Genomic DNA, 72,089 nt, shown 5'->3' with positions numbered 1-72,089 from the left:
CTGAGACTACGTCAAAATTTAAAAAATAACCAATGATAATGGTGTGGGGAAGATGTGACAAAGGAACACAAAATCAGTTATTGTAAGATTAAACGAGAAAATGTATGTCAAGAACCTAGCATGTTGCTTTGTATTTAGAAGACAGTTGTTTTCAGCTCTGACTGAGCCACCCTCATCCTTTGGCCTACACATTTAATTAGCAAATATTATATGGAGGAAATACAGAATACTTTAGATTTCCTGAGTGGAAGGCAACTGGTAAAGAGTGGGAAGAGTTATAGATACATTTTTCATACAATTTAAAGAATTCTTAACTACTTCTTTGGTAAAGTCCTTTCAAAATCATAGAAAGTGACGTTAGAGGATATTTGGCTCATCTTATCAATAGTCAGTTGATGGTGTCAGACTTGGAATAACTAAGTGACTTTCTGAAGATCACAGAGCTAATTAGTGGCAGAACTGGGAATAGAATCCAAGGCTCCTGAGTCACAAGCCATGGCCTTTTCAGTTAATTCACATTTCTTAATAATGTATAAGCCAAATCCTAAATTCCCTGTCGTGCTTTAAAAAATTTTTTTGCCAAAGGAAAGGAAAGGAAGGGAAGTTAAAGTCTCTGTTGTACACCATCTAGGAAATTCAGCTTTGGTGACCCGAGTCCTCTAAGGACCTGGCATTTTTTTACCACCTGAAATGCAGGTGTAGCCTGGAATGCTAATCTGAGCACAGACTTTTGTGTTGACGTTGAGGGTGACTCGCCAGTATCATTGTCTGTAGAATGTGTTCTGGGAAAGTGAAATTGTGAAGGATCGCAAAAGCCTTTAATGTTTTGTCTTCACAACTGAAATTAACAAAGGTGGGAAATTCCAGACAAACTTTCCTCCATATATTCCCATCGTAGGAAAATTTTATTAAAGAAACATTTAGGGAATAATCATAGACTGAGTTTGTTCTTTAGTGCCTGCCAAGGAAAAAAAAGCAGGAAACAATACGCTTTGACAAGACTGTTAAACATGGCAAAAGGATTAGAACTATTCTGCAAGTTTTTAGAAGGCAGACCTAGTCCCAGTGAATTAAAGAGGGAGATCTTGCCTTACTGTAAGAACTGTCTTGTGAGCTCCCTGGCTGTAAGCACAATGCTTAGGAAACAATAGGTATCCAATAACATTTGCTGATTTTTGCTTCTGTATACCTGAGCTTAGCTCTGTCTTGGCACTTTTGTCCTATCTTGCCTTTTAACTTTACTGTGCCTCAATATATACTGTAAGCTACTTGAAATTAAGGTCTTTATCTTGTTTCATTATTGTATCCATAGACCTAACACAGAACTTGTCATATATTAGAACTTGATAAATATTGTGGAAAGAAAAAGAAAAGAAGGAGGCAGGAAGGAAGAAGTTACATCATAGTTATCCCAAAATGGAATTGAAGTACTTTGCAACAGAGTTTTGCAATCCTGGTTCAATAACCATTCACTGGAGCTGTTGTAGAGCTGAACTGAAATTTCTTTGGGTGATAAAATCTGCCAAGTGGTAAAATCATACACAGTGTTTGAAAAGCTATATATGTCTTTCAAGATTTCAATTATTTAGAAATTCCATTCAAAATGTGGTATTTACTTGCCTCCTAAATTGCAAAGCTGTTATTTAATTGTCATAACATAGTTAATGAAAGCCTTGGCACTGGATTTAGATGCGTCTTTGACAAACACGGCACTTTAATTCTGAAGCAGAAATGCTCCATTAGGCTTATAGTTCTGTAACTACAGGAAGACGACATTAAGTTATCCTTGCTACAAAAAAAGAACACTGAATTTGGTAGAACTACTTTTAATTATGTTAAATTGAAGCAAAACTTGATCCTGACAATCTGTAATTATATCTACATTATATCTGCCGTAAAAGACTTCTAGGAAAGTGAGTATTCTGTAATTTGTAACACAGCCATTTAGTGTGTGTCTTAAACTCACTTCGAGCTCATTTCAAGGTAATGCTAAATTTCATCACAATTTCGTAAAAGAACTTCTTTTTCAGAAACACATAGAAAGTAAAAGTGATGGGTGTCAGATTGTCGTCATGAGAGAATTATGACATTATGATGTCAGAGAGAATAGGGAAGAGTAAATCTTTCACAAATGACCCCTGAGCAGTGTCATTGTGTGTGGTTTCTTCCTCTGACGTACGCAGTCTGCTCTGGCTTTGCCTGGAGTGACCCAAGCCAGTTTTTGAGCAGAATATTTTGTTATACTTCAGCAGGAGATTCAGAATCAGCATACATGATTCATCACCTCTGAGAAAGATGAGCAGGCACCGTAATTCATTTGTTGCCATTCTATTCAACAGTCAGTTGATTAATGACCTTGTCACTCCAACTTCTTTGATTTAATGCACGCATCATAATGGTGTCAACTTTCCAAAGCTAACTCTTATGGTTGTTTTCAGACTCACGATTTTTCTGATTTAAAAGAAAGAAAGGAAGAGGGGGAGGGAGACAGAGAGAGAGAGAAAAGAAATGAAGAGACAAATGAGAAGGAGAAGAGAAAAAGGAAAAGAAGAAAGGGCAAAGAGGACAGATTAAAGCAAGAAAGAAGAAAAGAGGAAAAGTGAGATAATTTTTTAAAAACTTCTGTAAACAAAAGTACCAGAACAAAAATAAAGAGGTTAAAGTGGGTAAAAGGTATGATGGATGCCATGAGGTTCTGGATTAGGATGCTTCTGGCTGCATATCCAATGAAAATGCCTAAAACAATAAAGAAAATGTATCATCTCCATAAACCTATAGCAGTGGTTCACAACAAGGGGCAGTTTGGAGAACAGTTTTGATACCAGTGAACATTTAGCAAATGTCTAGAGAGATTTTCGCTTTTTATTATTGGGGGAAATGTGCTCATTTCATCTAGTGAGTAGAGGCCAGGGACGTTGCTAGCCATCCTATAATCCTACAATGCACAGGTCAGTCCCCCACAACAAAAAATGATCCAGCTCAAAATGTCCATCGTGATGAGATTGACTAATCCTGGTCTAAAGGTAGTAAAGTTCTAGCATTGTTTAAATTCAGCAGCTGCATGACATTGCGCTGACATTTCAGGGGACTTTGCTCAGAGCAGAATTTCCTCATTGTTTCACTGGCATTTCAAAACAATTTGTTTCAAGTGGCATTCCCTGTTGATGAGTGTGTGTCCTAATTATTCACAGCAAAGCAGAGATAATCAATTACATTTAACATCCTGACTTTAGGAGTAGATTAGGTGATTTTTCAAGACTGGTCTTTCAGAATGGAAAAAAATATATTATTTATATTATTTATAATAAAAAATTGGTGAGGACTTTTGTTTTTCTTCCCTGGAAGAGTAGTCAGAGGCTTCTTTTCTATTCATTTAATTAACATTGCTTGATAGCTTTTTTAAAACCGTATTTTCAGACCCAAGAAATTTTTTTTTAACAATTGAATGTTTGTTTCCCTTGAGACTGGGTAATTTAGAGCTTTGGAGCAAAACAGATCTGGGTATGAATGTCCTTGGCTGTGTTGCTTGACCGATCTGACCCTCAATTTCTGAACTCTAAAACTGGGGATTAAACATACCTCACAAGGAGTTAGTAAAGTGAAGTAACTAAGTGCATGTATCTTAGACTCAAACAGATCTGTGTATATAATCTTAGGTCTACCACTTAGCAGTCTGATCCTGGGAACTTATAAATCTAAGTTAACTCATTTGTAAATGGGCACCCTAATATGTAATAGGAATATAACTAGGGTTGCTGTATAGATTACGTGCAAGCATTTGCAATGTACTCAGCACAGGGCCTGACTTAAAAATTTGAAGCTATCCTTATTTTCCTCACTAGCTTATTGTCAGGTAGGTAATATACAGCTCCTAGCACTTAGTAGGTGTTTGAAATATTTCACTTTTCTTCCATTTTTCTTCCTTTAACTCAGGTTTTACTGTATGAAAAACCAAATAGATTCAGTGCTTCATTTTTTTTCTTACTTTTAAAAATCTTTTGCTTCCTCCCTATTTCTCTTTCCATATACATATTTGAATAACCAACTCTGGAAATACCTACAGGTGCTATCTTAGGGGTATCCAAATTTTCAGCTTTTGGCTCTGTCTGTATATTAAATATTAAATACTGGAAAATATGCCAAAATAGTAAAAGCAGTTTTCTTGGATTGGAGGCATTCTGGGAAACTTCTGTTTTTCCTTTGTAAATGCTTATGTTTTCTATAAAAAAATGTGCTAACTTAAAATATTAAAAAGGAAACATTCTTTGGAAAAGAGAGAGAGGGAGCAGGAGCAACTCTCATAGTCCACATGGGCATAACAGGTATTCAGTGTACCCTTTGGAATATAGTTTTATCTAGATTGATTTCTTGTCTAAGTCTTCTACACTTTGCACACAGTTACCTTTGAGGATAAGCAGAAACTTAGAGTCTCCTTAAAGAAAGGGCTTTGCCTCATCTTCTGTAATCAGAGACCAAGGAGAGGTGGGACCAAACAGCCAGGTCCTGGCCAGGTACCAGGAACTTTGGCTGGTTTAGCAGTCTGACAATATCCTGAGTGAGTGCATTACTTGTGCTGCTCTCAACCTGTGTCTGAACTCGAAGTGCCACGGCAGGTATTTGAGGCTTTAACTATTCCAAGTTACCTTTGCAAAATATTTCCTGATGTGGGGTGGGAAATTCTAGCTTGAACTGCCATCCATTACTATACTAGACATATCGTGGCTGCTGTCTGTAATGATTCCTGAGCTGTGCTATTAGAGGCAAGGTATTACTCTGCAAAGTTTATGATAGTAGTCTTGCTGAAACAAGCAAATACCCTCTATTACGTTAATGTTCTATTTAAATAACAAATAGCTGGCCACTGGGTCTGCTTCTTCCTCTTATGTTTGTCTGGGCAGTAGGGCTTGCGTGCTGGTGAATATTTTTAGGTTCCTTCAAAGCAGCCAGAACACCAGTTAATGCAGTATCATCCTGACAGCCCTTTTTAGATCTTGACACCTGATGCTTTTTCTGAGTGTTTTGTAAAAGCAGCGTTTATAATTTCCACCTCTGATACAGTTATAAAAGTCTGATGCGTCTTTTCAGAAGAGAATGCTACTATAAAAAGGGAAAATTGAAGTAAATTAAGTCAGGGAGCTTTTCGAGCCGTCAGGGACGATGTTGTATACCATCATGACATTTCAACCCATAACTTGGTGCTAAAGCTTATCAATTGAGCTGATGAGCTGTGCCTGCATGAAAGTAAGGATTCAGGCTAGTCAAATACCTTTCTAAGCTGCTTGCCTTATCACAGTCTACTTGTCCAAGCACCTAATCAAGCACATTTGTTCCTGTGCTTGCAGTAAAAATGGAAATATCAATGGAGAGCAATTGGTTATTAGAATTTGCTCAGTGTTGAGCAGGAAACCTTGCAGAAATCTTAAGCTTCATTTGTTCACACACTCATAAAAGCTCTGTCCTTTAGCAAGCTCCTTCATAAGTGGAAGCCTTTTTCCCAAAAACACCAATAGGTTCTCTCTTCACGTGGTTGTGGAAAGAAGGATTACCTTAAATGGACACGTGAAAAAGACTATAACGCATAAATTATTTGTTAATGTGATTACTATGCTCTAAGAGTGTTTAGTAACTTTGTTTTTGTCTCTGAATGCCCTTCCCAGCTATATTCACTAGGGGAAATACTTCTATGACCTTGGATTGAAATTTGCACATTTCCTATGTCTTTACTCCTTACATTCATAATGAATAGATTTATGACTCCTTATAGTTGTAAATGTAGCTTTAATTTAGAGATTAGATGGTCCAGTCTAAGATATTAATTAAGAATTTCAATCTTCATTCAAAGGTAAGACTCCACCCTCACCTGCCCATGCCCCTAAAGCCTCGTAGAGTTCAGGAATGGAGGTGCGGTCAGGTTCTGCTCCTTTATTCCACTCACTTTTTTGATCTTTTACACAACAATGGAAGGGGTAGGAAGTGGTGTTGGTACCTTTGTGTGAAAAGCACATTGGTACCTTTGTGTGAAATCACATTTGCGATAACGAATCCTAAATTTGTATGACTGGCTTGGATTTCTCCCTTAATCTCAAGAGTTAACGCTTCCAAACTGCTTGTTCAGCATGTCCATTTGTATTTCTAATACTCATCTTAAATTTAAGATGTCCAATCTGAATTACATTTTTATCCCCCCAAAACCGTTTTCCATTTGCTGCTTACCCCATCTCAGGAAATCATACTTCCAATTGTGAAAGACAAAATGTGTGCTGTCATTTTTGATTCATTCTTCTTTTCATAAGCCTGATGTGTCAGAAAATCCCATTGGTGCTACTTTCAATGTACATTCAGAATTACTCTATTAGAATCTATTGCTACAGAGTCCAAGCCAACATCTTTTCTCCCCTGGATTTTTGCCCCCTACTGGTGTCCTTGCCTCTGGCTTTGCCTTGTTAGTTTGCTTGAGCAGCCAGTCCGGTGATCCTAGTTAAACTCTGCAGTGGCTCTCTGTTTTACTCGCAATGAAAGCTAAGGCTGTTACACTGGCCCATAAGGCCCAACATAATCTGATCTCCCATTACCTCTTTGATTTCATTTCTGATTAATTTTCTTTACTAACTTGGCAATAGCCACATTGACCTTTTTTAATTCCTTAAACATGCTAGGAACATTTCCACCTCTGGGGTCTTTGCACTATTGTCTCTACTTGGAATGTCCTGTCTCTGCTCTTATCTCTGTAACTTACTTCATTACCTCCTTCACATCTTTGCTCAGATTGTTACCTTATCAGTGATGCCTACCTCATCTACCCTGGTGTTCCTGATCTCCTTGTTCTGACTTTTATTTTTATGTTTATTATCTGTGTCCCTACCCCTCACTAGCATGACAGTTCTATGAGTTCAATGATTTATGTCTATCTTGTGTATTGGTGTACCCCCAGCCCCTAAAACAGCACTTAGCACTGTGTCGGAACTCAGTACATGTTTATGGATTGAATTCAGTGATGTGCTTTCTCTTGTTTGTTGGAAATTTTCAGTACTAGGGACTTTTCTTCAACAATTCCTTTGACCTGGGCAGTTTTCTGAGTGAATGCTGTTGACTCCTCACACTCTTAGGAATCCATTACCCAGTCATTGTCCATTTCTTGCTGCTGGGATGCCTCTATTTTTCTGTAGCCCTATTCATTAGGACCAAGATGTCCTCAAGTGACCCACATCAATCCATGAGAAACATTTGTTTCTTGTCCCACAAATTGGAAATACAGGTTAAAAATCAACTTTATCCTGCGAATATAGCCTGCTTTGTATTCCCAGGTATGAGTCAGACTGAATTAGTCAGAGTTGTCCAGAGGAACAAAACCAGTAGAATGTTGAAACTAATCTCTGCAATTACCCTAAAAATGCAGTACTGCTTTTGGTTTACTATTTTCCCAGATAGAGACAGTCCTACCTAAGTAGAGGATTCTACTTGGCCTTTCCTATCATAGTAGCATAAGCTCCACAGGGAAAGGAATCTATATATGTGAGGATTCTGATTCTGTCAGTTGCTGAGTATGTCTGTTCCAATTGTGCATTCCAAAACCAGGGGAATAACCACAGGATGGGCTTGGAGACTGCATTATGAGGGTCATCTAGAGAAACAGAATCAAAAGCAGATATATATATACACACACACACACATACATACACACATATATATTTATATATCTATTTTAAATATATCTAAATTTTTAAAAATATATGTTCATTTTAAGGAATTGGCTCACATGATTGTGGAAGCTTAGTGAGTCTAAAATATCAAAGGGGCGGCTGGCAAGCTGGAGACTTAGGTAAGAGCTATATTCAAGTATAAAGGCAGTCTGCTGGCAAACTAGGAGGAGCTGCTGTTGCAGATGAAGTCTGGTGGCAGTCTGCTGGCAGAATTCCCTCGTGCTGGAGGAGGTCAGTCTTTTGTTCTATGCAGGCCTTCAACTGATTTATGAGGACCACTCATATTATTATAAAGGGTAATCTGCTTTACTCAAAGTCCACTAATTTAAATGTAAGTCGCATCCAAAAACATCCTCACAGAAACATCTAGACTAATATTTGACCATATATTGAGGCACAATGGTCCAGCCAAGCTGACACATAAAATTAATCATCACAGTGATCCACTGGGACATACTGAGAGATGGACCTGAGCTAAAACTCCACTGATCACCTGAACACTGTAAGCTCCTACTCTGACTAATGAATCAGAGCAACTTTTTGGGTCTCCTTGAGTTAGTGTTAGTTCAGAGCCAAGGTTCAGTAATCCCTGAAACTTCTGATAGTTTCCTTTTCCCTAATGTGTAGTCACCTTGGTAAAAGACCTTCCCCTTGGAAAAAGCTGGGAGAAAGATTAATAGTATAAACTTTGACGGCATAGCTGGGTCCTTCCTCAAGGGGACCTGGTCTCACTTTCTTTAAAGGTGTTCTCGATCTGTAAACTGACCCAAGTCTGAGGATTGTTCAAATCTGTTTATATGATTCAAGTTAGGCTTTTGACCTTGAACTCTTCCACTTACAGAAATCAAGTAAGAACTGAGTAGACTGTTCATATATTTCACTTCTAACTAACGTCATAGATCTCTGTAAGTCAGACTATTCTGATAGCTGCTTTAAATCTGCTGTCTATTAAAGTAACTACATCCATCTTGCCTTTGGCAGTCAAATGTCTCCATTTGATACCTGGCACACTGGGATACAATTATCTTCATCGTGTTTAAGTTTCCCAATTCAAAAACTCATTTTTAAGATTCTAGTCCTCCAGAGCCACTCTGGGTACCAAAATCTGTATTAGTCAATGTTCTCCAGAGAAACAGAACCAATGGGATATAGGTACAGACATAGATAAAGGTATAGGTACAGATATATGGATGCAAAGAGGATGAGAGGGATTTTAAGGAATTGATTCACAAAATTGTGGTGCTGGACAAGTCCTAAATCCGTAGGGCAAGCTGACAAGCTGGAGATTCACGTAAAAGTTGATGTTCTGGCCTTGAGTCTGAAGGTTGGAAACTCAGGCAGAATTTCTATGTTGCAGTCTAAAGGCAGAATTCTTTCTTTGGGAAACTTCAGTCTTTGCTCTTAACTTAAGCTGATTGGATGAGACTCACCTGCATTATGGAGAGTAATTTGCTTTTCTCAAAATCTACTGATTTAAATATTAAAAAAAAAACCCAACACCTTCACAGCAAAATCTAGACTATATTTGACCAAATAAGTGGGCCCCATAGCCTAGCCAAGTTGACAAATAAAATTACATACATCTAATCATCTGAAGAATTTTAAGAAATACATTTTTGGTTCTCTGAGTGGTACTAGGGAAGTTCCTTTAAGTAGACTTGAGGCAGAGTAAGTATCATTTTACTTTCCTTTCTTGTTTGTGGATTGGGAACTCACAGCATGCAAGAGTCTTCTTCAGAAATGTGTCTTCACAAATCCCCTCTTTCTTTCTGATAGGGTTTCCCTTAATCACTTTTATTGAGGTATAATTTACATATGATACAATTGCCTAATTTAGTATACAATCTAATGAGTTTTGACAAATATATAGAGTCAAACTACTTACCTCCGTGATCTTGGGTAAGCTGCTTGAAATGAATTTTCCTTTTAAAAATAATTCTCATCTTCAAAGGGCAAAGTAAAATCTAAATTCCTTATATAGTTGTGGAAATTCAATGAGATATGGCCATAAATCACCTAGTGTAAGACCTGGCACATACTAAGATCTTGATTAATGTTGGTTCCCCATTTGTCCTCCTACCGATGGCAGAGGCTAGGTTTCATTTATTTTAATATGCCAAGCAACTCCTATGGGGCAAAGCACCGGAAGACACTGAGTAAATATTTGTGGAATGAACCAATACGTCAAGTGCTATAAACACACAGAAGAGAAAGCAATTAATTATAAATTCATTAAGATCATCATATTTCCTTTTCATCATCTCTGTACTTACGAAGCAACTTTCTCATGTTAATTCAAGTCCCAAGAAATCTTGCCTACCTACGAGAAAAGCAATACACTATCTACTTGACTTGAGAATTTTGGGTCCATGAGGCAATAATGTGTCTCATTATAAATCAAGAAATTAGATTTCAAGCTGCTAATCAATATCTAGTGAGTTTGATTCACATTAATTAGTCCCGTAGAATCTAATCAACCTCGAATAAATGAATAGGAGAGAACGTTCAACATTGTGAAGAAAAGGATCAGGTGTTTGGGCCCATGGAGACTTTGCAAGGAGCCACATGAGATACCAGCAGCCTTCCTACTGAGAAATCGGCAAGTCTGAGTTGAGCAGTGTGTTTACAGAAGATACCAGGGATGAGCCTACCTTTTCTCTTTCCATTTGCTTTAATATTGTGCTTATTTTTTGGAGGATAAATTGCTACCAAATTAAATATAAACTCTTAAAAACAATCCAGGGCCCCGGCACACGCTGGTTCTGTCCGTTCTTCACTGTGTTATCTTCCACTAGAATCCCTCTGTTCACTTCAGCTCTAACAGACTGCTTCTTGCTCCCTCCTGCCTCTATCCTTGCTCAGCCCTGAAATGCCTTCTTTTCATCTTTACCTAAGTAACCTAGTAAGTTAAAAATGTTCAAGTCCTGGTTCAAGTATGCTTCCTCCCTAGAGCCTACCTTGATGAAGCTGATTGTTACACTCTGTTTTCTTTATTTTAATAAATCTCTGAACCTTTCAGCCGAGTACGTATGGCACTTTATATGCAGGTAACTTGTGAATTCAGAATGGCCAAAACCCAGTGGTGGTAATCAGCCTTCTGGATGGCTCCTAAATGTCTTCATCTTCTGTTATTCATCTGTTTGAATAGTTTTCTCCTCAACTGAATTAAGACTGACCCTGTGTGACCTACAGAACATAGCAGAAGCAATGGTGTGCTTTCCAGGGTTAGTTGTTTAGGTTGGGAAGAGCATTGCAGCCTTGGCCTTGGGCTCCTGGGTAGCTTTCTCGGAGGGAAGCCAGGTACCATGCCATGACAGCCCTGTGGAAAGAAATTGAGACCCTCCTATCTCCAGTCAGCACAAACCTGTCAGCCATGTGAGTAAGCCACCTTAGAAAGAGATTCTCCGTTTCAGTCAAGTCATAGGATGTCTGTAACAGCAGACAGCATGTATAGGCAGTTACCCAAAGAGCCAGATGGCTCCCTGTGCCCCCATTTCACCCCCAGCCATTAGTGGCAGACTAACTTTAGACAGCCTCACGTGCTCTGTTCCTGTATGGCAGCCCCAGGACTAAGTAACTTGGGAAATCACGCGCTCAGCACTGAAATATGCTAGACTCCGTGTCTCATCCCAAGGAATTTACATTCCAGTACTTCCTGGCTCAAATAAGTTGTAAATCAGTCAAATAACAGTGAGAGGGGAGTGTGAGGGTGAAAGGAAGGGGGCACAGCTGTAGTCTGTTCAGTACACTGCAGTCCAGGAAAGATCTGTGAATGTTAAAACTGAGTCATTTAACCATCCTTGGAGCCAGATGTTGGGGTGGACTCCCACAAAAGGAACTCTCATGATAGGGAGAGATGGTATTCCAAAGAACAATTGGAATGCTATATCTGAAGAATGGATGTTGAACAGGCAAAATTATAGGCATCAACTACAAACACTTATAAACTGGAATAATCTCCCCAAAGCCCTATGTTGATCATATTTCTCAGAACGTTAAGACCATTGGGTGTCTTTAAATTTTTTATTGTATATTTCTTTGAAAGCTGCAAAAAGTAACATGTTCTCACATCAACCAGTAAAATATTACAAAAATTATGATCATTAGATATGTTATATTGGTTAATTCATAAGGCATGAATTGAGTACTTCCTATGTACTTTGACATGATGTTAGGTGCTACAAATTCAACAGTGAAGAAGAGAAGCTCAGTTGGTCCCTGCCCTCCTACGATGTTCAGTCTAGTGTTAAAAAAAAACCCCAGAACATTGAAGAAGTAATTGTATGACTAATACCTTAAATATAATGTTGAGTACTATCAAGGACAAATGCAAGACTCTGTGAAAGCATATAGCATTGTCTGGTGCTCAATAAATAAACATTCAGGTTCAGATAACAGAGTTGGTGTTTAAGCCCTCAGGTCAAATCCTGGTGTTGTTGCTGAATAATTGAGTGACTTTGAATTAAACACCTAACTTCTCCAAGTCCTACCTCCCTCACAAAATCATTTTTATGAAGATTAAGTAAGATATTGCAAGTATTGTGCTTAGTTCACTGCGTAGCCCACAGTAAATGCTCAATACTTGTTTGCTGCTTTTATCATTTTGCACACAGGATTTAGCATAGTACAGTGGATTAGCAAATATTCAAAGCTGTGTGCTAAATGACTAGGAGCCCTCTCAGCACATATCTGCATGACTCTCCCTCACTTTCTTCTGGTGTTTAGTCCAACATCTTCATCTCATTCTGTTTAAACGGAAACCCCTGCCTTGATCTTACACTTTCTATTGCCTTATCTGTTTTTTTTTATTGTTATTCTCCATACACTTTTCACCATCTGATATACTATATATTTTGCTTATTTATTTATGGTCTGTTTCCCCATTAAAATGTAAGCTCCGTGCAATTATAGATTTTTGTCTGTTTTGTTTATTGATGTTTCTGTAGAACTGCAAACGATACCTAATAAATAGTAGGCACTGAATATAAACTGAGCATAGCAATTGAATTTATTGATCACTTTTGGTATGCCAGGCACTGTTTTAGTGTTTTACTTGTATTCTTGCATTAAAAATGGATTTCAAGATATTAAAAAGTGTCTTACACACACACATGGGCTCAACATGAGTTTTGCTCTTGGATATGATCGGTGTACATGCTCAGCAGTCCTGCCAGACTTCCCATCACTTGCTGGATCTTCCTTGTTGAAGTTCTATGGGTTCTTCAGTCCTACCTCTAGAACGTAGTCTCTACTCCTTATAAGTAAAATGTTTACTTATATAATATGCTGTTCTATGTTTGCTGAGCTATTTCTTCTTATGCTTGGGAGAGGAGGAAGAATAAGATTCTGAGGGCACATGTACCCTTATGTGTACTTGTCAACTTAGCCCACCTGACCCCTACCCCGTGGAGAAAGTACACACCTTTTCTTCAATATCTTTTTACTTTAGCTCCCTCATGGGCACAGACATCTTTAACTTTTACATTCATACTTCATCCACAGAAAAACTTCCTCAACGTGCACATATATTACCCCTTCTTCTCACACATTCTATTGAATCTGAAATTAATGTTTACCCAATTGGGTTTCCAAAGTTTTAAGCAAAGTACAATTCTCTGTCATTATCTTCTGAATTATCCTGGGCTTCAAATCTCTCTAGTTTACTATTTAAAAATTATCACTCCTACTAGGTAAAAAATAGAAGTTATGTATGTATACCAATAAACTTTTGCCTCTCAGTTGTATTCATACGTTTTAACAGGTTTTTGTGTGTGTGTGTGTGTGTGTGTGCATGAATATCGTCAGGAATTTTCTGAATGTACACAAACATAGGAATATGTGCATATCTGAGTATTTATATTTACACAAATGGGGTCAAACTACTTTGCAACTGCCTTTTTAACTTTATAACTCAGACATCTTTCTGTGTTGGTTTATATACATCTATCTTATTAAAATATGTTTTTAGGTTTTAGGGTGATCTAAGATGTACTGAAATGAGTCAATCATACTCTTCAGTTTGAGACATTTAATTAACACCCATCTTTTCTTGTTTTACCTTGTTTTGACCTTTGTAATTGATTCACATTTTCACTTCTTACTCTGATCCCTCATCCATCCTCGCATCTACTCTAATGTTTTGTATATATGCCCTTTGATACGCATGTCTCATGAAAATCCATGCAATGTTGTTATGAATGTCCATAAGCATATGTACAATACTGTATGTATGTATGTGTTTTAATTTACATGAATAATATACTTTTTATTTCTTTAAATCAATTCTGTGCTTTAAGATCTCTCTGTGTTGCTGTATGTAACTCTAATTCATTGTTTTTGACAGCTGCTTAGTATTCTAAAAACTACATTTTATTAAATAAAGGAAAAACCTGCCCAATATTACTTTAATTTCTCAGTTAATGTCATTTGTTTTGTTCTATAAGGCTTTAGTATTAAGGAAACAAGAGCACTGCAGGAGAGAGGTGATGTTAGCTCAGAGGAAACAGACATCAAGTGCGTGCCACAGTCTTTGGAACTGCCATACTACAGGAAGTTCTGCCTTAAGTCCAAAATAAAGAAAATAAAATTTAACAAATCAAAAATTCCTCAGAAAGATCGGCCAAGATGGTGAGGTAGAAAGACCCTGCTGTCACGAGCACACCAAATCACAACAATCTGCAGAACAACCATTGATGAAAAAGACTAAGATCTGCCAGAAAAGACCTTCTACTACTAAAGACATAAAGAAAGAACCACAACAAGATGAGTAGGCATGCTGGACTCGCAATATAATCAAGTCCCATACCCCTGGGTGGGCAGCCTACAAACTGGAAAATAATTATATTGAAGAAGTTCTCCCAGAGGAGTGAGAATTCTAAGCCTCACATTGGACTCTCAAGCCTAGGAAACCTTCACTGGGAAAACAAGCTCCCAGAGCATTTGCCTTTGAAGACTGAGGGGTCTTGATTTGGGGAACCCCACAGGAATGGCACTTCCAAATGCATTCTGAGGCCACCATCACCCTGATACCAAAACCAGACAATGACATCCCCTCAAAAAAGAGGAATTAAGACAAATATCAGTGATGAAAGTAGATGCAAAAAACATCAAGAAAACAGTAGCAAACTGAATCCAGTAAGTCAAAAAGATCATAGAAGATGATCAAGTGGGATTTATCCCAGGGATGCAAGGAATTTTCCAGATCCACAAGTCAATCTGTATGACACACTATGTCATCTATTTGAAGAATGAAAACCATAGGATCATCTCAATAGATGCAGGAAAAGCCTTTGATAAAATCCAACATCCATTTATGGGAAAACAAATCCAGAAAGTGAGCTCATAGAAGACATACCTCAATTTAATAAAGACCATATATGACAAACCCACAGCCATCATCATATTCAACAGTGAAAAGCTGAAAGCATTTTTGCTCTAAGATCAGGAAGAAGATAAGGATGCCCAGTCCCTATGCTTTTATTCAATATAGTTTTGGAAGTCTTAGCCACAGCAATCAAAGAAAAATAATAAGAAGAATCCAAATTGGAAATGAAGAAGTAAAACTGTCACTGTTTGTCTATGACATGATACTATACATAGAAAATCATAAAGTACCCCAAACTTCTAGAGTTCATCAATGAATTTGGTAAAATTTCAGGATACAAAATTAATATACAGAAATTGGGTGCATTTCTATACAGTAGCAACAATCAGAAAGAGAAATTAAGGAAACAATCCCATTTACCATCACACACCAAAAAGAATAAAATGCTTAGGAATAAACCTACCTAGGGAGGCAAAAGTGCTTTACTCAGAAAACTATAAGATGCTGATAACAGAAATTGAAGACAACACCAAACAAATGGAAAGATGTACCATGTTCTTGGGTTGGAAGAATCAATATTGCTAAAATGACCATACTACCCAAGGCAATCTGCAGATTCAGTGCAAGCCCTATCAAAATACCAATGGCATTTTTCACATAACTAGAACAAATACTTTTAAAATTAGTATGGAAACTCAAAAGAGCCTGAAAAGCCAAACAATCTTGAGAAAGAAGAACAGAGCTGGAGGAATCATGCTCCCTGACTTCAAACTATACTACAGATCCACAATAATCAAAACAGTATGGTATTGTCATAAAACAGACACATAAATCAATGGAAAAGAATAGAGAGCCCAGAAATAAACCTACAAACTTACGGTTAATTACTATATGACAAAAAAGGCAAGAATATACAATGGAGAAAGGACACTCTCTTCAATAAGGGGTACTGGGAAAATGGGGCAGCGACATGTAAAAGAATGAAAGTGGAACATTAACAAACACTATATACAAAAATAAACTCAAAATGGGATAAAGACCTAACTGTAAAACTGGATAGTATAAAACTTCCAGAGGGAAACATAGGGAAACTTTGACATAAATCTCAGCAATAAGTTTTTAGTCTCCTGAAGTAAAGGAAATAAAAGCAAAAATAAACCAATAGAAATGCACTGCAAAGGAAACCATTGACAAAACAAACCTACTAGATGAGAGAAAATATTTGTAAATGATATGATCAATAAAGGACTAATATCCAACATACATAAGCAGCTCATGCAATTCAACATCAAAGAAAAAAACAAATAAACTAATTAAAAATAGGTAGAAGAACTGAAAAGACATTTTTTTCGAAGAGGACATGGAAATGGCCAACAGTCACCTGAAAAGATGCTCAGCATTGCTGATCATCAGGGAAATTTGAATCAAAACCACAATGAAGTATCATCTCACACCAGTCAGAATGGCTATCACCAAGAGAATGTAAATAGCAAATGTCATCCCATTACCTTCTGGCCTCTGTGGTTTCTGCTGAGAAATCAGCTCTTACTCTTTTTGAGGATAGCTTGTATGTGATGACGCACTTCTCTCTTGTGGCTTTCAAGATTTTATCTTTCAATAGCTTGCTTGTAAGGTGCCTACATATAGACCTCTAACTTTATCCTACTTGACATTTATGGAGCTTCTTAGATGTGTAGATTAATGCATTTCATTAGATCTGGAAAGTTTTTGGCTTTTACTTCTTCAAGTATAGTTCCTTCCCCTTTCTTCTCTTTCTCTCATTGTTCATGGTATTAGTATATTTGAATTTTGTCCTACAAGTCTCTAGGGTTTATTTTTCTTCATCCTTTTTTGTTTTACTGTTTTTCTTCTTTTCCTGTTGCTTATACTGGATAATCATTATTAACCTGTCTTCAAGATCTTGATTTTTTTTTCATCTGTGTACTTAAATTGCTGTTGGGCCCCTGCTGTGAATTTTTCATTTCAGTTATTATACTTTTCAAGTCCAGATTTTTTGTTTTATTACTTTCTATGACTGTCTCTTTAGATACATTATGTATTTAGTGAGACATCATTTCATACTTTCCTTTAGTTCTTTAGACATGGTTTCCTTTAACTCTTAGAACATAATATAAAGGCCAATATAAGGTATTTGTTTAATATGTCCAATGTCTGTGTTTCTCAGGGACAGTTTCTATTATTGGATTTTTTTTTCCTGTGAATGGACCCTACTTTCTTGTTTCTTTGCATGTTCCAAACTTTGTTTTGAAACCTGGGCATTTAAAATCGTATAATGTGATTACTCTGAAAATACACACACACACACACACACACACACACACGCATACGTATATAGTTTGCTTATTTGTTCTTGCTTGTGTCCCATTTGCAAGTAGTTTTTGACATTCAATCTTTCGACTTAGGATTTTTTGACTTTATGATAGTGTGAAAATGATATACATTCAGTAGAAAGCGTACTTGGAATTTTGAATTTTGATCTTTTCCTCAGCTAATGATATGCAATGTAATACTCTCTTGTGATGCTGGTCAGTGACAGTGAGACACAGCTCTCAGCCATGCAATCATAATGGTAAATAATCACAATCATTCTGTATCCATACAACCACTTTATTTTTCACTTTCAGTACAGCATTCAGTCAACTACAGGGGATATTAAGCACTTTATTAGAAAATAGGCCTTGTATTAGATGATTTTGCATAACTGTAGGCTAATGAAAGTGTTCTGAGCACAATTAAGGTAGGCTAGGCTAAGCTAGGATGTTGGGTAGGTTAGGTGTATTAAAAACATTTTCAACTTACAATATTTTCTACTTACAATGGGTTTATTGGGATGTATCCCCATTGTAAGTCAAGGAAAATCTGTATATTGTAGAGAAACAAAATTTACCACCCCAAATGTCTCTTCAGCATATGGACTATTTGCTGAAAACAATCAAGGCCCAAAAGGCTCAGGAGGAAATTCTGACCTTCCCCCTTGTCTACCTAGAATTTAGATAGAGGATCTGTTCCAGGAATAGAGCTATCTCTATAGGTAACTATAGTATGAACTAATGTAGTCGACACGGTGGAACCTCAAAAATCTGTTAAGATTGCTCTGTGTCCCAGTGTCTCTGCATGGCCCAGCAAATATTTATTTACAAAACGTTTGCTTTTCCATTTCTCTGTGAATCACCTTCCCTGCTTTGAAGTCTTAAACCCATACCCTCAGCATCCTCTTTTGTCTTTAGCTGAAGACATTATTTAAAGTGAGGGTTTCAGCCATTTTGGCTGGTTACTCAGTTCTCCTGGATCTTTCCCTTGCATACATATTATTAAACTTTGTTTGCTTTTCTCTTGTTAACCTGTCTGATGTCAATTTAATTCTTAGGCCAACCAGAAGAGCCTAAAAGGGTAGAGAAAAATTTCTTTCTCCCCAACAGTATCTGAGATCTTAAGGACTTCGTTAGACTTTTTGAAAGGTGACTATTAAAATTAGTTTGTGTAGGTTAAAAATCACAGTGTGCTCTGTACCATGGGAGTTAGCCAAGTTAATTCAACGTTGAAAGACAGAGCCTGTGGTGAATGGGGATATAAAATAAATACTTACAAAGATGAAATACCTTACATAGAGAAAAGAGTTTAAAAGTATATATTCAGTATTGCCCGGGAAAGGAATATATTGGATCAAGTGAACCCAAGCTAATATATCTCTGAACTATTCTCAGTCATGGGTAAGTTTGATATGTTGCCTTTGCTGGGTTCTCAGTAGCTTCCTAAAACCAAGATATTTCTCCCCTTTGAATTTGGTACTTATCAAGGAATGGTTTGATTAGTCAGTTGGCTTACCATTATACTGGTAGGAGGTGAGTTTAGGTAGGGAGTTCTGGGGTGAGGGGAGGAAGGGACTTGGGATGGACTATAGACATTATGCTCATCTACTATAAAGCAACACAATGACATTTTGGTTGCTAGAGTGGTCTTGTGTGATTAACTTAGTGTTTGGCTATTGCTGAAATTTGGATCATACTTGGATAAATAAGAATATACAGCTTCTGGAATTTTAAGATGGAAATCCATACTCTGAAAACATGATGCCCCAAAATGCCCCAAAATGTGGTGCCTCTGTCCCTCAGAGACTTGCAGGTATCTAACTGATAGTCCTGGATAGTACTCCCATTATGCATTCCCAACATTGAAATCTTTTTTTACTTAAAAAACAAAAGCAAACTCACCAACTCAGTTTAATTTTTTTTTTTTTTTTTTGCTCTGGATTCAACTAGCTAGGGAGGAAGAAAGCATTCTGATCTTCCATCTTTCCTTCTTTCTTTCCTTCCTTTTATTTGACATATATTTGTTGAATAGTTACAGTGCCAGGTGCTATTCTTGGTGCTTTGTAAATAAGGCAGATACATTTCTTTGCATAAGGTACATAGCCTAGACCAAGTAGAGATGAAAAAAAAACAAGAAGCAGGTAAGAATTTCTGAAGGATTATAATGAAGACATAACAGGGTAACATAAAGTGACCAGAGGTAGGAAAAGTCTACTTTGTGTAGATGATGTGAACAAGTCTCTCAAAGATAGTGTTATTTTTATTAGGACTTAATAAGGTAGAATAAGCCATGAAAGGGGCTGAGCAAGAGGATTCCAGAGGGAGGAAAAAGCTTGTGCAAATGCCCTGAGGTAGAAGCAAGCTTGGCATTAAAATGATTATACAAATGTAAACCAATATGGAATTAAATCCAAGTTAACAAATTTTGAAATTTTTAAATTATGTATTTGGCTTTAGGTTAACACAATCAGATGTGGAGTGCTTAACAGCCAATTTGGGGGGAGGGTATGTCATATGATTTATCTTCTTTATATGTCAACTTTAGGGTAGATTAAAACGTGATTTAGGAAATTTCTTTCCAGGTTGTAATAAATGTGTTATCCTTGATTGGTTTATGCTGACATTGATAAAATAAGCAGATATTATCTGTCAATTTGTGTTAACTTAGTTGTAAATTAGTAAGCCCAGTTGAGCTAAAGTGGAAATTTATTGGCTCAAAGGATCAAAGAAATGGTTCAACACAAAATTGACAAAAGGGAAGGAAGAGTTTCAGTTACTACCAGGATTTGGTCTCTCTCTTTCTTTTCTTTTTTTTTTTTTTTTTCTTTTTCCTACTTGCTGCTGGGTTAACTTCATTTTTTCCTACTGTGGATGGAGTTCTTCAGATTGGTGATTGACATGGCCACTGACAGTTTTGAGTTTTATATTTTTAAGTTTCTGCCGCCGGCAGCTACCACCGTCTCTGAACCCCACACATCCCAAGGTCTCTGACTGGCTGAGTACGTAAACGAGAAGATGAAGCAGATGTTGAGCAATGTAGAAGCATGGTAGTTCTGCTGGTGTCGTTCAGAGAACAAGGGGTTGCCTTTCCCTGTAATAGGTGGAGAGGGGGCGGGTTGGGAGATGTTGTGCAGTTAGGATACTTGATAGTCAATACACTGTTATTTACCAATATCCATTTGAAAACCAACATAAAACACAAATCTACTGCCAATATGATTCTATTCCTGTCTGCAACAACAATAACAACCAAAAGATTCATAACGAAAAAGGATCAGTAAGCTCTTTTCATTGTTCACCTTTAATCACAAGATTCAGTTTGTATAGAAACATAGTTAACATGGACAGAGGGAAAAGTCTTAACATCCTAAACTACCCAAGTCTAAGTTTTAAGATTAAAAGCAACTGTCCCAGATCTGAAAGATAATAGATTTAGGGAGCCCTGTCTGCGTGTGAGTGGAGGCATGGCTGTTTTGAATGTCTGCATGGGTCACTGTGCCAGAATAACTGCCTGTGAAAGGGAGAATTTGTTTTATTTATTCATACTCCGATTATTTTACGCTAAAATCCGTGTGTGTGGGTTTCTGTTTCAAATTTAAATTATCTGGAGAATTGCCTCAGTTCTATGCTTTACACCACTTGTGATGGTTAATTTTATGTGTTAACTTGACTGGGCTAAAGAACACCCAGATGGCTGGTAAAACACCATTTCTGCATTTGTCTGTGAGAGTGTTTCCAGAAGTGATTAGCATTTGAATAAGCAGGCTGAGTAAAGAAGATAACCATCATCGATGTTGGTGGACATCATCCAATTCACTGAGGGCTTAACCAGAACAAAAAAGCAGAAGCAGGGTGAGTTTGCTCATTGCTTGAGCTGAGACATCCGTCTTCTCCTGTCTTCGGACAGCAGTGCTCCTCGATCTCAGGCCTTCGGACTCATACTAAATGACACCACTGGCTTCCTGGGTCTCCAGGGTGCAGATGGCAGATTGTGGGACTTCTTGTCCTCCATAATTGCCTCAGCGGTTCCTATAACAAACTTCTCATATAAATGTATATCTCCTGTTGGTTCTATTTCTCTGGAGAACCCTGGCTAATACTCTGCTTCACAGTAAAGGTTAAGTGATTGTGTAGTTCATTTGAGCATTGTAGGTAAACGTGACGATTCATTTCCTCGAATGAAGCTTTTCTATTTGTCATTCTATACTGGCTGTACCAGCAGGTTAGTCTCCAGCTGTGTTCTTTGTGTGTGCAGCGTGCTGTTATTTGATGATTGTGCTGCGTACACACTCAGTGTAGCTTAAATCCCACAATAAAGCTGATGTTTCATATAATCCCAACCTTCAAACCTCAAAACTTTCTTTACTGATTATCAAAATGTCTAAGGTGTTTACTGCCATTAGAATAATTAAACATTTTTAGGCCATTTGTTTTTTAGTTTTGGATTTTTTTTCCAACGCTTTTCAGATTATAATGAAGTGGCAGCAATGAACAGTAAGACAATTATGCAACACACAATTTTCTACTAAGTATTAATCACACACCAATTACCTTAAGGGAGCAATCTCATTCTCCTCTTGCTTGCCCTTCGCTCCTCTAATTACAACATTTTGGAAGCAGATAAACTTTATGAAGATTTAAGGTGCTTCAAAATACCGTTCTATTTATTTTTTCCTATTAAGCTCCACTAATACAGCCTAGGGAACTGGGAGAACAATAGATAACGTTTGTCCTATAGAAACTTTCAACCAAAATTGTACTTCTTTGAGATCACCTGTTTAAAAACAAAAAACAACTATCAAGTGGTTTGTGCTTATTTTAATAGAAATTTAAAAAGTTTACTTCTTTGTACACTCATTTCTTACAGTATCAGCCATGAGGCGTTCACACCGGGTTTTCTTGTGTCGTAATTGAGATATGTCTAGTCCAGGTGGCGTCACTTCCATTGCACCTCAGATTCTGTTCAAGGAAGATAGTCCCTCAGAATTGTCTCCGGTGATTGGTGCTTTGTGAATCATTTATTCTCTATGTGGGCTTAAGATGATTTCTAAAACTACAGAGTATTTTGTAAATGAGATGGGATTGATCATTGTGGCTCCATGGCCCCAGACTTATGATTCAAAGAGGATTAAAAAGAGACAGTGGTCCCTGGTGGAGGCCTGTTGTGTAAACGGATCTCAGTCTTTAAGGCAGTTTGCAGCAGAAGCCTCTGAGGTTAGAGGCGGTAGGCTTTGTATATTTCACAGCCTCACTGTTAGTGAGATGCTACAGGGTCTCCTACCAAATTCTTATAATACTTGTACGTTCACTACTGAGCAGACACAAAAACTGTTGTTTCTGTAACGGGTCACCCCATTCTATGACTGCAAGCACTCCAAATGTACCATGCTTGAGGGGTTCTCTCTAAAACGGACTCCAGGTCAGCCACCTTTTAATTGGATAAGGTGATAGGAGCATTTGTTTAGACCAGGGGGACCTAGGTTTCAAATAATTTCAAGACCTAAAGTGATGCTTTGAAGGTGTTGAGCAATTGCCCTTGGCAGACCTTGGTATCTGGGTAATGAAAGGTTATTGGAGGTTACAAAATATTTCTAGTCAACAAGAGGTCTTGAATGCCATTTATTTTTAACCAATGGGGAAAAATCACCATTCCTTTTGTAAATTAACACCTGTGTTATTAGAATATATTTAGAATAAATATTTAAAATGCCGGCATAGTCACTTTGGAACCTGGATTCTTGATTGCAGTACTTCAAGTACTAAATAGCTGTCCCAAGAGAGCAAATTAAAGTTAATTCACACACCTAAACATGCAGTGTACACACCCACAAACACCCATCTACAAAATATACTGTTATTTATGTGGAAGTATTTTAATATAAATTGCCACACAGAAGTTATAACAAGGCAATAAGATCATATTTCAGAACCTCCATAATCTAGAGTTCTTTACAGTTACTACTTTCTCTACCCCAGTGGAGCCAAATATCACTTTCTTTCTGTATCTGTAACGCAGTGCACTCAGGAATAAACTGGGTTCCTACACACACTTCACTTGTAGTCCTTTTCCAGTGACATTAAATACAATTACTTGGTCTCAAATAAATTATAATTGAGAGAAAATTACGTGCCAGTGGTTCCTGTGCTTCGTACTTTGTTTTTTCTTCTACTGTCTTTTCATTCTTTCTATTCAAGAGGAATGGTTGGAGTGGGAGGAAGGCAGGACCAGGAGAGGGACCATTTAGCTACATAGTATCATAACTAAATAGATACCAAATTAACTCTTTCCTTACATTTCATCAAAGGTGTCAATTCCGTGACAGGTTGGGCAGGCCCTGAATACTGGATTAAGAAAAGTACGGAGCCATAGTCAAATCTCTTTCTATTACTGAGACGTTTACAAGTATAAAAAAGAGCATACTATTTGGTGTGAACATTAAACTTCATCAGCGTAGCACGTCTCTTATTACACCAGCCCTCTAAAAGTGAGATTCCAGAATGCTCGTTTTACTTTTGTAATTCTCAGAATGAATTTCTGGAATAGCTGAATGGAGAACTCCCCTATGGAAACAGGAAGTGGCACATGTCCCAGTGTCCCTTCTACTAGCTTCTAGGAATGGCTCTCCCTTGATTTTGTGAAGCCTTTGAGGACAGGAACAGGCTTTCATTCATTTTTGTATCCCCTCCGCTGACTACTTAGTAATACTCAAAACAGTACATTAAATAGACAAGTGAATGAGTAAATACATGAAACAATGAAGGACATAAGTAAGCGTTAGTTTATAGAAATGAAAGAAAAGTTGAATGGTAAAAAAGCCAAATGAGAACATTTAAATCTTTGGCCAGTAGGGAGTAGATTGAATCTTTCTTTTCCCCTAGAAATAGCAAGATGAGCAAATTTTACTTCCTCCTTTAGAAGCTGTATCCCTGAAGTTCAGTACCTTAATATTTTAAACAACCAGCTGTGGCTTGAGGGCAGTGAGAAAGTGGGGAGTGAGGATTTCAAGGCAATGACTGTTTCAGGCAGATGAATTGCAATGGCACAGACCCTGAGGCTTGTTCAAGAAGCTGAGATTGGGGTGGAGTGAGTTGGAGACAGTAGAGGCAGAGGCTCTCAGAGACCAAACTGAGTAAGGACGTGGCATTTCACTCTCTGTGAGGTAGGAAAACTTAAAGCAGTTTCAGGAGAGAAATCTAATAACTGGCTTACATTTTAAAAGAATCACTCTGGCTACTGTGGTACCAGGATAGAGATATAAGAAAGGAAGTCAGAAACCTGCTAAAGGGCACGTGGGGGATTTCTTGTTGGAGGAGATGGAAAACAGATGAAAAAGATCATCTCAGAAAGTGATAAACGCAGAGAACAACAACACTGATATATGATGGGGGCTGGAGGCTGGGTGGCTGGTTTTCCATTTTGGAGAAGGTCATTAGGATCAGTCTTTCTTAGGAAGTAACATTTTAGCTTAGACTAGAAGATGAGAAAATCTAGCTTGATGCCTATGTAGGGGCAGAGGATGCTTGGCCAAAAAAATAGCGAGAGTAAGCATTTCTCAAACATTACACGGTGCTTAATGAATATTCAGCTGACACTAAGCCATTAAGTCAAAATTTGAACTTTTAATGTGGTTCAAATTTGGGGTGTGTGTGGTATAGTTGAAGTGCATGGGCTTCAAGGCCGGACTAATTTTACTTCAATTCACAATTTCCTCCTTATCAGTTATATGACCTAAGATCAGTCATGAAAACTCTCTAAATGCTGTTGTGAGGATTAAATGAGATAACACACGCCAAGTGGCTAGCATGAGTCCTGTTGTATATTATGTGTTCAATAATATTATTCTCTTCTAAAAATGAAGGAAAGGAAAACATATCATCACAACTGAATAAGAGAAAGACGTTTCTTTGTAGTAGACAATGCTAATCTGCAGAACAGGATATTGCTTTCCTCTACTTCTCAGTGTTTTGCTTCACATACATATGGGTTCTGTGGACCCTCTGTTTGAGTATGGGCATGGGTTTGGAGCTGACAGTCATACAGCAGAAATGCTGAGTGAACCACCTTCTTGAGCTTAGCCTTCCTTGTGGTTACAAGTTTACCTTTCTGCTATGCTGTTCTAAGGTAGAAGATTCTTTGATAATGTGAAGAGGAAATATCCCCAGGCATGAGTCCAGAAGATGCAGTGTTGTGGTGGCCACGGCTGGTTCAGAGTTGGGTGCTGTGACTTTTTCATTTAACACGGAACCTTAAACTTAGTGACCCATAATTTCAAATGCAAACATTAAATAAAAGAATTGAAATGTTTTGTTGGTTATTTTACTCTGAAAAATTATTTTTAACATTTCAGTAGGGAGAATGAATCTGTATCTACCCACAAACCCTAGTGCTTCAGAAATGTAATCTTTGGCGGTGTGTAAATCAATGTAATTCTCTTTCAAGGGTTCACTCCCCTGATGACAGGAACTAAAATCTCAGTCAATTCAAGGTCCTGCCCAAGGGTGGTGGCTAAAGCCTGTAGCTCACGTTGTAGGGCACGGCGATGTCTGGTTCCTGACAGTCATGTGTCCACGCAGATTTCTTCTGTAGTATCAGTCATCGGCCTGTCCTGGGTCACTGATTCCTGTAGATTGCCTCTGTGCTCTCCTTTTTTCCAGGTCTGGCTCACTCTTCTGATGCCTCAGAACCCCTCCTGGGAGCATGGAAAACCATTGAATTCCCTCCTTGTCTACTCTGAATCTATGGGAGACTTGGGGTGGGATGGGGTGAAGTGACGGGCTGAATTAGATGTGTACATCACAGCCACTTCTACTGTAGTGTTTCTGGGGCCCCTTCTCAGGAATCTTACCTCCTTCTCAGCTCTCTTCAGTTCCTTCTGACTTCCTTCTGTCTAGAATTTTACAGCTCAAAAGCTACATACAAACTGATAGGCATTCTGCTGGGTCATCCTATCCTTGGATTAGTGAAGATAAGACGAGACGTTGAGTTGCTCTAACTAGGAGAAGGGGTTGGATAATGAGAAATATCTTGTAAATAACATTGATTAATATTTCAAAATACTACTCTGCCTCACTTCTATAGTAAAATAATTTTGACATATCCATCTCTCACATAGAAAAATGCAGTTGATGAAATAATCTTTTATCAACTTTAATCAAAGTTGGTTATAAGTACAGAGAGCAGATAAGGGGCCAATATTCATTACTATGTCTCTGCTGCGTCTCCTGAGTTTGGTTCCTCGGTGTTCTTTTAAAAAACTTTTTTGAGTGACTCAGATCAGCAATGTTTTAAGATTGCCTCCACCTCATATTCTTAGATAGTTTTGTCTAAACCATGTCCCTCAGTCGAAAGGAGTATTGCAAGCAAATTGGTTTATATTTGTTTTGCACTGCTAAAATGTGGTCCTGGAGATTATGATCACAAAAGACTCCAATATATACTGTATTAGCACTATTTTAGCCCAAAGCCACAGAAACCTAATTTAAACTCCTGAAGCTGAAAGGAGAATATATTGCCTTACATATCTGGAGCCAGCTTGATTCTGCATATCAAAACTCAGTGACATAAATGATGCTATTGGGGTTTTTTTGTTGTTGTTGTCTGTCTCTTGTCTGTCTTTCATCTTTCCCTCCCTCTATATGTAACTTCAATTTTCAGACAGACTTTCTGTGGTGGAAGAGATAACCAAGCTTATATCCCTATAGCTTGTGATTCCAAAAAAAAGAAACATTCCCTTTTTTCCCCTTCAGTCTCCAAATACCAATTATCTGGAAGGCTTATGCTTCTATGGGCCATGTGTCCATTCTTAATCCAATCACTGTAACCAGAAAGATGGACTGCTGTGATAGGCTGGCCTTAATCACATGCTCACAGCTATAATTGACAGCAACACCAGGACCACATAGAATGTGGAAACATTGATTTCTAGTAGAAAAAGCAGTTTCCTGTTACCGGAAGAATGGAGAAGGGCTACAAGCAACAAAACAGATCTCCACTATAAATGGTAAGAGGGGAATAGACTGAAGCTGTCTTTGTTTTTTAAACAATTTTTAAATTGGTTTTTGGGGCTATGTTCACATTCATGATTGGTCCATGCACTGTGATGGAAGACTCGTAGTACCCAAAGCATCCTGAAAAGATAATGGCAATTTCTATATCTCTCAACAATATTTTCACCTTGTTTTTAGTGATACTTTTTGAAATTTCTCATTAAGACATATTTTGTTGTATTTCCCCTTCCATCTCCTCCTCCCTCCGGTGTCACCATATACAAAGGCACTTTTGTGACTAAGTTTACACAACTGGCTGAACTGGCTGTTAGTAATCCAGATAAGGTGATGAAAAAAATCTGTTTGTGTGGGATTTGATCCAGTGTGTCAAAAAAAATATGTATTTCTAAGTTTCTTTGGAGGTCACCTCATTCTAGGTGGGAAAAAAAAAACCCCAAAACAGTCGCCAAACTGCAGAATACTTCATCATGTATCATACTCATATCTCAGAATCTATTTCCTCTTCCTCACTTTGTTTCTCTGGCATGATACATGCTCCTGCCAAAGTCAGAATTATCAGTGATATGGGAGGATGAGACTAAATCAGATTTATTGTAGCTGGTGGATAAAGCACCTCCAAATCAGGCAGAAAATGCCAATATCATTGACCTCAAGGGAGATATGTGGTTTCTGTACTGTGTAGCTTTGGACGCTTCAGCCTGCAGCAAAGCATCAAAACAGCAGCAGAAAGGGATTTTCTCATGACCAGAATGCAAAGTGTCGTCACTGATCCAGACTTAGGAAGGACTGTAACAGTTCCAAGTCTGTGCAGAGAGAACTGAACAGGGGACCCCAAAATCTGAAATTCTAGTCCTGGCTCTTTCTATGCATTTTTAGGAGTTCTTGCTTAACCACCAAACCCCTTTCTGCCATCACTTTCCACTTTATTTGACATAAATATGATGATAACAGTTCTCATGGTGTCTGGATATTGATGCTGTTTTTTTTTTGTGTGTGGCTATAACGTTTCCATTAATAATACTGTGATGGCTAGTTTTATGTGTCAACCTGATTGGGCTAAGGAATGCCAAGATAGCTGTGAAACATTATTCCTGAGGGTGTCTGTGAAAGTATCTCCAGAAAAGATTAGCACTCAAATCAGTAGACTGAGTAAAGATCACCCCCCCTCACCAATGGGGATGAGCGTTATCTAATCCATTGAGGGCCTCAGTAAAACAAAAAGGTGGAGGAAGAGCCGGTTCTTCCCCTCTGATTGAACTGATAACCAGCCACTCCTGCCCTCTATGACTCCAGACCTCTGGACTCGGTCCAGGACTTAGATACCATACATCCTCTGATTCTCAGGACTTTAGATTGGGACTGCATTACACCACCAGCTTTCCTGGTTCTCTAGCTTAAAGACAGCAGATCATGGGACTTCTTGGCCTCCATAACCACAAGTCAATTTCTGTAACTTATATCCTATTGATTCCATTTTTCTGGAGAACCCTAATGCAAATATCATCTTCTAGTATTTCTTACATGATGTGTGTACCTTCCCAAAGACTTTTTGCATCTGCAGTGCCATTTAATCTTTTCAACAACCCAGCCAGGAGAGCATTTTTATTTCAACATTTAGAAGAAGAAACTGAAATACAGAAGTTAGCTGACTTCTCTACAAGCCCTAGAATAATGTGGAAAGTTTCAGTACTTAAACTTCTGTCTGTACTTTGACACATTGCTTGTTCTTGTCTTTTTAGTTTTGTGATCAAACTTTGCTAGTAAAACCTTCTTCACTTTAAAGCCATGTATTTCTCTTTCCTCCTTGTCTTCTGTATTTCTTTGTTAAAAGAAAGAATGGAAGCTAAGATTTAATAAGCATTTACTGTGTGACAAAATCTATCCAAAATGTTTTACACTCATTGCTTCATCTCCATCTGCAGCACTATAATTTAGGGGCTATTCTTATCATTTTACTGGTGAGAATATTGAGCCTTAAAGAGTTTAAGAAACTTGCTTACAGTCACACACTGAGACTCTGAACTCTTAAATACTCTGAGATACTGCCTCCCTGATCTACAGAACCTGCTTTCTGGTGTCTCTTTCCAGCTATGTTAAAAACAATGGATTAGATAGATATATCCTTAGAGAGTAATTTTTTTCTTTATGCTAAGTTTTTTCCTGAATTTCTACATTGCTGTCCTCACCTTCCTTTAGTTAGGGCTTGCCACTTGGACATATCTTTCCGACTTCATCAATTCTCAATTTAACAGAACAAAAATACAGAAAAATCTTTTGAATTCTATCTTACCACTGCACTTGTGGTAGTCTCCCTGGGGAATATTGCCCGTGCCCATGCTTAACCTTTTGTCTAAAACTGATGACTCCCAAATATGGTATTCTGAGGGATATAAAGAGGTACTGATTTTAAGTCTATGTTCTAATAAGTTTGGAGGATAATGAATTTTTAACAGTAGATCTTTTCATGACCTTTGGTATGATGATGGATATTGTGACTCATTAAGAAGATCCAGTATGACGCCTTACCGAAACTTATTTTTTGTGCAACCTTTATTGGGAGAACATCTGGTAGAATTGATGTTCCTTGGAACCTAACTTAGGTTATTCTGTTGAAATTTCTAATTCATTAGATCTGCACTGGGCTCCAGGTATAAATTTCTAAGTTCATTGTTGGTACCTAGATTTGAATAACATATAGCTATCTCAAAATCAGCATCAGATTTTGCTTTTCCTTCTATTTTTTTGTTTAACCACATACGTTTATTTGGAGTACATTTAAAAAAAAAGAAGTGAAGAGAGAAAAAATATTTGAATAAATAATGGCTGAAGATTTCCAAATATGATGATCAAAACTATAAACACACATATCCTAGAAACCCAATGGTTTCTAAGCTGACTATATGTAAAGAAGACTACATTAAGATACCCTGTAATCAACTTGCTGAAAACCAGTGATAAAAAGATCTTAAGAACAGCCTGAGAAAAAGAATACATTGCATACAAAGGAATAAAGATGAGTCACAACCAGAAGACAATATAGAATGACATTTTTAATAAACTGAACGAAAAGAACAGTCAACTTGGAATTCTATAAACTGCAAAATAACACTAGAAAAATAAAAGTGATACAAAGTTTTTTTCAGACAAATAAATTTGAGAGCATTTCTTACCAGTAGATCTGCACTCAAAATATTTTGAAGGAAGTTCTTTGGTTCAAATTTTAAAAAATGGAAATTTGAATCTACATAAGGGAATGAAGAGCACAGGAAATAGTAAATATGTGGGGAATGATAAAATACAAATTTTCTAATTTTTAATTACTCTAAAAATAGTTGACTATTTTAAGAAAAATAATAACAAATCATATTTATAGCTATGTAGGCGTGAAATATATGATAATACCACAAAGAGGATGAAGGAGAAAATGGAAGTCTACTGTTGTTAAGGATCTTATATTATAAATGAAGTGCTATAATATTACATGAAGGTAGACCATAGTAAGTAAAAAGATGTGCATTGTAAAACCTAGAGCTATGACTGAAAAAAAACAATACAAAGAGGTAGGGCCAGTAAGCCAACAAAGGAGATAAAATGGAAGCATAAAAAATATTAAGTTAACTTTTAAAAAGATAGGAGAAGAAGGGAAAAGACGAAATTTAGGAGGGAGATGGCAGTTTCTTGGATTGTGGCAGTTGCAGTGGATATTGTAATATGCGGTCATGTTTTGTGCTGTGTGTGCTTAGCCTGTCAATAACTAATGTTGTAGCTAGACTGACCCTTGTGGTTCTTTTATGGTTGAAAGTCATCCTCAGCAATAGCTAACAGGAAACTTTGAAAGAGACAAGGTTTATTATTTACAAGTCTTGGCAATTCCACTGCACATCTGGAGTCACACAGAGAGGTTGCAGGTACACACACACATACAGAGCACTGTGTGGGCTTCGGGCTCCCCTTTTATTGGGGTCAAAGATGGGGGCCTAGAGTTTTGAGGGCTCACTCTTTCTTGGTGAATTTAAAACATAAGAGCAGGAATTGAAAGCCCAGATGGAGGAAAAGCAAGGGGCCAAATGATCAGTTATCAAAATTAACCAATATCTCTAAAACAGAAGAAGGGGGTAGTACAGCTCAGAGAATTTAGTAATTTGACCGTAACTACAAAGTTAATAAGTGGGGTGCTGAAAATGGAATTAGATGATCTGACTTCTGAGTCCAAGCCTCATGATCCTCTAAAATAATCCTGCAGGTTTTTTAACACATCGATTCAGAGTCCAGTTTCCTCTCATTTATTTTCCTATTCTTTCCAGCCTGACTCGGGCCAGCCCAATCTGGACTGTCCTTACAGGAAGGACTTATCCTTGACCATTTGGTGCTTCATCTGATTTTCCTGTTCACTCAGAGTGAAGGCAGGGGAGAAGACCACAAACATGCAGTGATCCACCTTTATTCCTTATCTCTCAGCTCTGACAAACAGACTGCATTGGCTGACCTCACTTTAGGAGAGGCCATTCTCATCCCAAGTGCAGATTTCATTGCTGGCTCTGTTGGCTTCAAAGATCCAGCTGGCCTCCTGCTGCCCACCACTTGTGCATGGCAGTCACAGAGCCAGTTCTTATGATGGGAATGTCCCCAGCTCAAGTCATGATAGAAAGGACATTGCTCCTGAACCCGAGGTTTCTAAGCAACAGATAAAGAGCCAACTGAATGTTATTGGCTGCACGTCCTGTCCTGTGGCTGTGTCCGTGGTGCTTGTTATAGAGGCTCTTGGCTACTTTCCTGCGTGCCCATCTGCTAAGATGGCAGCATGCTAGCTTGGTCTGTGTTTGGATTCCTGCCCGTGGCCATGGCTGCCAGGGCCTGACAGATGCCTGCAGGTCAACACAAGTGTTAGATGTTTTCTAGCTACATCTCCTCTGGCAGTTGCAGACCTTGTAAGACATGATGCACACCTGTTGAATGTCATCTGACAAACAACATGATCATTTGGGAATGGGATTAGGGAAAGGCAGCTGCCATGAAGACGGGCTTCACCACATGTAAAATTTGGAGTGTCAGAATCCCCCATAACTTGATAGGAGGTCAGGTCTATGATAGAGGGCACGAGGAAAGTTCAGAACAGCGAGGGATACCAACCTCAGACAAACACAGACCAGGGAGTAGCAGATGTTACTGTGAACCTTCTCCAAAGAGGGCAACCTGATAGAAGCAGAATCTGACAAGACCGAGAGAAGTTTATGTAATGAACTCACTGGCTTTACAATAGGAAAGAAAAGCAGAGGATCTAAAACCTTACCCTTGTATTTGAAAACTTTAAGAAATGTTTTCCAGAAGCCTTCGTTCTAGACGTGTGAAGCTCCAACAAGTGCACTCATGTATTATATTGCTTGTGAGCTTCCTTATGTTAGTATAAAGCCGTAGACGTGATCTGAATGAGGTACAGAGCACATAGCATCCTCAGATACTCTTTACTCTCATGGATCAGGAATAGGTTAGGATGAAAAAATTGTTTGAGTTTTTAATCAAAAGTTTGGTAATTCTGCAGTAATTTAAAAGGTATCCGAAGCATTACATATTTATCAAGCACACTATAGGTGATATATTTAAATACTATAATTTGATGAAACACTGTACCATGAATTTGATTTGTGATATTTAATGCCTTTTGGATGAGACAACAGGAAGAGAAAAATGTATCAACATTTTTTGTGTCAATATTTTTGACTACTAGGTGCTGGATATCACGTATACATACACACACTTACTCTTCATACCAACCACTTTACAAGATAGATATCTTTACCCTCACTGTTCATAATAATAATGTATAATAATTATTATATAATATGGTATTACTAAATCAATATATCGTTATCATTAGTTCTGATAACCTAAAGTAATTTTGCGAGGCTGTTTAACACTTTTGACCCCTAAGTACTTATACTGCAAGCCTAGGAATAATCAAGGGATTTGCTAGGTGTAGGTGGACTGTCAGGCAGATTTAGAGCAAATTTGTTTTACAGTTCTGTCCTAGTAAAGACAAATACATTTTGTAGGTTTCTGAGTGAAAGGAGAGTTTTAGATTTTATATATTTAAATAGATAGGTTGGACTGTAAGCTACGTATTGGCAAGCTCATTATTACAGTGCTAGTGCCAAGCCCAGGAACTAGACATTGAATTTCTTAAGTGAATGAGTTAATGAGTGGTGGGATCGGAGATGATTGGCAATCCCCTCCAAATTTATTTATTTGTATAAAATTTACATGCTCTACACACACACACACACACACACACACACACACACACACACACACAAACCCACCACCACCACCACCACCCCCACCACCCCCACCCCCACCCCCCCACCCCCACCCCACCCCCCCACCCCCCCCCACCCCCACCCCACCACCCCCCCACCCCCCCGGGAGAAGATGCTGAGAACAGAGAGCTCCATTAAGAAGATAAGATCATAGCAGCCTAGGTCGGACAAAAAAGAAGCGTGAGCCCAGCCTGCAGCGGTGAGGACAGAGAGCAGGAAACTGGTGGACTCACGTCTTCTGACGAGGGCTTGAACAGATCTATTTACCCATGAAATGGGTGCTGTGAGGGCAGACGTGAGAGAGGAGGAGCAGGTAAGGGTGACTCCGAGGGATCCCCATAGATGCCTGGGGAGATAGGACAATGCCTAGACAATAGCGTCAAATACCTTAAAATGCTTTGAAAAGGAACGTTAAGCTGAAAACTCAGTCTCGGTTCTGGAGGGCTCTCAGACAGCAGTCAGTGTGGACAACAGAGTCTCACGTGGCCTCGTCACTTTTGCTGTTTTCTTCAGCCCCGAAGAGACCTGCAGCGCTCAGAGTAGCGTCAGTGCCTAGCGACTGTAAACTGATTAAGAAAATGAATGTGTTGCAGAAGTTTCTCTGGAGGCTATGGCTTCTGAGAAATACTAACAGCACCTGCTGTGTAACGGAACATTACTGAAGACAGTGGCTTCCTCAGTAGACAGAGATTGAGACTAGGGGCTTTTCGTTTTTCTCTAAAGGCTGGGACTGAAGCAAAACCAAATTAAATGATAGATGTCAGAAGACACCTTATTTTCTGCATTCTGGTGACGTTTATTTCCCTGACTCTTTGGTACTGCATTCAAGTTCCTATGAGTTTTTGTTTTCATTACTGAGTCTTACGTGGTAATAGTCCAGACAGCACTTTCCTATGAGAAAGTTTCTTGCCATTGGAGAGTGTTGCTAAGCAGTCCATGTCTCCCAAGTTATCTAGGTAATACTTTATCATGTTATTTATTTTCTTAATAATTAGTAAAACTATTTTAACGAAGCAACTTAATTTCCTAATAAATACAACTTCTAATTGAACTGTGATAATGTGCCCTTCCAGGTTTTCCTTGTATTAATCACATTACTTTATAGTTACCATATAATTGTTGGCCACCAAGAGCCCAAAAGACGGGAGTCATCCACTAGAAGCACTGGAGTGGGAAAATAAAATAAAAGTAGAAGAGATTGTAAGTTATTTTTCCTTACCAGAAAAGAATGTGCCACTCAGATTACATTGGCTGGAGGGGACGAATTTCAAAACCGTCCTTACTTCTGTACCTAGATTAATCTACTGCCCATAGGATAAACCATGACAGCTTTTTTCTTCTTTATGAGGCAAGTGTGGGAAATAAACTTTGACTGTTGAGGTATCCACTTCAAAGGGACATCTACTTCAAAGATGGCCATTTTGAATAAACATACTGCCTAGCCATAGGTCTAGTGCCTCCACCATTACACAACCTCTGGCTCCACTGTTCGGAGATCTCGGTTGATTTAGATAACTGACCATTTGAGTCCCTTATTTTTTCTCTTCTCTTGCTTTCAATTTCTACTTTTATGTTTTAAATTCACCAATATAGAATGAACCCACAAAACTCTAGGCCCTGCCCTTGAACTCAATAAAAGTAGAACCCCTGCCTCCTTCTTTCTTTAGAAAGATTAAAAACAAACAAACAAAAAACCCAGGCTCTCTCTCTTTCTCTACCTGCAACCTCTCCATGTGCCCCTCAAGGTGCCTTTTGTTTCCTGAGGGAGTCTTGCAATCAAAATAAAAACCACAAGGGTATGTCTAGCCACAGTGTTGGTTATAGATAGACTGGGACCAGCACATAGTACTGTCCCATTATCAAGTCAAGTTCATTCTCTCTTCTGTATCTTAATTCATGTTACTTCCTACATCTGGATTATCCAATTCTTAATAAATCCTCAGTTCAGTTGCTCATGCTCCTATGCAACTTTCCAGTACAATCCATGTTATATTATTTGTTCAGTCATCATTTATTAAACACTGCTGGGCAAGTCATTGCATTATATTTACAATTCAGTGTGATAAGGGTTAGAATAGAGGGTTGGAAAAAGTGCTATGGGAGTAAAGCAGAGGCCCATCTTCTTTCCTGTTTGTCATTTTTGTCACTTACATATGGCTTGTCATATCTCTTCAATTAAATTTAACTTTGGTAAAATTGAAGCTTTGTTTTCATGACAGGAAAAAAAAAATACAGGAGGGATAGTAAGAGTGGGAGGGTTGGAGAGTATAGGGATCAGGTTAATTGTTGGTTAAGAGCTGCAGTTAATCTGCTAGTCTGGCTGGGATTTCGGGACCAAGATACTGGATGGCAAAGAATCACTGTGTGAGTTTGGGCCTTATAAAATGAAAAACAAAAAATCCATATGGATCCCTAGAAATCTTGTCAACTGAAAAAAAATGCACAACCTGAAAGTTGAGAGTTATGTTTTATTTGGCGGACTTCCTGATAATTTAAGCCCAAGAGGCAACCTCAGATCACATTAAGAGACTGTTCTGCCCAGGCAAGGGAGAAGCCAGTATATATAGGAGTTTTTGCAACAAAGACCAGCTAGTTGGAACATCAAGAGATTACTGTTAATTAAAGAAAACCAGGTATCTCAAGTTAAGGAATTTAGTGCTTTTCTCCATATGGGAAGGTACAAAGGTCTGGGCTCAATGAAATTATCCTTTGATATGCACCTAGCTCTCTATGGCCAGTACCCTATTCTTGCCCATCCTGAGTCCCCTCAGGTGCACCATTACAGGTGGCTGTAGAGGCCAGGCTGCCTGCTTGCAAGCATCATGAGTTCCCTCTGCTCACTGCTGTTGGGCGTGGTGGCTGATGATTTGATGGCCACAGCATCCATTGCTTACTCATATGATTGGCAATATTTTTCATTTGCAATCTCTTTCTAATTTATCATATTAGCTGATTCTTGATATTTCACTTCTTCATTTCTTGTAAAGAAAAAGGGAGCCGAAGTGGTCCATCATGACATATGGAAAGGACATACAAGAGAGGATCAGGATGACCACCCTTGAGATGTTCAAACAACTAGGTGACTCTCTGTGGTTGCTTTCTTCAACACCTTCTTCTTTCCACAAAACAAATTGAGCAGCTGATAAAAAAATGCTAGCATAAATAGGAACCTTTATGACAACAGGGCTGCTATGGAACAGTTTGCTGGGATGGAAAATCAAGAACTTGTGGTTATGCTATTACAACTTTTCTTTGAAGAAGCAGTGGAACTCCTGAATTCAAAAAAGATCATGGTGAAATGATTTTTATTGGTGGTCTGAGATGTGCAGGTGGGAAAAATCCTCTTAGGAGTGTGTTTTTCAATAGATCAGCTGTGGTACACAGATGTCAGGCAAACTCTGTAGTATTGAGCTGGCTCTCAAATTTTAAATGATGTGTAAAATTTGCTTTGGAAGCTACTGAGGGTACATATTATTACCTTGACATATAGCAGATGGAATGTTGAACTGAGGGCTTTGTGCAAGGTTTTATATAGGTGAGCCCTTCTTGCTGGATGGCAAAAGGAGTAGTATAACATGAAAATGGCTTATTTACAAGAACACAAGGGATCTCTGTCAAGTGAAGGAAGTAATATAGTCAAATGTTCAATTCAATAATGACAGAGTGCTGAAAGGCGACTGAGGAAATAGTGGAAGACCTGTGAATAAAACATAATCCTCAAGTGAGAATGCAAATTCTAGAATTTAAAGTGTGTCCAAGAATATAAAAGATTGGCACCACTCTCTTAGCATTCATGGAGAGTTTTTATAAGGTGGAGAATTTTGCTTTGGGGAGGAGTGTGGACACACAAGACTATGATGATGGGTATATTCCTTTATAATATGTAATAATATATTATATAATATATGATAAGAGGAGGCCTTTTAGTGTTGCTCCATTCCACGGAGCTCTTGCCATTCACCAGAGCTCTTGCCAGTGAGTTATGCTGGTCATCAGGGAGCCAGGCTCGGGGGTGGGTATAGCTAGGTACAAACTCATGATACTCATTCATCTATTCATTCAAGAAATACTTTGTGATATAAGTGTGGAGACATGGGACACAATGTAACTTTAAATATTTGTTTTTAGAGGAGAACACAGGCAATTAATTACTAGGTGCTGTGTTGTAAATACTGTACCAGGAGGTAAGTCCATGACTGTGTGGCATTACGCAAAGGGTACCTAACCATACTAGCGGCATGGTGGGTGTCAGAAGTCCCCTGAAGGAGAAGAATTTATAAGGAAGTGAGGAAGATGAAATGAGCAGGGAAGAACCAAAAGTCTGGGTGCAATGTGGAAAAAGTCTTGCTGAGGACTGGAATATTCCAAGCAGGGGAAAAATTAAAATATATACCTTGTTAATGGACAGCAGTTTCATTCTCTTCTCCAGGGAACAGCAATTTTTAAAAAATGTTTACAGTATGACTAGGTAGGTAGGTTGCCTTATGACATGTATAAGTAAGATTAATTTACTTATAATTTGTTTTCTTTCCTTGATTGACTAGAAAAAGGGTTATTCTTCTAATTATTGAAGGGTGATTGTTTTTTAAAATGTGGCAGTGTAGATGTAGAGAGGAGTGAAGGGAACTGATAGATCAGGGAGTTCTGCCATGATGAAATGGTCCAATGATCAGAAACACATGAGAATCATGCTAAACAAAATGAAGGATACAGTGTCTTAAAAGGTAGAGTATGCATTTGATTTTGTGTGATGGTGTGAAATGAGCGCTGGAGTCAGGAAATCTGGATTGAAACGCCAGATAATTGCTATGATTTGGGACAAATATGTGATCATTCTATGACTCATTTTATTTTGTCTTGTTTTATTTGGAAGAAAAAGGGAGCTACCCTTGATGATTGGTAATATACCTTTGTGTTTGAATACCTAGAATGGTATTTAATTCAGCCATCTTATGATGAAATCATCTACTAACATTTGAAAAATCTGCTTTCCTTTAATCAATAAACATGGGCTAAATATAGAAAAGTAGCTGCAGCATGATGGTTAATAACCTAGGCTTTGAAAATGGATTGTCTGAGTTCAGACCTTAATAGCTTTGGGAACCTATCCTTTATTATCATTATTAGTTAAGTGATGATAATGGAAGTACCTTATAGCATACGGCTGCTGTGAGGAATAAGTGTGTTAATACATGTAAAGCTTTTACACGAGTACCTAGCATACAGTAAACACTCAGATATTCTTTGCAAGTATTACCCATCTTATTGGGAATATTTACTAAATACTTGAGACTGGGATTAAAAGGGTGTTTTAATACAATTGGAAAAAGTCCTAAAAATGGGAACTGATGATTTGGACATATTTTATAGTCATTTTGGTTATTAATCCAACATTTATCTAGTGAATACAAAGAAAGACACAGTTCTTGTCTTCCAATATGGGGAAATAGTTTAGGAAAAGGTGTGGCACAAAACTATAATGAATGAAAAAGGAAGTCTGGAAACATTTTTTATGCTCAAGAAGTCAGTGATTAGAACATCCAAAAAAGGAGGAGAGAAACCCCTTGGAATCTGAGAAAATATAATACGACTAGTGACAGAAGGATGCTCATGTAGTAAATAAAAGTCAAGGACCCACTCTTCTTTTTCTGCTTTTACTTACTATTGCTTAATTTTAGTAGGAATCTCCTTAAAGCCTGGTTTGGTTTTTCCAGGGAAGTCTAAAGCATTCTGGATTATTTCACATTAGAAAGTGGGTAGATGCGTGGTTGGTTGTTTGTTTGGGGAGTGGGCTAGGTTTGAAGATAAGGACCTCTGCTCTTGATCAAGGTGCCCCAGGGAGCAGGTCCTGGACCAAACGGAATTAAGAATGTTACCAGAGTCGAAAACCATAAGATGGTTGAGATTGTGGTTGAAAACATAGTGCCAAGAAAGCCAAAGACACAAAAAGGAGGAGAAACAACAAAGATGGATCCAAGAGAGTAGGGAGTAGGACATATCCAGGTGTGATTAAGCATGGTGATTAAGAAATGGCTCAACTGTCCCTCTGACCAGGATTCAAATTTGTAATGTCACAAATGTGAGGCGTTTACGGGAGCTCAGTCCTCTTTAAGCCTATTTTCTAATAAATAAACTGATAATGCTGGCTTGCTGGCTGACCGATAGTCCTTGCCACACAAGAGATACTGACACTGAGGAGATAGGAGCTCTTCCCCTCCCCACATCTCCTTGCCTCTCCTGAGCCTGTGGTTGGTGAGAATGTTCTGTGGCTCTTCCTTTGGGTGAAGTCTGGCCGTACATACAGATTGGAAGGATTAGTGCAAGACATGACACACAGAACATGGTAGTGTGGATTGTTATTCATTTACTAATATTTGGAAGAGTACACAATGGGACCTGAAGAATGTGGATGGTAGGCACATGCTGAGGAGAGGATTTGGAAGAAGTGCTTTGTGAAAAGGCTGGCACATTGCATTTTTATGATAACACAGGAAGAGGAAATGACTTAAACCTTGCCTTTTAATGAAAGGGAGGGGAGTTTATAGGTGGTTCCCTGGACAGTAGGGAGCTTTGGGGGGAATTTTGGATAGTTAATAAAGCTGAGCCGTGTCTCAGGAACATGGGGTGTTTGCTTGGAATAAGTTGGGGAGACACTTTGGAGGCTCTTGTAAAGGTCTGATGGGAAGAAAGAGGTGGATAAGGTAATGGCAGAGCAAATGGACAGGATGGAGAAGGAAAAAGATGTAGTGTGAATACGTCCAGTTTGGTTCTTCATAATAAACGAATTCTTGACTACATCTCTCAGAAAAACTGAGACAGGCTATTTCATTCTTCTAACTTTTCTATCTGGGGCCTCTTTCATACCACTCCATTGTTCTCTTTTCTTTCAATGTTTTCTATGTAAGAAAGAACTGACAAACTCATTTATATTAATAAGTAAAGGGCTGATAAGGCATAATTTGCTAATAAAAGCACATTTTGCTGCATAAGGTACTGTATCTAAAGTGCTAAGCACAACACCTGGCTCATGTGTATTAGCTATCATTACTAGTAATAGTAAGTACTGCAGTAATAATACCTTATAGTATAATCATTACTGCCTTTTATGTGAGAATAATTTTAGCCTGACAGGAGAAGGAATTATTCCCTGAGGTAGGATCATTCTATGAGACTCTGATAGGCAACTAATGAGTGGCATATTCATCCATGAATGGCACAGCTATAAATACAAGTTATCACCAGGGGTAAGAGAACATAATTTTATTTATATATATATATTTTTATATATATTTATATATTCTTATACTATTATATGAAATCAAAAATTTATGAGGCAAAAAGGCAGGCAAAATTGTGATGTAATTCTCACAGTATTTATGTTAGGGTGCTAGAATTTTTTTTTCTTTTCTTAATATCCAAATTTTTCTGATAAGAGTTTTTTGTAATTGAGTCCTGATTCTCATTCTGCCACTTACTAACTTTAACACCTTCAGTAAGTTATTTATTTTTTACCCCTTAATTTAGCAATTCAAAAAAATAGTTACTCCCTCATAAAATTGTTTTGAGCAGTTTATAGATAAGGAATGCCTATGGAAACCTTGTGCATAGTAACTGGCACGTGGTAAGTACTCATGGCATGTTGTTATCATAATGAATCTTAATAGTAGATGAAAAGAGTTTTGAGGTTAAAAAAAACTGAAGTACACAATGCAGTTAAATCAATCAATTTACTAATTCATTTCTAATTTATAAATTCATTTGATAAGTATTTATCAGGCCTCTGTTATTTTCCAGCATTGTTTTAGGCACTAGGAATATGATAGTTAAAAAAGCAGACAAAAACCCTTGCCCTCATGAAACTTAGATTCCTAATAAATTTATTTTGAGGTACATAAGTACAATAAAATGGAAATAAATAAAAATAAAATTTATAAACGAAGCATTAGGAACCTGTCACTATGGTAAATATGTTTGGGTGTGAGGGATTTCCTTGGCACTTCTGAGAATACATGGTTTACAATCTGCTTCAGCAGGTCACAAGAGGAGTCATCTCTCGTGATATCCAGACGTATGATACACAGTCTGGAAGGTGTTTAGAAAGTGTCCAAGATGCTGACATATTTCAACTGGGCTCAGAGTCCTTCAACAATACTTAATTCTCTCATGAATGAGATAGTTTCTAGGTAACTTAGAATCTTTTCGACTCCTTCTAAATTCTGTTTAAGCAATATGTTATCAGTATAAGGAGAAAAGGGGGAAGAAAAGACAATCAATAAATGAGAACAAAGAATAATGAATCAGAAGTGGCACAAACGGGTGAGAAGAGTTCAAATTAAAAGAAGCAAGACAGCTGCCAAGACTGAAAAAGGGAGGCCAAAGATTTACACTGATGAGGTTTTTAAAAAAAAACAAAACCTATCAGACAAACTAATTACAAACTACAAATTTTAATTGGAGTTAATTGGATTGGGCAGCTGAATGAAAGAAGAGAGGGAGAAGAAGTCCTCACTTTTTCTCTCCTATCAAACACACTAATGGAAGATGAAGCACAGGCAGTTAATCAAGGCAAAACATGCAGTTCCCTCACTGAACCCTGGAATGTCAGAGCCAAACGGTCCTTAGATCAGCCATCTAACACTATCACTTGTTAAATGGGAACATCAAGGACAAGGATTGATAAGTGACATGCCCAAGGTCATCCATGTGCCAAGCAGGGGAAGGACCTGTGTCTAGTTTCCCAAATGAGAACTTTTCCAACCACATATCATTGCACTAAAGAACGTGTCACCCCAGGAACAAGTGAAAGAATTTGTCATGGCCGTTAAGAAGCCATGTGTATCCAATAATAACTGTTTTCATCAACCAACCACATAATTAAAATAGCAATTGGGGAAAAAAAATAGCAGTTGGGCATTCCTTGTAGCTGGTATGAATGAGAAATGCTTACAAAGAAATGAGGGAGAGAGCAATGAGGCTGACTTTCGATTGCAAAAGCTAATGAGCGGTCCAGCTTACTTATATCCCTAAGGTGACCTCAAATTTCTCTTCATTTTGTTCTCTGTGAAGGATATTTTGTGCTGAATTTCATGATGACTGTTTAACAAAGTGAATTTACTCTCTCTATTTTGGTGTAAAGAAAATATAATTACTTTGACAAAGACGCTAATGAAATTCGGTGGAGGAAAGGAAAGTCTTTTTAATAAGTAGCATTTGAATAACTAGATGTCCAGTGGAATAAGAAATAAGCTTTAACACCTTACTTCACACCATATACAAAAACTCATTTGAGCTAGATCATAGATCTAAATGTGAGGACTGGAGGAAAACCTAAGCAGATGTCTTTGTGACCTTAGGATAGGTGAAGATATTATGCACTAAGTAAAAAAAGAAAAAAAAGATGGTAGACTTGACTTTATCAAAATTGAAAATTACTGCTCATCAAAAGGCAAGGTAGAATTGAGAAAAGTCAAACTATGTACTGGGGGAAAATGTTTGTAATATAGTTCAGAAAACATGTATCTGACAAAGGACTCATACCCAGAAAATATATAAAACACCAGTGAATCAGTAAGAAAAACACACCATTCATATACTCTGTAGCAGAAGACTTGAACAGATACTGTAAGAATAGATTCAAATGAACCATAGACTTATGAAAAAACTGATACCATTATCCATGGGAAATAGTCAGTCAAAATCACAATATTGCTACATTTCCATCAGAGTGGCTAAAAATTAAAAACAAACAAAAAAAACCCAACACCAATCTTACCAAATGTTAGAGCAACTTAAACTCTAACACAGTCCTCTTGAAACTGTAAAATAGCTCTAATATTTTGGAAAATATTTTCATGGTTTCTAATAAAGTAAAATATACATCCACCATTCTATGACTCAGCCATTCCATGCCTAAATATGTAAGAGAATAAAAGCTGATATAGCTACAAAAAGACTTGTACAAATGTTTGTAGTATCTTTAACTGTAATAACCCTAAGATGAAAACAACCTGAATGTTTATCAACAAGAGAATGAATGAATGGTTACAATGAGATACTACACATTAGCAAAAAAGTAACAAACCACAACATGGTTGAATATCAAAAACATTATTTTGAAAAAGATATATTAAACATAAAAGTGAATATTGTATGGTTAGATTTTTTGAATTTCAAGAACAAAGGCAAAATTAATCTATGGTGATAGAAATTAGAAGAGTGACTTCCTCTGGCTAACTTGGTAGCAGTCATGTTGCCTGGGATGGACAGGAGGGAATTTTCTGGGAGATGGACATGGTGTAAATCTTGATCTGGGTAGTGATCATATGGTGCATACAAAGATAAAAAACTGTAGAGCAGTACATAGAACAGTACATAAAACAGATTTTTGCTTTAAACCATAAGCAAATTATACCTCAACTTTTAAAAATTTAAAAAGAGAAATAATCAGATGGAAAAAATTTAAAAAGAGAAATAATCGCATAGCATAACAGAGACCATGGTAGACTTTGGCCCTTTTTCCTCTGAGGGACAGAAGACATTTCCCTCTTCCTGTCCCTCTGTCCTTCCTCCTTCCCCTAACACTCCCTCTCCCCTTCTCTATCCTCCTCCCCTCTGTTCCTTCTCCTGCTCTTTCCCCTCTGCCTCTCTGTATAAGATCCTTAAATGGATGAGATGTTTTTTTGTTTCCCCCATTGCCTGAACCCAATTTAGGAGAAAAAGGTGACCTAAAAAAGAATCATCCTAGATTTATTGTCCAAAGCAGGACACTTCTGAGAATATGTAAGATGCTTTAAAAATAAATAAATAAATAAACAAATAAATAAACATATATATATGTTTACATACATATAGTTTTAAATACTTATTCACAACTCCCCAAATTGCTCTTATTAAGTTTGAAACTATTTTCAAAATTAGTTTATAAAAACAGAAATCCTTGAATGTTAAAGCAAATAAATGTCACCCAACCCATCATTATGTTGATTGAGCATTAAAAAATAAGACAAGCATAGTAATTATTCTTAGTACATTTCCACATACTTTAATTAGTTTCTTGATTATACCTAGCTTTAATATTGTGTCACTGATATTTTTCTGAAAAATTTATTTTGATTTAGTCTTATTAAAGTTTTGATAAAATTGCCTACAATCTTCTGGTTAATAAATTTGAAAGAGTGGACATCTTCAATTGACTCTTCTTTGGTGGATCATATTTTCAGTAGAAGAAATAATCTCTCTACTGTGTACAGAGGTGTTTGGTAGGCTCCGAACAAATTGTTCTAAATGAAACGTATTCTCAGTTCAAATTTTTGTTTTGTGTTGAAATGTATAAATAGTTCAGCCCAAATTTTCACTGTACTTTCTTGGTATCTTTATTCATAGTATTTCTCCTACACAAGTATTTTTACAAGACAAAGTCACCCAGTTAGTTGTCTCTGTGATTGTTTTTCCAAGTTTCATCAAAATTAGATATTTATAACATGATAGGGCTTCCCAGTTCCATTCCGACATGGTACAGAATATAACATATATAATTGAAAATAAGAGCACCATTAAAAGACTTTTTCGAAAAATCCAAATATATTAAAGTGCAATTAGAATTTCAAAATTATGTTTGCATACCATTTTTGAATTCTTATTGTTTACTTTGTTCAGTTCCTCCCTTGTTATGCAGGGTTGAGTCAAGTATGTCTCAACATTAGCATGATGTAAAAAGGGACACTGCAGCTGAATGACAAAGGAATCAAAATCCAAAATCTTTGTACGTAAGTTACAGTCCTAACTGGATTTGTACTATCCCCCCATTTTGTTCTTGGAAGATTAAATGCTACATATGTAAGTATGCCTACTGGTAGCTTAAACTTAAGTCAGAATCTCTGCCGCAGTTTGTCAATAGAGTTCAGTCCTTTTTATAATTAAAACATTTTCATTGTTTTGTTGGTTTATGATCCATTTATTAAATATTCTCACTAAAACTTTCAAAAAGAGATACCAATTTTATAGTTTTTTAAACAAAATGTTAAATAATTCTAAATATCTTGTGTTTATTTAGAAAGTATTTCTGAAAAAGTTCATACATTTCTAATATCCAATTGATGAAAGACACTATAGAGAGCAAGCAAAATCTGCCACCCTGAAACATCGTTTTCTGTATTTAATATCAAATTTTCTTAAAAATGTGGTTTAACCACTGTGTGTATATGTTACTGTTTCTATGTATGTGTGAATGAATATGAATTTGAAAATATGAATTTGTAAATCTTGACAGTTGAAACTTTAATTTGAATCAGTAGAATAACACTGTTTCATACAGATGAGACATATTTTTAGTGTAACTAATTCCAGGTAGATTTCTGTTCCATAGATCTCTAAGAGCATTGTTTTCAATCATCAAATTGTGATCCACCAACGTATCTATTCATGTTATCACAATAACAGATATTTTTCTTAAATTAGTTTAACTTCTAACGTGAATTTATGATAGCATTGAAAGTTCTGTCAGATGTTTCGTCTTTGATAGAACGAGCTCCAAACAGTTTTACCATAATTCTATGAATTGGCTCCAAACAGTTTCACTATAATTCTATGAATTGGTGGAAATGATTAAAATGTTATTTGACTTGGGTGATTTTCTCTTTGAAGTACCTGATGACATGGATATAAAACTGCCATCATTTAAAATTCCTTGCAAAATTCTTCTGCTAATGGAATCAATACCTTAGCTATCCTTTATTTTTTGTATATACCCAAGAAAACTCAGAATTGAAAATGGGCAAATTTAATATTGAAGAATAACCATCTGATCTAATCAAACAGTCCACTTCACAGGACGTTATGTAAACATGTGTTGTTAATGTTAAGTTGTCGTTTTCAGGTACGTTCTTTTTAAAGACTAACTTCTGATATTTAGACACTGATGCTTCTTCCACAGATTTATGTCTTCATGTGGCCACTGATGTCACTCTGGCCTCCATGTTAGATTGTAAATATTGACAAATATTGTGTGCAAGTAACATAAGCATGATGAATTTTTTGTGAGGAAGAAAATTTCAGTACTTAAAACTTTTATAAACACCTTTTTATTTTTAACTCATCGCTGCCAGAGAGTTTATTGTAAAATGAATACAAATATTACTTAAAAATAACACAAATAGTTTTAGATTTGCACTATACTAAACATTTTAGATTGTAGCAATAGCATTCTGATATTCTCTGTCTGGTCTATGGCAGGATTGCTCAGACTTAATATCCCACACATATTGCATGTACAGGTCAACTACAATATTTCTTGATTCCCAATAACCCCACCATCTGATTTAAACACTTAGCATGCCATGGCACAGTAAAATAGGCTAATGTGTCCAGCAGCTAGTAGGTATCACAGAATCAAATAATTGCCTACCCCTGTCTCAGACCAGAAGAATTAGCTGTCCCTGACTGCGTGGGTCTGAAATCAGTTTGTTTTATGAACAACTGTCCTATATGCTGTTCTTGAAATGGGGCTCTTGAAAATGATCATGAAGCCAGGGAGGCATTATCATTGGTCATCCTCCAGATTTATCTTCCTATTATAGTGAGTGTTGTTACTTGCCCATATGACTCATGCAGTACTAGGAGAAACCACAGCAGAATCTGAGAGGACGAAGTAGAGGGCGGCCTGCCAAGTTCACTCCAGTGTACTTTCGTATAATTATTAATAATGAAACCTCATCAAAGTTGAAAAATATGGAGCAAATGCTTCAGAAGTCAGACACATCAGTGGGGACTGTTTCAGATGAACTGGGGTGTATGATTACTTCTTTGGGGGGAGCCTAGGTGAAGCTGGAAAGGTTATCACCTTGAAAGCTGCCTGGGAATATAGTGAGCCAGGGAGGACAGACTAAAGCACAGTGAAGGGGAGGGGTGAGATGACTATCTAGGCGGGGACTGGAACTTGCATCAGGCTGTAGGAAGGCTGATAAAGTACAGGAATAGGCTTTGTGATCAGTGTCTAATTTGGGGACAGACTGTGAGGACATGTCATGAGGAGTACATGGCAAGGCATACAGGATTGGAAGCTAAGTGTATGAACCCTAATAAGCATGAGGTCGGATGTAGTAAGTTTTAACAATAGCAATAACAAGATAACATATTTACTGAGATCCCACATGGGCCAGGTGCTCTGCTAGGTGTCTAACTGACACCACTACTCAGTGAGATTTGCATTAATTTTTTCACGACATAGAGGAGAAACAAGGAATTAAGAAGGAGGAAACAATTAGAGGAAAAAGTGTGAGTGAGTTGAAACCCAGATCTGTTTTTCTCCAAGACACACATGCTTTCTACTCTGCCTCTCTCACCCACCCTGTTCCTTTGATGTGAAACTAGAGTGCCTGAGCTTTGTGGTTTAAAAGCAACCCTGAGCTTCCCATCCCAGTGTTTTCACCCTCCCTCTCAAATGTGGTCTTCATACTGACCCAGGCTTGGATTCAAAGCAGTTGGGTCACTTGAATATACAGGAGTCAGGATTCTTCAGCCCGTTAGCATCTGTGTCTGCTTCACACTAACTCCATCCTGAGGTCACTGGACCTGGTCACTGGACCCCTTCCTGGTAGAGTCTGGGAGGTGCTGTCAGGCCCTTGTTCCACTGCTGAGCTCCCTTCTCTTGGATTCCGCACCAAAGAAATCCAAGGTTCCTTCTTAAATGCCAGCACTTAAAATTTTTTTTAAAACTAAAATTGAATCCTGGTTGTTGAGCTCTCTACAGCCTCTTTAAGAAAATCCCTTTTCTTCCCGATGACACAGAATTAGGACCACAAAAAGACAGCAGAAGACTTCTTAACCTCTCCATGGTTTTTGACCTGAGCTTAACTTCGTCCTACTCTTGAAATGTCTGCTATTTCCCTTTATTGCTACAGCTCCTATTTCTTGCTTTACTTTTGTCGGGACTGGCTTTTTTTTTTTCCTCATATCACTGAGGCTTCCCCTTGATGATATTAGTTTATTTTCTTTTTGAAGTCCCTGTAAATTGGTACCTCCCTATGGGTAGCGTATTCACACAATTTGCTCCAGCCTCACAGACCTGACATCCCCTGGCTAAATGCAACATGATTCGGAATTGATAGTTCGAATTGAGAGATGATCCAGAATACTTTGAATTTAACACCAAGAAAATTAAAATTCAAGTTCTACCCTCACCCAAGGTAGCTTCACCTCGGTGATATCTGCCTGTGTCTAATGGCCTGAGGAAAATGTGCTTATAAAGAACAAGTGGCGGGGGGGAGGCTTGGGCCTTGTCTCTATCCATATAAAGAAAATTAATGAAACTATTATCTTTTAGGGCCAATGACCTGGCTGGCAGATGGCAGATAGAATTCGTTCTCCTCAAAGACTGACTGATGATATTATTAAATAACATTTGGCAAAGACTTTAAACATCTACACCCATTTTCAGGCCCTCATTAACTATGGAGGAAAGGCAATCTTCCCATTCATAAATTCAAGCAGCAACAACCACCTTCATGGAGTTCAGGGGGCCTCTGTGGTGGGCTGGCTGACAGACGGGCAGCAGGGAAAACCAGCATCTGCCCAGCTGGGGGACTGCATGGGCCCTTGCCCAAAGAAGAGATGCACATGGTCCATGTGAGCAATCTGGGGCCTCACCTTGGCCACTTCTCTGTTTCTAGGGTGAACACAACTACGCTTTTATATAATCGCTTGTCATTTTCTCTTCTCACCGTATGCTATCACTTGTTGCTTACGCTCTTTGTCACAGAATAGTTGTTCAACCTTGGGGAAAAGCTGCCGTTTCTTTGAGCTTATGTTTAAATGTAAGCTTATACTTAATCAGGAATGATTGTTGTGTGGGTCAGTCCTGTGTATTGGACAGTGTTGAGCAGCATCTCTGGCCTCTCCCACGAGATGCCTGTAGATCACTCTCCCCAGTTGTAACAACCAGAAATGTCTGCAGACATTGCCATATGTTCTTGAGGGCAAAATCACTCCTGGTTTTGAAACACTGTACTAAAACATATCTAAGTCCCTTCTACTTTGTACATTCCCTCATATTCTGTTGCCTGGAGAGATATTCTTGCTTTCTCAATAGATACAAACAATTCCTAGAAATACAATGCAGGAAAGTAAGGTGAAGATGAGGGGATGGTTGACCTGAGCTCATAATTAATAATTTATGTTTCTCTGGGAAATCTAGATTGGAGCATTCGGTTCTTTTTCATATAAAGTTTATTTGCTTATTTAGAAAGTAATATTGTTTATTGCTATATTAAACTACAGAAAAGTATCGTGAAGAAAGAAGTCAGTCTTACCCAAATAACTAAGGAAAGTCACATCAACATTCTGGCATATTTCTTTGTAAGAATTTTTTCAAGGAAGATCTAAGTTCTTCAGTAAAAAAGCTGCAATCATATTTATTAGACTTTTTAATATTTTGATAAGTTTGCCCCTGAAAAATTATTTTTTGGTGGGGGAATTATTTGTATGGTATTACAGTAGCATTCCTACTGACACGATAATAATTTAAAATGAGATTTGTTTTACTTTGAAGCTTCATTTTGATGTCACTGTGAAAGGAATTCTAAATACTTCTGCTTTCTTGCAGTTCAGTGCTGTGCTGGGCTTAATCTATATGTTACTCACTGGTGTCAGCACTAATCTGATGATTTGGATGTTGCATTTCTTTAGGTTCCTACAGGAACATTTTCCAGATTTGTTTTTTTTTTACTCTATGAGTTTTTCACTTGTGTTTTCCTGATTTGGCTTCCTGTTGCCCAAGTTAAATGAGTGTCATGTTCTTACCTCTTGCATATTTGACGATGTCTTTTTTCTGTTATCAATGTGTAACAAATAAGTTGGCTGAACTATAGTCTCCATAGATTATGATTACATCATTTCCCTTCTTAAATTCTCTATAAATTACTTCATTGTTTTCTGACATTACGGATCTTAAGATGGGATCTGAGGCAAGCGTGGTTCTGGTTTATTTGTAGATGAACTGTTTTTTCTACATAGATCCTTGGAGGATCTTTTCTTTGTACATCTGATTCAGAGAGTTTTTAAAGGATGTGTCTAGATATACATTCTTCTTTATTAGTTTTTCCTGCAGTATATTAGGTTCTGTATATATAGGTTTTGTTTTCTTTTTTAAGCTGAAGAAAATTCTCTTCAGTTGTGAGCAGAATTTTAGACTTTTTCTTTTCTTCCATCTCTTTGATTTTCTCCCTCAAAAACACTGTTTTGATTACCTAGCCTACAGGATGCAGGTGGGAGGTGAGGGGAGAATTAGGGTGACTATATGTGCCAATTTTTCCAGGTCAGTCCTGGTTTATGTCAGTTGTCCTGGTGCAAATATCAACTAAAATATTACTGATCTCTCTCAAAGCTGTCCAGTTTGGACTGTGTTCATTGCTCTTGGCTGCTCACTGTAGGCTGGATATTACTCTGCAATTCATGGGTGGTGCAGCTTTGTCCTTCCTGCCTTACTGCAGCCACAGGGTAGGAAAATTGTCCACTTAGGGAAAAATGAGGGCATGTTGACACACCTGGAGGAGGGAACATAGATGGCAATCTCTGGTTCTCTTCTACTCGGAGCCATTCTTTTCCCTTATACTAAAACAAACCTCTAACTGTTGAGCATGTTTACAATTCACTCATCATCTCACATATTTAGAGCTACAATACACAGAATGATGGAAAAATTTTAAAAAATAGAAAAAGATAAAAGAAGGAGCAGGAAAAACTCAGCTAAAGAAGTTTGGCACAAGTGTAATATCAGACCAAAAAAAAAAAAAAAAAAGGAAAAAGAACCTAAGGAAAAAATGCCAAGCTATATACTGACACCAGTCAAGAATATCTAAAGTTCTTGAATACATATGCAGTTAGCAATATAGTCTCAAAATACATAAAGTTACAATTTAGATAATAATGGGGAAATAGAGATAAAATACCAAGAGTAATTGAAAGAGTTTAACAACTCCTTTCAAAAAAAATATTGGATCAAGATGACAAAAAAATAATGAGCATTAATCAGCTTCATATAAAATGTGCCTATAGAATTTTACATCACTGAACACAGAATACCTGTTCTCCTTGACACACATGCCATAGTCACAGCATTAAGTTTGTACTAATATCTTACATTGGGCTCCCCAGAAACAGAATCTGAGGTGGAATTTTATGCAGAATATTTACAGGGATGTGCTCTTAAGAGATATGCCTGTAAATAAATGAGAATGGCAAGATCAGGCACACAGGGGAGCTGGCCCACAGTGAGGTTTCAAATGTAGCTCAGCCAACCCTAATGAGACCCCTGGGATTGGGGAGGACTGTCAGAGATTTTCCAAGCTGAGATAAGGGGACTTCTTCACTAGCTGCAGACTGCACCAGAGAAGGGACATAACCTTGCCAGAGGCATTTCCCTGCGTCTGAGAGTGATTTCCAGTGAGGGATAGGCTGGGAGCCATGCCCAGTTGATATTCCCAGAAACTATCTGGACAGAGCAGCATAGTATCCATCACAACTAGATCACACAGGAAGACTCATACATTCAAAAGGATTGGCATTGCACAGCCTATATTCTCTGTTAACAAGACAGCAATACATTAAAGTTAGAATCAGTCACCAAAGAATAGCTTAAAATCCCATATGCTTTGAAACTTAAAGGATAAAATTATCACCTAGTTAAAGAGGAAATTATGAAGATAAGATGGTAAAATACTTAGAACTAAATGACCATAAAGCATCACATATGGAAAATTTGTGAGATGAATGTCAAGCATTATTTGATTAAAAAAAAGTTAAAGCTGTGACCATGTTTGTGAGGAAATAACAGTGACTTCAATGAAAGAATCTAGAAAATTGAATTAGAATATACCTAGAGAGTCAGGAAAGAAATAAATAGTAAAGTTAAGGGGAAACGTCAAAGAAATAGGGAATACAAAGAGGTAAAATTAATTAAAAAAACAAGGCACAGATTTTCGAGAAGTCTAGCAAAGTTGACAAATCTCAAGTAAGACTGAGAAGAAGAAGGAAGGGGGCAAAAATTGCTTAAAAATTACACAATGACAAAGGAGGAAATATGTCTACTTTAAGAGATTGATCACTATAAAAATATTACAAAATATTAGTCAATACATTTGAGAGACAAAATAGACCAAAAAATGGGTTAATTGACACAAGAAGAAATAGGAAAGAAAGAATATCAGTGGAAATGAAATTATAACACGTTCCCCACAAAAATCTTCACACACAGAAGTTATTAGGGAGTTAATACTTATCTAAGTTCTAGAAAATAAACAATGGGAAATTTACCTAACCCATTTTACAGGGCTGACAGCCTTGATTCTAAAACTGAGTAAGGACAATATAAAAAAGTAAATAAATAAAAGGGTAAATTCACTCTTTAAACAGATCTGCAAATACCCTGAGCAAAATATTACAAGACCAAACCAACTAGTACATAAGTATGCTTTCCAAGTAAGTGTATAAAGATGGCTCAGCTTTAGAAAAATCTATCAAGCCCCAAAAAAACCAAAGTACAGCAGAAGGAGTTCCCTGTTTATCGCTTGAAAGTAAACAATATGCAAGTAGGATGAAGAGACATGAAGGATAGACTAAAAACTGGTCAACATATGCCTAGCAAATTCCAGAAGGAGAGAATACGGAAGAGGCAACACTTGAGGAGATATTAGTTGAAAAATTAAAAAAATATATATATATCCTTAATTTGAAAATCGTACTAAATTTTTAGGAGGATGAAAAAATGCAATTTAGGCACTTCATAGTGAAACTTCAGAAACCAAAGGCAAGAAGAAAATAATAACTGAAAAAGACAGGAAAGTAAAGGCCAATTTCCTACTAAGGAATACAGTTTTATTTTCTTCAGTAAAAATTGATGCCGGAAGATAGGGAAACAATATCTTTATATATCAATGGAAAATTACCAACTGGAATATAATGCTCAGCTAAACTTCCTATTTAAGAGTAATGATGATAAAGACATATTTAGATGAAGACAATATTTTTCTCATTCTCAGACCACAGCTGACAAATTCCAAGCATTTCCTCCCAGGCCTCTCTTATTAGTTGCCACATTGATAGTACTGGAGTATTGGTTTTAATGTTTGCTTTATTTTCTCCAAATTTCCTACAGAATCATTTAATACTATATTACTTTATTATTCAGATTCATTAAAAAAACTGTATTGGCTTTAATAAATTCCTCTCTAGGCAAGTAATTTTAGCAGCTATCTTTTCAGACCAATAAAATAGAAAAAGGGAAACTTAAATGATCTTCATCATGCATATATTCCAATCTTCACCTTTCTCACTGCTTAATACTAACTCTGTCAATTACTTGCCTACTCTGCCCATCTAACTCCTTTCCCTTTTGCTTATTATGGTCAGTAACACGGCCTTCCAGCTGTTTCTGGATCATTCCAAACTCAGAATCATCTCACATCTTCCTGTCTTGCAAGGCCAACCTGAATTTATTTCTGACCTTGTTATTGAGCTTTCAGCTTATCTCCTTAGAAATGCAGTCCTTGTTCACCCTAACTGGAGTCACCACCCAACATTCTTTCAATAACATGGTTTGTCTATCTTTTCATTGAAATTCCATGACAGTGGGCATCCTGTGTATTTCTTTTTTTTAACCACTTTACCTGGTGAAATATAGAATAATGTTAGATACACAGTAGTCACTCCACAGTTATTTACTGAATACATGAATTAATGAATAACTTAGCAAATTGCTATACAAATGCAGGACGAAGGATAACTTGATTTCTAACATGCAAAGAAGTTCACATTTCTTATCATATTTAGTCTTTACGACAGTTCTTAGGAAAAGGGGCAAAGAATAAAATGAATAAAGCCCATCCTGGTCAGCAGAGTAAGTAATTATCCTCATTTTGCTGAAGACGAAATTAAGAGTTAAAGTGGTTAATGATTTACTAATGAAAAGGCTTGTGGCAGATGAAATAATGCCCCTTCCCCGCCCCGGCAACCACTACCAAAAGATGTCCATGTCTAATTCCTGTGAATGTGTTGCCTTACATGAGAAAATGGGACTTTGCAAATATGATTAAAGTTAAAGACCTTTAAATGAAGTCCTTATCCTGGGTGATCTATGTGAGCTCCACCTAATTTCATTAAGTTTTTTTTTTTAAAAAACAAACAAACATTTTCCCAGCTGAGGTCAGGGTCAGAGGGAAAGTTACTGGGAAAGAATGGCTGAGGAGATACAAAATTGCTGGCTTTGAGGATGGAGGAAGGGGGTCGCAAGAGAGGGAAATGGGGGCAGACTCTAGAAGCTGGAAAAGTCAAGGAAAAGGAACACAGCTTTGCTGACATCTTGAGTTTGCCCAGTGATACCTGTATTAGGCTTGTAATCTACAGAACTGTAAAATAATACGTTCATGTTGTCTTAAACCATTAAGTTTGTGTTCAGCTATTACAGCAACACTAGAAACCTGATAGAGGGCTGCAACTAGAACTCAGATCAGCTGCCTTCTAATTTGGAGTTCTTTCCCCTATGCTATACATCATCTTTAGTAGTTCAAACTCCCCCTAAACTCAATGGCAAACAGATTAAGTACTGACTGAACCACACTGTGACAGGGAAATGTCCCCTAAATTGAAGAGATTGTAGTATACATATATAAAGCACATGTGACAGATTCTTTAAACTGTTAGCTATTTTTTCCTAAATTTCCAAAAAGATAATAGCAACATGAAACAAGGCTATACAGAGCATCAAGGGAGGAGATAGGAAACTTAGCAGTGTGTTTTAAATAGATTTTATTTGAACCCATTTATCATTCTCGTTATATTCATCATAATGAGAAAAGAGCTTCATTCTTGTTATAATCTATGTCATTGTAATATAATATACAGCATTGTTCTGGAGAGCAATTCACTACAGCCATATACGACTTTTTAAAAAATTTGCAGGCGTTTTCTTGCATTTTCATGCAGCTCATAGAAGACCAGCTAAGCCAATAAGGAGAAGAAGAAAGAAAGAGAATAAAATGAATTTTAAAAAAGGTCAAAGGGATCAAAGAAATGTTGAACCAAAGTCATCTACTGCTATAGAATAATGCATAGGTGTTTTGGATGAGGTTGAGTTGGAACAGGCTGGTTTGTTGCTTACTATATTTCTGAAACAAAGCAGTTAACAGGGTCTTCAGAGGATTTTATTTAAAAAAATAAATGTTTCAACATTAAAATCCCTAAAGAAATGTGTAAATTAAATCACGTTTAGCTATATAAATTGTTTCATTGAAAAACATTTAATAAATATGTAACTATTAGTCAATAAAAAACATGTTTAGATCCTTAAAATAAGATCCAATACAAAAAAATCCTGAAATGTAGTCACATTAAAATGATAGATGATTTTGGTGGAGTGAGGTCAAGGAAACAAGTTTCTTTAGTAATATTTACTATTTGAATATTTACATTTGAATATATATGCATACCACAATCCCTGAACAGGAGATACAGTGGTGGTTTTTGTGTAAGAAATTATTTTTTAAATTATTATTCAAAAACACTCAGGACAAACAATTCGGGTTGTGTGTATACAAAGTAACTCAAATTTGTACCTTAGTAATTGTTAGTTAAGATGTGAAAAACTCCCTGGAGATGTGTTTAATTGGTACCTATGTCACTTTAATCATAAGCATACACATTTAAGTATTTTTTTTAACTACATGGCAATAGCATTATCAAAGTCTATACAAGAAGGTTTATTAAGTAGCATAATAAGTGTTAAAATACTTTTTATTGGAGAAATAAATACTGTTGAAAATGAGTGATGAGCATGTTTGGACACGTTGGATGAATTTGTATATTCATACTAAAATCAGAGTAAATAGTTTCTATTTTTGATAAAGGAAGTGATATGCCATGTTTCATTTAGTCACTGAAGAAATACTTGTATTCTTTTATGAATTATTTATTCTGAATCTGGCACTATGTTGGGCTCTGAGATTACAAAGGTAAATAAACCCTAGTCATTGCACTTACGGAAGTCTTTGTCAATAAAGCAAATATTTGGGGGAAATATAACACAGAATACCCTGCCTTAACCTGATAAGTAGGGGTTTCCTCAAACATCAACTCTTACAGAAAAAATAAAGTAGCCTCATTGAAAGGCTACTGAATGAAGTCTGCAAAGGACTAGGCTTCCTCATATTCCAGGATTCAGCCTAAATTTTTCTGTAATAGTTGCTATTTGAAGTCAACTAGTGGTGCTTGTCTGCTCCAGCTGAAATAAGGATGGAGACAGTTATTGTGCTATGGCTTTCCTGGACACTGTCAGTGATTCAGGGAGCTCCTCTTAGCTTGGGATACAAATCTGTGAGAGTTGTACCCAGGGAAAGCTAGAGATTTAAGTATCCACTGTTAACCCCCTGCAATGCTTCCCAAGATGGGATTGCCCATAGCGTCTCTTCCTAATCTCCTGTCTCTTTCCCCGTGCCAAAGAGAAATGTTAGCTTGACTTCTGTCCCATTACCAACTGAGCATTACCCAATGTTTTGTTATTGTGTGGTAATACATATTGTAATTCAAATATAGAATAAGTACTACCATTGGAATAGATGTACAGTTAGGCGAGAGCGCAGTTCCATAGAGGAGAAACTCCCTTGCTCTGGAGGGGTGAAATCCTACAGTGGGGCTGCATTTGAGTTTGAACCTGATACATAAAGAGGTGTACATATAGGCAGAAAATGGGAGGATGCTGAAAAGAAAGCTTGTTACAGGCAGAAGGAGCATCATACAAAAGCTATGATGTGGCTGGAGCACAGACTGGGGAAGAAATATGTTTTTTTAATTTTTTAAAAAATTGAAGTATAATTGTTTTACAAGGTGTTAGTTTCTGATGTATAGCATAGTGATTCAGTTATACATATATATATATTCTTTTTCATTATAGGTTATTACAAGATACTGAATATAGTTCTCTGTTCTATACAGAGAACCTTGTTTATCTGTTTTGTGCATAGTAGTTATCTGCTAATCCCAAACTCCTAGAGATTATCATACTCAATGAAGTAAATTAGACAGAGAAAGACAAACATCATATGATATGACATATGTGAAATCTAAAAACATGACATAAATGAACTTATTTACGAAACAGAAACAGACAGTCATAGAAAACAAACTTAACGGTTACCAAGGCGGGAAGGGGAGGGGAGGGATAAATTAGAAATGTGTTTGTGTGTTTTGGAGAAGGGGTAGTTAGAGCAATAAAGGCAGGTTGAAGTACATTGTTTTGAAGGAGACTATGTATTGACATGATCGTCTGTCCATGGAGAGCAACACATCATTATTCTATGCTTTTTGGAGTGGGAGGTTGAATGAGAAGAAAGGCTGAGATCATGTATTCCAGGGCAAAGATGATAAGAACCTGCATGAAGTTTAATACATATTGAGTAGGTTTGCCAGTATTAGAAAAATCAATTTAAAAAACCCCAGAAAACAAAAACAGGATGCCCAGTGTGAAATAATAATCAGTATCATGGCTGCAAAGAACAAAGAGCTTTATTTGGGGTCTTAAGAATTGCAATTTGGGAGACAGACACAGATTCAGGTAAAACCAAAAGAGTTTTCCAGGGAAGAGAGTCAGGGGCTCATCAAGGCAAAAACCACAAGATTGTTCAAGAATTATGCTTGACCTTGATGCAAGAAAGGAGATATTTGTCCTTAAGGGATAGGCTGTTACAAGTTATTTTAGGGTAAATATCCTGTAAGTATCTTGAGTTTCTGTAACATTGGGCAGATGTTTTGAGTACCTATGTTAAGGCAAGTGGTCAAAAGGTCAGATTCCATCTGGGCTGAGACGTGCCTAAGCCACACACCTTCAGTGGCCTTCCAGCTCCATTTTAGAGCACTCTCTTAAGCAATAGTGACTCCATTTTGATTTTCTTTTCACACAAGTTAAATATGAATTTCAAATAAACATAAATAATCTTTTTGTATGTGTATGTCCCATACACATACTAAAAATTTACATGTTGTTTATATGATATTCAAATTTAACTGGGTGTTCTGTATGTTATCTAGTAATACTAAGGGAAAGAAAAGAGTTTATAAAATTGGTCTTTGATATAACTTTACCTCTGAGTGCAGCAAGTCCTTTCTTAAACTGTAGCAATTTACACAATTCCAAGTAAATTGTGTTGAAATGTTCTATGTCATTTGAATGTAATTAATTCTGGTAATGTTTTGGCAACATCCTTTTTTTTGAAAACTTTGGGGGCTTTTTTATTCATGGAAATGCTGTGTTTCCATTTTCCTTAAAATAGTCTCTCTGCCTTTGTTTAATTGCAAACATAACATTTATTGACAACGGATTGCAGGGAAGGCATAATAGAACCAACACAGTTGGCAACGCCCTTCAGGTCATAAAAGTACAATATTGATCTGTGAGCTGAAGTTCATTTTTGCTTTGAGTATTTTTAAGAGGACTATACACCCACACTTCCATGGCTGCTTCAGAACTCAGGAATGATTATTCCTGTTTGTAAAATCTGTAGTCATATACTGCTCAAGGTTTTTCTTTTAATTGTATGTGGCTTAATATACAACTTTATACCAGGGTCAATCAACCGGCAAGAAATTTTTTTGAGGCTGTAACAGGAACTAGCTTTTATGGATCATTTTTTGGGTACTAGGAAGCATGTTGTGTACTTTGTGTCTGCTTTCATTGCATCTGACAGCATCTCTTTGAGGAAGCTGTTATTAGCCCCACTTTAAAATGTAAGGCAATTGAGTCTCAGAAAGGGAAGATAACTTGCCCAAGGGCACAGCTTGGCAGAGTGAGATTTTGAGACTAGATCATTATTAGTATATAGCCTTTTTTTTTTTTAATTACTCCAGGGCAGTAGTTCTCAACTAGAGTGATATTTTCCCTCAGGGGACAGTTGTCAATATCTAAAGACATTTTTGATTATTATGAATGAGGGGGAGGATGTGTTTCTGGTATCTTGCGGGTAAAGGCCAGAGATGCTGCTAAAAGCTCTACAATGCACAGGACAGCCCCCACAGTTAATAATTTTCCAGTGGAGAAGTGGAGAAATCCTGCTCTAGAGTACAGAATCATACCAAATGGTATAGTGAAACAGATTTAGAGTAAACTTAAAGAAGATGTTTCCAATAATCTAACTTAACTCATTGTGAAACAGGCTATGTTCAAGACTAAATTTCTCATCACTCTAAGTATCCAAATGCAGGCTGGATAAATAGTAATTAGCCCTGTGGTTGAAGAGCTACAGCCACTGGGTAAGAGTTTGGACTTAAGCTGTTAAGATTTTTTTCATGCTCTGTTTACCTGAAATAAAATAATTTAAAATTTATTTATAAAGCAAATTAACTAGGTTGAGCCTTTCCCTCTTTTCATTTAATCTAGCTTATAGGACAATAAAAGAAATACAGTTCCATGTATAGAAAAACTTATAAGGCTTTTGGAAGCATAAAATGGCACTGCTAAAACAAAATCAATAATCATAGAAAAATACAGAATATTTTAGTAACATGTAATCTGAATTACACATGCCTGTTAAAATTTATGAAGGTGAAAGATATCTGTCTGTCAGCAGCCAAAGGGGACTGCCTCTGAATATCAGTATTACAACATCTTTATCCATGTTCCTCAATGCCTCCAGCTAGCTTTATCCAGATGCTACTGTATTTTGCTTGGAGTATAGCTACTACCTCCTAACTCATCTCTCTCACTTCAGGTTAGCTTAAGAAATTGATCATTTCCGTTATTCACATCAAAGCTTGATGGTTATTATTCTTTCAGTAATGCATTGTACCAAATTCACTACAATAACATAATTTTGCTCCACTATCTGGCTTGAATTATAAAGTCTTGCTCATTGCCTGTTGCTAGCAAAAGTCAGCATAATATGGATGATTTGATGTATGTCATTTGATATTGAGTCTCTTAGAAAGTGTATTCATTAAATTTATGTTGGTTTAAGATTTCTTCAGCATGTCTAATAATTTGGCTATCTTCAGAACCTTGGCTAAAACACCAAATGAAAAGAATTATTTAAACAAATACGACTTTACTAATTAAGGATTGGAGTGAGATAAACCAAGTCCTAGAAGCACAATAAATAATACAAACACAGTTTCTGATTTCAAAAGCTGGCTATTAAAAACAAAAGATGTAAGGAAGGAGCACTGAAGGAATGGTAGAGTCAGGATCTTTGAAAATCCACTCATCCATTAAAAAAATTGGAATAATGGCTAAAACATTTCAAAATCCACATTTTCAAAACTTTTGAAATTAATCCAAGGCCTGAAGCAATCTGAGGAGGGTTTATTCAAGAAAAATTGCTGAATTTCTATAAGAATAGAAAGCTTTGAAGCATTTAACTTGCCACAGTCCCATTCCCCAATTTCCATCTCTACAGTAGTTTGAGACTAGGCAGCCTTGCAACCAGGGTAGCCAAGAAAAACAACAGTCTAGTCTAGTAGTCCCTGGAGGGATGGAAAGGATTTGAATCTCGTGCACAACCTCATCTTCAGAGAACTGGCATTATTCGATTTGTCTTGCAGCGCCCTACAGAAGCCCCATTCAAAGTACTTGTCTTTGTTTGACCTAACTTAGAGCTCACTCAGTGATAAAAGCCTTATCTCCAGTGCTTTTGTTAAAAACAATTATTGGCTATTGTTTAACATCACAGCTGCCTGAGATAGCAATGCCTATTAAGAAAAACAAGAGGAAGACTTAAAAACTTAAAAAGAAATTTTGGGCTTTTTTCTCAAGATTGCTTTCATAATTCTGAGTCTTTTGTGGTTCCACATTAATCTTAGGGTTGTTTGTTCCAGTTCTGTGAAAAATGTCATGGGTATTTTGATAGGGATTACATTAAATCTGTAGATTGCTTTGTGTAGTATGGTCATTTTAACAATATTAATTCTTCCAATCCAAGAGCACAGGATGTCTTTCCATTTCTTTGTATCCTCTTCAATGTCCTTCATCATATTTTATAATTTTCAGAGTATAGGTCGTTTAGTTCCTTGGTTGAGTTTATTCACGGGTATTTTATTCTTTTTGATGTGATTTTTAAATGGGATTGTTTGTTTACTTTTTATTTCTGATAGTTCATTATTAGAGTATAGAAAAGTAATAGATTTCTGTATATTAATCATGTACCCTACAAACTTGCTGAATTTACTTATTAGCTCTAATTGTTTTAGGGTTGAGATTTTAGGTTTTCTATATAAAATATGTCCTCTGCAAATTATTTTTTTCCATCCAATTTGGATGGCTTTTATTTCCTTTTCTTGTCTAGTTGCTGTGGCTAGGACTTCCAATACTATGTCAAATAGAAGTGGAAAGAGTAGGCATCCTTTTCTTGTTCCTGAATTTAGAGGAAAGGCTTTCAGCCTTTCACTGTTGAGTATTATGTTGGCTGTGGGTTTGTCATAAATAGCCTTATTATGTTGAGGTATGGTGTTCCCTCTATACCCATGTCGAAGAATGAAGCTAGAGGAATGACCCTCCCAGACTTCAAACTATACTACAAAGCTCCAATAATCAAACAGTGTGGTACTGGCACAAAAAAATGACACATGGATCTATGGAACAGAATAGAAAGCCCCAAAATAAACCTATGCACCTATGATCAATTAATCTATGACAAAGGAACCAAAAATACACAATGGAGAAGAGACAGTCTCTTCAATAAGCGTTGCTGGGAAAACTAGACAGCTACATATAAAATAATGAGATTAGAACATTTCCTCACACCATATACAAAAATAAACTCCAGATGAATTATAAACTTTAATGTAAGACCTGAGACCATGAAACTCCTAGAAGAGAATATAGGCAGAACACTCTTTGAAATAAATCATAGCAATATATTTTTGGACCTGTTTCCTAAGGCAAAAGAAAGAAAAGCAATAATAAACAAACAGGATCTAATTAAACTTAAAAGCTTTTGCACAGCAAAAGAAATCATCAACAAAACAATAGGACAACCCATGGAATGAAAGAAGATATTTGCAAATGATATGACTGACAAGAGGATAAGATCCAAAATATGTAAGTAGCTCATACAACTCAATAAAAAAAAAAATTGGCAGAAGACCTGAATAGATACTTCTCAAAAAAGACATAAGATAGTTAATAGGCATATGAAAACATTGCTAATTGTTAGAGAAATGCAAATTGAAACCACAATGAGATATCACCTAACATCTCTCAGAATAACTATCATCAAAAAGTCTACAGGTAGCAAATGTTGATGAGGATGTAGAGAAAAGGGAACTTTTGTATGCTGTTGGTGGGAAAGTAAATTGGTATAGCCACTACAGAAAACAGTATGGAGGTTCTTCAAAAAAACTAAAAAGATAACTACCATACATCCAGCAATTCCACTCCTGGGTATATATTCAGAAAAAAAATCAAACACTAATTTGAAAAGATACATGCACCCTAATGTTCATAGCAGCACCATTACAACAGCCAAGGTATGAAAGCAACCCAAATGTTTATCAGCAGACAAATGGATAAAGAAGCTATTATATATATATATATATATATATATATATATATATATATATATATATAAAACATATGTATAATGGAATATTACTCAGCCATAAAAAAGAATGAAATATTACCATTTGCAACAATGTGGGCATACCTAGAGAAAATTATGCTAAATGGCATAAGTTAGACAAAGAAAGACAAATCTGTTTTTAGAGTCCACTTATATGTGGAGTCTTAAAAAAATACAAATGAATGTATAAACAAAACAGAAATAGACTCAGTTATATAAACTAACTATTAGCTTCCAGAGAGGGGAGGGAAAGGGGGAAGGGCAAGTAGGGGTATGGGATTAACAGATACAAACTACTATGTATAAAATAGATTGATAACAAGGATCTATTGTATAGCACAGGAAATTATAGCCATTATCATATTAACTTTTAATGGAGTATAATCTGTAAAATTATTGAATTAATATGCTGCACACCTGGAACTAACATAATACTGTAAATTAACTCTGCTTCTATAAAAAATTAGAAAAAAAATTGGGAAATGAGATTTCCATAGGGAGTTTTGAAAAGTTCCAAAACATTCCTACGGATCTAGAAGGCGATATGCATGTGTAGGACTTGGGTGTGTCCAGAAAAGACCTGAGAAGGCCCACCTCTCCACCTTCTGGCTAACATTGAGTCTCTGTACCAGCAGAAATGAAGGTTAAGGCAAAGTCACGAACTGCTGAAACACTGGAGGCTTTCACAGAGCATCTCAACAAAGAGTGAGGCTTATTGATTCAAGGCATTTGAAGAGATCTTTGTCCAATTATTGACTAATTACTAAGCTGAGCAGAGACTTCAGTGGTCACATGCAATAAAGAATACTGATGTGCAATAATTGGTTTAGGAAAGTCACTAAGAAAATGAACAGCAACAAGAACAAACATCAGTAACAACAAACCCTGAGAAGGAGGAGGAATCTGATTTTCACAGTTGCTATATCATATTATTTAAAATGTTAATAGAAATAGATCATGAGGGAGCCCAAATGCAGGACATCCTAGACAGAGTTTAAGTCAGCTATTATAAATACATTCCAAGAACTAAGGGCTACCATTTCACCAGAATTAAAGAAGATCTTAGAATAATGTCTCACCAAATAGACAATAACATTAAAGGACTAGGAATTGTAGAAAAGAACTGAATAGAAATTACACAGTTAAAAAGTACAGTAACTGAAATAAAAAATTCATCACAGGGACTCAACAGAAGATTTGACCTGGCAGAAGAATCCATAAATTTGAAGCTAGATCAATTGGGGTTGTTATTCAATTTGAGTAACAGAAAGGGAAAAAAAAAAAAAAAGATCTGAACATGACTTCCAAGATCTGTGAGAAACACAGCACACAACATGTTCATAGTGGAAGCCCCAGAAGGAAAGGAGAGAGAGAAAAGGGCATAAAAAAATTTTTAAGGAAATGATGGCTGAAAACTTCCCAAATCTGATGACAGATCTTAATATAAACATTCAAGAAAGCTCAACAAACTCCAAAGAGGATAAACTCAGAGGGCTCCTACCTATACTCAAATAGTCAAATTATTGAAAGATAAAGACAAAAAGAATCTTGAAAGTAATAAGACAAAAACAACTCATCAGACATAAAAGATCCTCAATAAGTTTAGCTGATGTCTTTCCATTAAAAACTATGGAGGCTAAGTGGTAGTGGGATGAAATTCAAAATGCTACAAGCGACTGTCAACCAATAACTTTATATACAGCAACAATGAAAGAGAAACTAAGACATTCACACATGAACAGAAGTTGACAGTGTTTATTACTAGCAGACTTGCCCCATAAGAAATACCAAAAGTAACCCTCACACTGTGAAATAAAAGAATACTAGACAATGATATAAGTCTTTATAAGGAAATAAAAAGCATTAGTAAAGGTAACGTAAATAAATATAATGGGATCAGGTGGGTTGAAATGACAGGCCTTTCATTACGAAGATTTTTCAAAAAGAAAGATCACATTTCAAAAAATCCTGAACAAGGAAAAAACAAACAAACAAACAAAAACAAGAAAACCTCACAATTTTCAGATATGGTCCTAAGAAACAGGAGAAAAAAATTATTGTCATTGGATTTTATTATTTGAAATTATGTATGTAGATAAGAAGCAGTTTAAAGTTTTCCAGTTACGTTTATCATCTGTCACAATTTGCCATAATCTGTGTTACTTAGAGAAGCGACTTTTTTCTAACAAAAATAATTAAATTCTCTTCTAAAAAATTATAAAGAAGGAATGATGCCTTTTCAATAAACTAACTGCCTTAATCAAGAGCTATCTTTTGCTCACGTTTTATCAACACAAACATTCCTTTTTCAGATAAAGCATTTCATAATTCAGTTGAAGAATGTGAGCCTCAGATTAGTAGAAATTTTCCTGGGTATGTTATAAACCCATATCTTTCAATTTAGAAATAATTTCAAATGTAATGAAATTTTGGTTTTGTATTGCTTATGGCAATAGACTAATACATTTGGACACATTTCAGTTTTTAATGTTATTTCTGTTTGATCTAGTCTGCCAATTAGTAACAGTCTATATGGTTAGAAGTACAAGAAACCAAATGGACTTTAACTATCCTGAATGGTGGTTATTATCTAAGTCAGACTTTGTCTCCCTTTTAATAATTCAAAGTCAGATTATCAAATTCAAAGAAGGATTTATTTCCTTTTATTTTTTACAAAATGAATTATATCATCTACATAAGTAACCATTTAGTACCAATAAATAAAATATTTTGAATAATTCAACATTTATAATTGCAATTATTCAGACAGAAGAATGTCAATCATTTTATGTTTTTCTCTCTATGATTTGAGTGGGATATTCCCTATAAATTGTTATATATGTTACCTTGTCAAGGTAACCTAAATTAATAAAAATCTTCCTGAAAAATAAAAACAGAAATTGTCAGGTTATGCTTTAAGGAAGTCTGAAAACTTTTAATGAGGAAGAAATACAGCTACCCAAAAGTTTTGCTAAAATTACATTTTCAGTAAGTCACTCTGCTCAACCAACAAATCAATAAGCTGCCACTTTGAAAATAGAAAACATATATAGTAGCAAATATCCAGGAACAATTATAAAGTACAAATGAGTACCATGTCCATGAAATGATACTCTTCAAGAATGTTTTTACTAATTATCTAGATTTTGTCACATTTATTAAAAAATATAAACAAGAACCACTGGGTGATCATCAATCAGAATAAAACAGTTTCAATGACAGCTCAATTTATATAAAAATATCTCAGATTGAAAAAAGGAAAAATTTGAATGCAACACATTAGTGAGCTCAGGCAAAGCAGCATAAAAATGGCTCAAGCCCACCAAACTGTGAGAAATAATAAATTGTTGTTGCTTTAAAGCTGTTAGGTTTCTCGTTATAATATAGACAACTGAAAGAAACATTGATATCTGTAAGTGGAATATAATAGCTAACGGATACACTGTGATAAATCTTCCTTTTGATTGAATAAGCACATTATTTGAAAAAGCATATTAAAAATAGTCATTGCCAAGGGATACTGAAAGTTCATGTACTTCTAAACATTGGAAGAGTCATTAGGACATGCTGTTATTTTTTTCTTTTTCCTTCAGTTTATTGAGGTATAATTGACATTTAAAATTTTAGCATATTTAAAGCATATAATGTGATGATTTGACATACATACACATTGTGAAAGAACTCCCACCAGTGAGCTAAATAAAACACCCATCACTTCACACATTTGCTTTATGTGTGTGTTTGTGTGTGTGTGAGAGAGAGAGAGAGAGAGAGAACATTAATTTCTACTCTTTTAGCAAATTTCAATTACATAATACAGTGTGATCAACTACAGTCACCATGTTACACATTAGATCCTCAGACCTCATTCATCTTACAAGTGAAAGTTTGTACCCTTTTACCAGTCTCTCCCTGTTACCCCCAACACTGGCAACCACTTTTCTATTTTCTTTTTGTAAGACAACATTCTTTTTTTTTAATTCCACATAGAAGTGATACCATGCAGTGTTTATCTTTCTCTGTCTGGCTTATTTCATTAGGTATAATGCTCTTCAGGGTCATCCATTTTGTTGCAAATGGTACAGTTTCCTTCTTTTCATGGCTGAATGATACTCATATATATATATCATATTTTCTCTATTAATCTGTTAAAAGACACAAGTTGTTTCAATACCTTGGCTCCTGAGAATAATGCATGATGAACAAGAGAGTATAGGTATCTTTTTCAAGATAATGATTTTGTTTCCTTTGAATGTATACTCAGAAGTGAAATTGCTAGATCATATGGGAGTTCTATTTTTAATTTTTTGAGGAACCTCTATATTGTTTTCCATAGCAGCAGTACCAGTTTACATTCCCAGCAACAGTGCACAAGGTTCCCTTTTCTCCACATTCTTACCAGCAATTGCTGTCCCTTGTTTCCGATAATAGTCATCCCAACAGATGTCATGTCGATTTGCATTTCCTTGATAAATAGTGAGGTTGAGCACCGTTTCATGGCCTATTGGCCATTTGTATGTCTTCTTTGGAAGGAAGTCTACTCTGGTCCTTCGTCCATTTTTAGTATGGTTATTTGTATTTTTGCTGTTGAGTTGTGTGAGTTCCTTTGGGTATTAACCCCTTAAGGGATATGTGGTTTGCAAATATTTTCTCCCATTCCACAGATTGCATTTTCATTTGTTGATGGTTTCCTTTGCTGTGCAGAATTTTTTTATGTTATGTACTTTTTCATTTTTCTGAACACTAATCTATAAGACATTCTCATTTTTGTTCATTTCTTGTATATTTGGGAGTTTCCTTTTAGCTTTTGTGTAAAAACATCCGTTGTAAATTTATTTTTCTTTTCTGTGTCATTTTATCATATCTGCCCACATTACCTTTCAATGGTCTCTGATTTCTTAGAGGCAAGGAAGGTTTCTAATGTGTGTTACCCCCAATATTCTCCCCATCCTTCACTGGTTTAATGTTTAGAAACAAATGAGCCATTAAAATAATAATCCCCATTCTTCCTTTTTTGCCCTGAGGCTCGTTAGCTTGTATTTTTCTTCACTGAATCTAGTCATTGCTTTCATCAAGTCAAGTTATTGCAAAGGTTTTTACAGGTTTCCTTTTTTTCTTTCTTTCTTCCTTCCTTCCTTTTTTCCTTTCTTTCTTTCTTCCTTTCTTTCTCTTTCTTTCTTCCTTTCTTTCTCTTTCTATCTTTCCTTTCTTCCTTCCTTCCTTCCTTCTTTCTTTCCTTTCCTTTCCTTTCCTTTCCTTTCCTTTCCTTTCCTTTCCTTTCCTTTCCTTTCCTTTCCTTCCCTTTCCTTTCCTTTCCTTACCTTTCCTTTCCTTTCCTTTCTGATGCTCACCATTCTAACTTTATTTTCATTGACCCTCTGCTTCAGTCTCATTGCCAGACATAATTACATTTCTGCTACGGGATAGATGAATGGCTAAAAGTTCTGGCTCTGGAATCAGAGTCTGCCTCTACTCCTTACTACCTATGCAATCTTGGTTAAGTAATTAACCTTCTCATCTGTGTAACAGAACATTAATAGTAAAAATAGTAACAAAATATAATTTATTAAGCACTTGTGTTAAGTAAAATTCCAGTGTTCTAGAAACCCTAGGAATTGTGTACTATTAACCTTTCTGTTTTAAAGATGATAGAAGTGAGGATGAGACATATGGATTTACTTATATTGGAGTTGTTGAAAGTAATGCAGAAACTAGTCTCCAGTATCCCATGTAGCATAGGAGCACATAAATTGTAGTTGCTTAAACCATTTAAGAGCCATGATAATTACTTTGAAATTAAGTGATGTTATTCAGTGGCTAGAAAAGAAGTTGCCCCTAGGGCAGAACAACTAGAGTCATGGAATATCTAAAGCATACAGCTGGTTACATTATCCAGATGTTTTCTGGCATGTTGTTCAGGACCTGAGTCTGTTAGGTGGGATGGCCTCAAGCTACCTCTACTGCCAAGACATACTTGCTTTAGAGGCACAAAGAGTAGGAAGAAATACAACCCACTCACTTCCTATCACAAGTAGATATGTGTGAACTCTTGGTCCTACTAGCCATTATTCCCAAGAAGGCATGATTTGTAGTCAAAAGATCTTTTGTTATAGACACCAACAAGGGAGAAGACATTAGACTGGTCTTCAGTACAAACTTATTGACTAGAAGAGCAAATGAACTCCAGGCAGTGGTCAGACAACTTGAGTTTGCATTCCAGTGTTTTGTTTTTGTTTTTGTTTTTGTTTTTGTTTTCTTTCCTGCTACAGATGTAATGCATTAAAGGTAGTTGGATCTGCTTCAAAGAAATGGGAAGAATAATCTTTGCTGTATCTCAGTAATGGGCTTAGCATAAGAACTAAGTAAGAAAATGGATGTGATAATATTTGTGAAGTTTTAAGATGTCTGTTATTAATTGAGATTAGTGTTAACCTGCGCTCGGCTTTTTAACTTGTCTCATTACCATGATGAGTCCATTAATCTTGGCCTGCCTTGCCCTCTCTTATTTTCCTCTCTGGAGAATATTCTCAGTCTCTAGTCTTGATCTTATATTATATCATACCTTTGCTAAATGTCTTTTAAAAGAATTTATATGTCTTACTGGTTATAGTCCTGCAGTTAAAAATTCAATAACAATTTTTTTGAACCTTTGTCAGCTTTAAAACACCATTAAGGCTTTTGAAGTTAAGGCATAGGTTGGTGCCATTAGCAAGATTCTAACCAATTCAATGCCCTTGAATGTCTGAAGCTTTCTTCACAGTTTTTACTAATACACGGGAACCTCTACTCTCATAACCTCTTTGTCTCTGGTTCCTACCTCTGCGAATTTTTATTGTTTGTTTTGTTTTTGTTTTCCTGGCATCCCCCAAACTCAGGAATAAACACCTCTTTGAATTTCCTAAAGTAATATGTTCACACAAAAATATCAGTGAGCAATGTAGCATTTACCTTGGATTTTGTAGGAGAACTGAAGGAAAATCCCTTCTTAAGTGATTCTGTTCTCTCCAAGTATATCTGCTGCTGCTCCCAAGAAGTTCTTTTTCCTTCACCTATTCCCCAACACCCTCTACCTTTCTGAATCCTCTCTGTCACCTGCTACATAGGCACAGCCTGGAACCGCTGGGATTTCACATCCTCCTTCTATTATGCAGAACAGTTTTACCTCCTTTTTGAATCAACCTTGTGGCAGCCAACACCTAGATTCTCTCTATTGGGAATCTGGAGGGCCTAAATTTCACACCAAGCACATATCATCCCACTCTTGTGGTTGAAGATGGAGCTTCTGAGATAAATTCTTGTGAATAAAACTTTCTCCGTATCATTACTGGTGTAGTTCATTTTGAGTCAAGTCAGCTGTCTCTGTTTTCCCTTAGGGACTGAAGGACGATTGGATATGAGCAATCACAGACCAGAAAAAAAGATTTATTGATTATGATGTCGAAGAGTTATTGACACTGTTTCCTAGGCATTGCATTCTAAGGGCTTTAGTTTAATTACTTATTTAGTTCTTTCAATAACCCAGTGGAGCAGGTACTATTGTTTTTATGTAAAATGAAGAAATTGAGGCATATGGGGTGAAGTTGCTTGCCTAAAGTCACGGATTTAATAAATGGCAGAGACATCATCAAATCCAGGCTGTCTGGGTCCAGAGCCCATGCTCATAATTACCCTACATGGACTCTCACATGCTAACAACTGTATTTTCCCCTCCGTTGTGTTGACAGTTCACCCATCAGTCCATGGTGGTCAAGCCACCATGGTGATAATCCACTGTTTTGAATAGTAACCAGTTCATCATCAGTCCTCTGAAGCAGGGTACCGTTAAGATCTTTATACATCCATTCACAGTCCTTGGCATTTAGGTTAAGTGAAGCTGCTCCTTGGTCTAATATACAAATACCTATAAAAGTAGAAAGATCTATTCCTATGTAAAAGGTAGATAATATTGTTATGGAATCATATCTTAGGATAACTCTTACTTACAAGGAGTTTTTATTAATTTTGTTGGGCAATATGAGTACAGGTTATAAAATAGATTTTAGTTTCTGACAGACAAGAGTCAGTTCTGGCTTCCCCATTTACCATTGAAACTGGGTCTCAAGTTTTCCTATGACAAGTGGGGAAAAATAATTATTCATTTGAAGGCATTAGAGAAGAAAAAGCAAAATAACAGATGTGAGATAAGACAGTTGTGGGCACCAAATAATAACTACCATCTATTTAGGTTCTCACTATGTGGCAGCCACTGTGGTCAGCATTTCACACACATGATTATATTATATCCTGTACATCATAAGCCCTTGTTAAACTGAAGTACTTACTATTATTGTTGTGAACTTTTAATAGCTGGACATTTTAGCTTTGGACTTTTCATCTCTCTTTCAAGAGATTTTGAAGTCCACAGGCACACTGAATTTGGATGTGACTGATTTTATAGGACCACACTCTTCAGAATAAGACTTTATATACAGTATTGATCTGATGACATGCAATCTGAAAGATGAACACAAAATAATAAGAATCATATCAAAGCACATCAGACTTCAGAATACAGAATGGGAGAATGTTGCTTCTGCACGTCCAGCCTCTGACAAGACTTCCCTCTGGAACATGCATTGCATTTCTGATACTCTGTGCTAAAGATACAGACAGAGTCTTCCTCTTTTCTGGTTTGGTTTGCATAGGCTGCCATCATTTCTTGGAAAACAAGAAATGGGGAAGAAGTATCAAAATTAAATTTCCCACTAGGTGGCAAAGAGGCATTACATTAATTCACATCTTTTCTTTGTGCCACGTAAAAATAGGAGAGAAAAACCACATCAGCT

Source organism: Vicugna pacos, chromosome 10 (assembly GCF_048564905.1).
Source record: "Vicugna pacos chromosome 10, VicPac4, whole genome shotgun sequence".
In the NCBI taxonomy this organism is placed as follows: Eukaryota; Metazoa; Chordata; class Mammalia; order Artiodactyla; family Camelidae; genus Vicugna; species Vicugna pacos.
This window is presented reverse-complemented; position numbering follows the sequence as displayed.